This window comes from Pyxicephalus adspersus, chromosome 5 (genome assembly GCF_032062135.1).
Source record: "Pyxicephalus adspersus chromosome 5, UCB_Pads_2.0, whole genome shotgun sequence".
Classification (NCBI taxonomy): Eukaryota; Metazoa; Chordata; class Amphibia; order Anura; family Pyxicephalidae; genus Pyxicephalus; species Pyxicephalus adspersus.
Window position 1 is genome coordinate 46,301,967 of NC_092862.1, and position 72,089 is coordinate 46,374,055.

General features: G+C 38.2%; 2 protein-coding genes across 6 annotated transcripts in view; both read right to left on the reverse strand.

The window, feature by feature from the left end:
* Positions 1 to 2,759: 2,759 nt before the first annotated feature.
* On the reverse strand, positions 2,760 to 60,018 carry LPIN2 (lipin 2). 2 transcript variants are annotated; one of them, XM_072411365.1, is made up of 20 exons: positions 59,819 to 60,018; positions 41,841 to 42,041; positions 40,991 to 41,086; positions 39,791 to 40,077; positions 36,904 to 37,011; positions 35,587 to 35,710; positions 34,501 to 34,840; positions 33,126 to 33,225; positions 31,655 to 31,842; positions 30,795 to 30,888; positions 30,242 to 30,311; positions 30,048 to 30,137; positions 29,322 to 29,401; positions 23,061 to 23,205; positions 15,543 to 15,691; positions 12,395 to 12,481; positions 11,136 to 11,288; positions 10,386 to 10,500; positions 7,318 to 7,421; positions 2,760 to 6,218 (listed from the first exon to the last, which is right to left on the reverse strand). In XM_072411365.1, exons 2-20 carry the CDS (start codon positions 42,030 to 42,032, stop codon positions 6,074 to 6,076), a joined length of 2,667 nt encoding a protein of 888 aa, XP_072267466.1. In that variant the 5' UTR covers positions 42,033 to 42,041; positions 59,819 to 60,018; the 3' UTR covers positions 2,760 to 6,073. The 2 variants fall into 2 exon arrangements, with proteins under 2 accessions (XP_072267466.1, XP_072267465.1); XM_072411364.1 differs by lacking the exon at positions 59,819 to 60,018 and adding an exon at positions 49,293 to 49,315.
* Positions 60,019 to 71,139: 11,121 nt separating this feature from the next.
* The window catches only part of MYOM1 (myomesin 1), an 85,714-nt gene continuing 84,764 nt past the window's right edge, over positions 71,140 to 72,089 (reverse strand). For all 4 annotated transcript variants that reach the window (XM_072411368.1, XM_072411370.1, XM_072411366.1 and 1 more), the window contains one exon: positions 71,140 to 71,399. The gene's annotated coding sequence lies outside the window, so the exon portion shown is untranslated. The remainder of the gene's footprint in view (positions 71,400 to 72,089) is intronic.

Here is a 72,089-nt window from a genome sequence, read left to right on the forward strand (position 1 = left end):
ATAGTCATATGTCTTTAATACAGTCTAAGGCCAATTTTGGGGGGAAGCCAATTAACCTTACTGCATGTATTTGGAATGTGGGAGGAAACCCACACAAACATGAGGAAACTGTGCAAACTCCATACAGATAGTGTCCTGGCCGAGATTTGAACCTCTGAGCTACCATGCTGTCCATGTATAATACTGGAAAGTATTATTTCCTCATTTAAACAATAGGTAAAATAAAGGTTAAGGCCAGCCAATTTGTCACAGATGTACAGGCACCTCCCAAGTGTCGACTGTGCTTTCACTACACACATTCAGCATCCCACAGTACGCATTAGAAGCTGAAGCAATTAGCCAGAAAATTGGACAGTCTCAATTTGAAGTTCGGGGGCGTACAGGGCGACTACATGTTGGTACAATACATTTATGTTCCACTGACATGGACTGACATTTATATCTTCTCTATGAACATGTTTTGGGATATGGGAATGTTTATAGTGTCAGTAAGCGACAAGATAATTTGTTTTTTTTTTTTATCAGAAACGTCTTTTTTTGCACTAGATTTCATAATCGGTAATAGGAGGGCATCTCAAGTTAGAAAACGCTCTAGAACTAGAATTTAGATATTTTCTGGTAAGTCCTTCAATGTATCAAGATTTTCTTAGCATTGTGTTACACATTTACCATTCTCTTTTTTAAATTCAGGAAGTAGGAGAAAATATAGGCACTGTTTAAACATCATGTGGATAACCATACCACATAGTAAAACACAAACATTTCTGAAAAAGGAGTAGATGTACTAGAATCAAGATTTTTGTATCTCTCAATACAATTGTATAATAAAGTTACATTTATAAGATTACCAAGTGGTTGAAAAAATGTAATGACAATTGACAACAAATTTCCTATAAGATTTTAGTAGTAAATCCGAGATTTACCACAAATATTGTCATGTGTTTGAGATTATTAACCCAACTGGAACTCATATGTTGTAATTCTCTGGTAAATTCAATAAGATATTACATATCTCAGAATGTATTTTAAAAAAATAATAATCTTCTCTTTGAAGAATTGACCTAATAAGTGACATAAATACTTTAGTATGGCATACAGATGTTGGAAATGACCAGGTATGATACAATGGAAACTTGGAGCCATGACCTATTCCCCTGAATAATGAACACTGCTCATCAATGACAAACTTACCTGCTGGTCCCAGTACCTTCTTTGAAACATAGAAGAACCTTTCAGTAGCTTATTCTGCAAGTGCTGCAATAAAAAAACGCTCCTGAAGCTTTAGTGAAGCAACTCGTTCAAAAATGAGCTGTCTGTTGCAGGTAAGAAGAAACATTTTCATCTGTCCTTTCCACCCCAGCAATTAGGCTACGTATACACATCCAATGGTTCTCGTCCGAAATCGGATGAGAATCTGGCATGGAACAGCGCCCGTCGTCCAGATGACTTTTCTGGCGGATCCACAGACAACGAATGATCGTAATGGAAGCAAAGGGGGAAGAGTGCCCTTTCCATAGAGCTGAACGGTGCTGCATGTACAACACTCTTTCATGCATCGTGCAGTCCTTAGTTACGTGTGTACCCAGCCTTGGACTGCAACTTTGTGCAAGAGGGCGGATTTGTGTCAGACATAAGTAAACAAAGGCACCAGTATCTACAGGATAGTCATCTCTGAGATAATATCCTAGAAAATTCCAGATCCAAACTGAATGTTGTTTTGTAAATAATAATTTGAATGTTCAACCAGAAAAAAATCTTTCTGCCATTTTTAATAAACCATATGCCCAAGTAGTGGACTTAGAAACATACAAAAAACAGAGTGGTCCAAAGAGGCGCATAGTTTGTGGATCAATTTACTTTTTATGCTTTTCTATTTGGGCTTGCTTTAAAAGGTTAGTTTTAACTCATAGTGTGGTTTAGAAGTTTCAAACAAAACGTGACCCTGAATAAGAGAGGGTCAGCATGACAGCCAAACAATGAACATTTAGAAAGGAAGAACTGGCAAATGGCAGCCTCCATTTTCCTCTCGGGAAAATTGTATTTTTTATGTAGAGTTAAACTCTCCTTCCCTCACTGCTTTGTTGGTCCTTTTTCAGGTTTGGGATCTACAGCCATCTCAATTAGCCAGGCCAAAATGATGCAAGAGTATGCCATTATGACACATGCTACAAAAGATTATGAAAAGGCATGTAAGTTTGTTTTATTTCAGAAGAGTCAGATGTCCCTTCTGCAAATAGGAGCCTGCTCACAATTTGTATGGCTTTCAGATTTAGTTCGACTTTAACTACAATGAAATGCGTGCATTAAGTTGTGTATATTTACAGCTACTACACAGGTACCACATACAAGGTCAAATAGTCCTGAGACTGAATGGGTATATGGTAAATCTTCAATGTACATTCAAACAGTGCTTGGCCAACTTTCCCTTAATTCCTGCAGCAAAAAATGTTTTTTATGAATACTCTGGTATTGTTATAACATACTGTTGGATGATGCTGGAATTGTATTACATTATTCACCCCGACCAGTTATAGGAATCAAGGCACAGTTTTACAGGAAGGATATTGGTCCTCGGAGTACTTTATAACTATAGATATTTCTGTTAGGCTAGCAGATTCTCAAACCACAGAGTGCAATGACCAGGGGTTTGGTAATTGCAATCATACATAAAAACAAGCCAGCATACTCTTGTGCAAAGCCCATACACTGTCAAAGACAACTGTATTACATTAGTATTGAATAAAACACAATGCTGTGAATTGTATAAAATATTTGAACACTTTATTTGAATAGATTTGAATATCATACCTACCACAATAAAATGTGTTCACGCTCCCTATATATTTAAATGCTGAAAAGTACATTTATACCATCCATAGACCAGCACTCCAGTGCTATAGAGAGGTAGGACATTTATGTAGAAAACAGAAATGCACAATGACTTCTAGTAGCAACACATGGAAGGAGTGGCTGACAACCATTTAGAGATACCTGCAGCCAGCACCATATCCTAATTAAGGGTAGTCAGGCAAAGTTGGCTTATAACCCTGTAACTATAAAATTCAGCTTTGGAAATTCCTACTATCTACATCCAGCATTTGGCATTTTGGCTTACGTAGAAAAAAATAGGAAGTTACATGAGCTGTCAGCTTGATGGAGGACAACTTCAGCTTTTACAGCATTATAGATTGTACAGATTAATATTGACAAATGCACCATCACAATTTTAATACTTTAAAGGTATGTAATTTGACATTTAAAGTGGTTTAGATATACACGTTCCTTTAGGTTGGGAAGGATGAATTCAACAATTGTACCCAACAGTTTACAAAAAGACAAATGTGTGAAGAACATATGAAATCCTTTCCGATATGTGACCTGCTAAGGCTCAGTTCACAGCCATTTTTTTTAATATGCCTGAAGAGCTAGACAGGGATCAGCATTGCTGGTGTTTTAGTGACTTAAACCTGAAATCTGGCCTGCTTGTAAAATCACTATTTTGGTAGCTCCTCCAATAGGCTTTTTAAAAATCTATGGGGCTTTAACAGAGAAACAAATGTTTTTTTATTCTTGTTCATACATGAATTTATTGCAGGACTGCCCCCTTTCCGTTGTCAATATATACAATGTATAATCAGTGGTCCTGCACGGAACATGAGGTTGACAGGGACACAGCCACATAGTAGAAGCAAAAAAATGATGGCAGCTAGGGGAGTGAGAAATGAGACAAGTATATTTCTCAGGTATTGCAACATAGACTTGGTAAGCAAGCATTGACTTGCTATAGAAGAAGGAGCCACCGAAAGAGCATTTTTTTTTTTATAATTTGATCAGAGGTAAGATATTCTGCAGCTGAATGTGCAAACAGAAAGTTTACGCTGTCAGGTATCTGAAGTTATTAGCTGTGCCTTTTTCTTTTACTCACAGGTTTCTTTAAAGACTGTGTGCACAGAAACTTAGTCACATCACTATGTATTTGGCAAGACACAGATTCTGATCTGCCAAAAGTTACTTCTCTGTTGGTTCCAGTTTAACTTACACAGTTGGAGAGAACTTTATAAAATCTACTGTCTGTCATCAGATTCTTCCCAGAAAACTGCAATAAAATGGCATATACACAATTGTGGCAGAGTGATTAGGCCTTTTGGGTTTAGATAATATAGATATATATATTTTTAAACCTAGGCAAACTTGAAATGAACTATTAAAGCACTGCTTTAACATTGAGAAATTAAAACAAAAATCAGCATGTTTTATATCACGTCACCGTTAAATAAAAAAAAAACCCAAAACATTAAAACATTGCACAAAATTCACAAAACATAATTGGGAACTTTATGAAAACATTTTTTAAGGAGAAAACTCCACTTTGACTTTAGTTGGAGTATGATTATGGTGCCTGGTGTGTAAACCTATTCTAACTTTTAATGAAACCGCAGTTTTTCATGCATGCTACCTCTTCTTCGAGGATGTCTGTTGGTCTTAATTATGGGTTAAGTCCAATTGGTAAAATGAGAAGTATCAAGAAGTGAAATATTGTGGTGAGTAACCACTATCTTTACCCACTCAGTTGTATAAATGGGTCTGTTTACTATAGATCTGGTGAGGAGGTGCTGAGTAGTAGTAATGGGGCTAGAGGATTGGCTGAAGTGTGCAAATGGAGCCCAGCAAGAAGCAACTTGATTACTGGCAGGCAGGACATGAGCAGCTTGACAAGGTATAAAATATTTTACACCTTGCTGATGCGATTAGAAAGCTTATATCTGTTAACAAAACAAAAAAGTCTCCAGCATCATCTGAGTGTAAGTTCATGGTGGAGAAGGCAGCTATGAGGTTGCAGTAAGGTTTAGTTCTTTAATTGGCTTAGTGTAAGGATTACTGATCCTGCCTGCTGCAAGCAGATTTGATGTTCCTACGACCAAGAGGTTAAAAAAAAAAAATTGGTTCCATAAAAGGAAAGCTCCCAAGCATATGACAGTCCTCTGGAAATAAAAAAGTGCAATATGTAGATGTGTTATACTGGCTCAATAGCACTGACTGCAAAAAACGGACTGAAATATAGATGGGAAGGTCATAGCAGCAACAACTTGAATGTCCACAGATCTTCCCAACATCAATTATCCTTTTAATGGACCCATTTTCTCCAGCATGCCCCCAATATCTTACACTTGCCTGTACCACACCACATGTGCACAGTCAGCAGGCTGGGAGACTTCATGAGGTGTATATGTGGCTCCCAAAAAATAACGGAGCTAAAATACAGTTGTCCTTGGTGGTATGGGCAGTAAATACATTTACAGACACATCTATACAGCATGAGTAAAAGGGTTTAAAATGACACACCAGGTAATTTAATCATCCTCCAAACAAAGAAATAATTGATACGTTCGGGCAGTTTACTTCTTTGCCATACCGTGAATTAAAAAAAAAAAAAAAAAATGTAATTGCCCAAGTACATTTTACTTTTCCTACACACCTTACAGATCAGCCTTTATTAGTTCCCTCCTTCTTATGTTTTAGTGGCTTGAAATGCAAAAATACAAGCACAATAAATAATTGCACTAGATTTTCTTTTGACTTTCACTGCTGCTCAAAATAGGCAATTCTTCCAGTAAACAAGAAGACAAAAGTTAGACTCTGCTATGAATGTAAAGGTCTTTGTTGCTAGTGGGGGGCTCCAGCTTCTTGCCCTGCAATTAAAGCTGCACTCCAATAGCTCTGAAGAGGTACATGGCAAGAGGCACAAGATATACGAAAAAAATACACATTCTAAACCATGGGATGTTTGTTGAAAACATAAAACTTGTCATTTCTTTTCCACAAAATTTGCTACAATGATTTAAGTTATTGTAGTAAAATAAAATCAATATTTATACATTTTCCCTGAATATATCAATAGTTTACAATATCTTTACTGGCTGCAAATTACAATCTGTAAAAACGAATGGGAAAAAGGCTCGGAAACAATGAACAGAAATGAAGGCTCCCAACACAGCAGTAATACTCCAGGTAATCAACCACTGACCACGTGATTACATGTCTGCCAATAGTCCCAAGACACTGATGGAGTGATTTACGTTAAGTCCGCCATGTTCAGTTCTGGTAAGGGATCCCGCCAGTAGCAAAATGAGCTGTACTCTGGGCACGTAAAAGCACAGTTCTGTTCCTTATCAAGCAGAGGAAAGACATGCTCCACTAGCTCACTAAGTCTGCTATACCTAAAAGGAAAATAAAACATACAATTCATTAACTGGAAAGTTAAATGAGTTTTGTGTCCCCCCAACCAAGCAAACCCAATAAAAGAGAAGCCTTCATGCACATACATGTGTATAACATTTTTGGATAACTGTACAACCCAGTTATAAACTAATAAAACACAAGGAAAACAAGCTGCTCAAAATAATAAAACTACTGACAGGCGAAGTAAACAACATTGATTATCCTGTTACAATTGCACCTGTCAAAAGGTGGGACGTTTAGGGCAAGTGAATAGTCCATTCATAAAAATGTGTTGAAAGAAGAAAAAAATGAGCAAGGGTAGGTATAAGATCAAATTGTGATGGCTAGATGAAGATTGATTCATCTCAAAAATTCCAGTGAAAATTCCAGTGAATGCAGCGATTATTAGCTACTAAAATCAGTCCAAGGAAGGACAACCAGTGAAGAAGCATTACAGTCAAAGACACCCAAACCTCAGCCTGTCTAATCTCATAAAGGAGCTACTGTAGAACAAATGATTGAAAAACTCAGTGAACACTGCAGCTTCAGACCCCTATTCACTCCCAGGAGCAACTAAAATTGGGAAATCAAGTGTCAGCACTACACCATGAACAATGGATAAAAATGTCCTAGTCTAATTAATCAATCACATAGCTAGGTGTGTTTATCTAGAAAACAAACAGCACATGACAACTTCAGAGGTGTTTTGGAATCCAAGCCTCAATATTCCAGGGCAGTTTTGCTAGGACAAAGGGGACTCGCATAGTATTGGGTGTATCTTTTGAGAATATGTGAAAAACCTCCATGAGTTCTTGATAGAAGATAAACCCAGATCCACAAAAAAAAGGTCAGAGCACTAAACAATAAGTAGCAATCATTTTATAAGACAAACATGCACATCTATGCACTGAATAGAGTTAACTTTGCCTGGAATTAATATCCATAATAACCCAAAAAAAAAAAATACAAAAATTCAATTTTCATTTTCTTTTTAACCTTCTATCTCTTCAATGATGATTGTGATGATAAAGACAAAGTTCAAAACATGAAAGCAAAAGTGTTAAAAAAAAAAATGTAATTCCACAAAATGAAACTTACGATGTTTTGTTCCCCTTCGTCCTCTCCTGTATTAATTCGCCTTTTGGGTTGACAGTAAAAATACGACAGTCTGGTACTCCAACTTTTATATAGGCAAAAACATCCTACAACATAAGAAGAGTTTTGAAATGAATGGTGAATATGATAATTATCATGAAGACTGGGCAACATCAATATCTCTCCCTCTTAAATTTACTATACCTCGAGCAACTGAGGTGGATCTTACTTGGCCTAAAGACAATCTAGTGGAACAGCAGAACAGATGCTAACTAGCTTTATTTCATTTAACATCCCTCTGTATGTCCCTTTTTTCAGTGTCTTTTAACATGTCAAATTATAACATTAACAGCCGAGATTCGCAGTTACATTTGTGCCTCCAGACTGCCGTTTAGTAAAATGCATACAATCAGCTACTGCCTTCACATCCCAGCCTCCATTTCTCCTGGCAGTTTATAAACAATACCCCCAAGCTGCAGAGATTCATATATTAGAAGGGATAGGACAACTATATCCTGGATACGTCACAAAGCTGGGCCTTGCAAAGGAGTGAATGTTTTCTGGTCAGATACCACCAAGCTGAACTTTTACTGCCATTTGCAATATAACACCTATACTACTCAACTCCTATTGACTCCATTCCTGTAGTGAAAAATAATGGCACTAATATCATGCTGAAGGAATGCTTTACTGGTCAGCATCAGGGGCAGGATGGATAGTGCCAGCCAGTTTCAGTGTGTAAAATACAAGTAAACTGCAGTTAGGTTCTCACTTAAATATTATCCAAATGTGATTATGTGCCAAGACTTTAAAACTGTTAAAAAAAAAAAAAAAAAAGTCCCTATTGAGTATTGAGTACAAGAAGAATGGGCAAACATAACAGGATCTAAAAAGGATTCTATTTAGAAAGCAGTGACGCTGACAATTGCTAAAACAATCCCTGTTGGAGAACCTTCCAATGATTGCCAGATTCGCTGCTTTATAAATGTCTTGTAGTGTTACCTCCGGAATTAACATGTTTTTTTCCCTATTTTAGTCATAAAAAATAAAGTCCAAAGGGGTGAATACTTGCATGAGGCACTGCACACTTTTTATCACAATATTATTAACCAGTAATTTTATAGTGCGGGCATATAACACAAAGCTTTACAAAGCCTGTGGTCTTGTCCCTCAAAGAGACTCACAATCCAATGTACACAAAGCAGTGGGGACAGTATGTGAAGGAAACCATGTGGAGTATTTTATAGATTGTATTTTCACATATAAACTTTGCTAGTTAATAAAAATGCTCTATGTACCAACAATTGGAATGACCCTCCAACAAAAACCAAATCAACAAATTTGAATTGAGTTTTAATTTTAGGTTTTAACAAGAGTTTTAGAAATAAAATACACAAGCATGATTTTCTCCCTTTTTGTTGAAATTTGGTAGGAAAACAGTTAATGTGCAGCCAGAGCTGAAGGAAGGAATTTTTAAAAGCATTCAGTTCTAAACATTTCAACACAGAAGCCGAGAAGTGAGCCAAAGACATGAGATCTCTCCCCATGCTGTGGGCCTCAGGAAACACTGAGTCATGGGGAAATGTGGCTTGCCCGAAGATGCTGGAAGACAGCAAACACTTCCAGGGGGATCCCTTTGTTTAATGACCTCTGGCTTTGATCCACTTTTGTTTAGGATACGAACAAAAAAAAAACCAAAGTCCTCTGCCTGCACTTTTTTCCCTTTTAAGTCTTTGAAACATTTGTGTAGGGGAAAAAAAGTATGAGGAAAGGTACTCAAGGGTTACATATTAAATGTAAAAATTGTTGTTTATAAAACTATGCAATTCTTCCATAATAACAGCACAAATAGGGATCCACAAACAATTATTTATAATTGGTTGAACAGACTTTATGCCTAAAGTGTGCATCCCCAGTGTGGATAGGAAGGGGATTTACACAAACCTTATTTTGACGCAAAAAAAACTTTTTATGAGTGAAGAAATTAGGTAAAATTATGTCCTGGAAAACAATACAAATACCAAATTTTCAATATTGTCATCAAAATTGCATTGGGGAGGGTGAGAGGGTCAAAGTGGACTGTGGGAACATAATCCAAGTAACTACATTGTAACTTTAACTTTTTTTTTTGGAACAAGTTGCTACCACCCTCCCTGACCACTTGTCAACCCTCATGAATTTGCCTTGGTACAGCTATTTTGGGGACAATGCAAAGTTTAGGGGCTATGTTCATAAAGTAATGAGGAAATCAAAAAGATAACGCTGTGGGATCACAGCAGAAATTGATGGGAAATTGTGCCCATAGAAGTGAGAGGGCAGCACCCTGTGTTACAGAAAAAGCCAGATAGCAATAAATATCTTTAAATTCGGAGTAAACTATACTGGTACAATTTGTTTCAATTAAAACCAGTTATTTGGCAAAAAAAAAAAAGTTACAAATTTAATTAAGCATATCTTTTAACGGTGGGAATTCTTTCTCTGGCCAAGTTCCTTGTATGAATTTTTTATGCTGTGTTTTACAAGCAGGAAAAATGTGGTAAGCATTGTTTATTTGGTTTAATAAAGAATTTTTATGTTTAGGCTCGTTTTGCTTTATACTCTTGTTTCTGAGATTTTATAGTGGAGTATTATCAGTAAGCAAGCTTTGTATGCAATGAAAATGCCACAATTTAAGTGACTTTAGCAGCTGGCTTTTGTTGCTCCATTTACTGGCATACGGGTTGATTTTCGGTATTCTGAGTATTGAGACAAATACTACATACGGCTATAACATGGCTAACAGTGCAATACGACATCTACCAGTTTACATGTCTTGGCATTAGCATTTTAGAGACTTAACTGTCTCTGCTATACTTCAGTTTTAATAAATACTGATGAGGATTTCATGTGTTACCATTTCATTTGCAAAGCAATAACAGGTTTTCCGATAAAATGTCCTACTTGTGGAGTGGAAGAAAGACTATTATTTCTGCACTAACATACCAGAAACTTTAGGACGGTTCACTCCTATAAGACGGAGCACAATCATCTTTTACCAGGAATTATGTGGGAACAGGGGGGGGCATACTTACATTAAGCCGGTTTCCAAAAGCAGCATAAAATGGTTGTTGATTTGAACCAAACAAATTTTTTATGTCATTGAGGCACGCAATCTTGAACTTCTCAGGCTTCTTTTCAATCACCTCCCTAAAATTACAATCAAATAATCAGTCATTTTTGTTCTACAGAAAGATACTACTACTATAATTATGACATAAAACAAAGTGTATAATGACACAGAAGAAAGTATTCATTATGTCAGTATCACTTTCTTAGGAAGTCCACCCAACATTTTGGAGGAAAAAGATTTTAAAATAATCCACATATTCTTTTTACATTTCAACTAAAAGAAAAGTGGATAAATCGGGGGCATCAACTTCGAGGCAGTTTAACTTTCTATTATCCATAAAACACAGATATTAATTTTTGGGGATAACCTCTATTCTAACTGATACTATAACTGCTAGCTTTAACCAGCATGTGCAGAGAATGTTAGAAATCTGTTTCTCCAAATTAAGCTGGTGAGTAAAGAAATAGAATAAGGATCTGTAAGATAGAATTATCAACACTCTTTTATTTTTAATATGTTGACATTGTTTATTAACTATGGATTTGCTTAAAAATGCAACTAGAAAAAAAAATACACACCCACACACAAAAACAGCAATGTCAGTACGTTAAAAATAAAAAAAACAAATGTTCTGGAGCAGCCCTATTTTCACATGATGCTATAAAAGGCACAGACAACTCTGAAGGAAATTGTAAATAGTGGTTAGTTCTACCTGTGGAATGCAGAGAACAGACTGCTAGGAGACAGCATGAGTGGTCCTCTAGGTAGGATAGTGCCTTTATCATTTACCCAATGTAGATAGCCTCTAGTCATATCTGCCATGCCGATAGCACGAGCTGAACAATACAGAAATTTGTACCCATTCCTGAAATAGAAGAAAAAGTCTCTGAACATACAAGGTACATGGACATTGGGAAGATCCAGCACAGTACTTGTGTATCAAATGGCAGTGTAAATAATGGCTATTCAATGCCATGCTTTGTGTTACATAAAAACACATGTCAAACTGGTGTAAATGCATGAACATAGGATTCTATGTACTGACACAAACTTTATTTCTTATTGAGATTTAAGCTGTATAAATTATTAAACCCATTGCAATGCACTACATTCATGTAAATGGTACCACAAGTTATATTATCCATGAGTTTTGCATACATGAAGAAGCGAGGTAGACTTATGAGCCCAAAAAGAGCCCAACTCCAAAGACTATCCAAAAAAATATATATAAATCATCTACAGTACCTTTGAAGAAAAAGGGAAATCTAAGGATAGAAAGCTCTAAATCAGGCAGACGTGTAATGTAGAGACAGGATGGTGATGCATTTTATGACTGTATAAGACTTAGCACGATGGCTGGCACTGTCCAAATAATTGCATGATGTAGTAAAGGATTCTTTTCAGTGATTTAATAGAAAGCAAGAAAGAATCACTATCCAGAAGTATGATCTCATATTGCTTGACAATCTGATCCGTTATGATTCATCAAGTAATTTAACACAAGCAGTGACTAATGCAACTTGATGGCAGAACGGAGAGAAAATGTCATTCGGTATATAGCTACTCTCTAATGCACCAATATACTGTATAAACCTAAATACAAGATTTTTTTTTTCTTGTGTTTGAGTTAATGAGAATGAAACCATTGTCATTTAGAATGATGGAGGAGAGTAAACTAAAACTACAACTAACTGAAATAATGTGACCAAGCAGCTGAAGACAGGCACGTGGGCAGCAGCTGAATAGAGACAACCTAATGACTAGTATGAGGAACGGTAGGTACACTAATACCCCTCAGCAAAGTGCCACATGACTATATACTAGGCACACTTTGTTTAAAGTCATGCATTTTACTTTTTTTTTTCATATAAACATGGGGGTGGGGGAGGAGGAAGAGCTCAGCTTATACTCAATTGACCTGCCCTCTAGAATATATGAGCCAAAAAAAATGAATACACATTAAACACATACTCATGTATAGAGTGGTATAGTTTGGCAATGCCTTGATGGGTCCAGTCTTTACCAAGCTGAGGAAGAATTTGGCCCAGAGCATCTGACCTAAAACAAAGAACACATCAAAAAGCACTGGTTTTATTTTCAGCTTTTAAAATTTATGGTCTGTCATGACTGCATGCATAAAATAGCAAAATAATAAATGTAACATGTAAAGTATTACTGTGTCTTAGTGTATGAAATACTTTCCAAAAGACAGCATATTTACTTATAACATAGGTTAGTAATGTGGCACAACATTGTGTTCAACTAATAAGGAATTCTTACACACTAAAACCCAATGATTGGTCTATTTAGCTGAAACTGGCTATGGTACTAGTGATACAGTAGATGCAAGTAACACCGTAATGGAAATATAGTACAAAAGGCACATAACATTATAAAAGGCACATGAAAATGTGAAGAATACAAATATTTAACCAAGTGTATTGACTGAAAATATATCTTAGAACTTTGTTAGTAAAATGAGTAACCCCCTTTGCCTAGAAACAATTTATGTAGAATGTCAGGAAACATGCCTAGCATACTGCTCCGTTATTTAAGTATCACTATAACAACTCGACAAGTACTCTGCATTCCTTATGGAATAAAAACTTCATACTGAAAAATATGTTCCCATTAACAGATTTTACTAAGGGGGCCAGTTTCACAATCTATGATCAAGTCTAGAAAAAAAACATTATTTGCTTCTGAGGATGAAGTGACAGATATTTGCACAAGTTTTGTTAATCATAAATATTTCTTAATCTGGTTATTATTAAATAGGATTTATATAGGGCCAACATATTACGCAGCGCTGTACATTAAATAAGGGTTGCAAATGACAGACTAATACAGGAGGAGAGGACCCTGCCCTGAAGAGCTTACAATCTAGTAGGTGGGGGAATTTTTACACAATAGGATGGGAGATATGTAGTGGGGGGAAGTAGTGATGGTTTCAAAGGACAGAAGATGGGTAGGCAAGTTTGAAAAAATAGGTTTTGCTCCTTTAAATGAGCAGAAAGTGGGAGAAAGCCAAAAAGGACGAGGAGGACCATTCCAGAGAGTTGGGGCAGCTCTAGAGAAGTCTTGCATCCGTGCGTGTGATGAGGTTATGAGTGAGGAAGTCATTAGTAGGTCATTGGAGGAGCGGAGAGAGTGGCTGGGGAGTATTTTTTTACCAGGTCAGAAATGTAAGTGGGACAATAACTGTGTAGGGATTTGAAGGCAAAGTACAGGAGCTTAAATTTGATTCGAAGGTGGAATGGAGGCCAGTGTAGAGATCTGCAAAGAGATGCAGCAGAAGAGGAGCGGAGGGAAGGTCTGGCTGCAGCATTCATGATAGATTGTAGAGGAGAGAGTCAGGTTAGTGGAATACCAGAGAGGAGGAAGTTACAGTAGTCCAGATGAGAGATGATAACAGCATGTACAAGGAGTTTGGTGGTCTCTGGGGACAGGTAGGGGCGGATTTTGGAGATGTTGCTTAGGTGAAAATGACAGGACCTGGAAATGTTCTGAATATGGGGGTAAATGAGAGGGCCGAGTCAAAGGTGACACCAAGACAACGTGCCTGATGGGAGGGCTGTTAACAGTGTTGTTAACAGTTAGATATATGTCAGGGGGAGATTTGGAATTTGAGGGGGGCGGGGGGGCTGATGATGAGTTCTGTTTTATCTAGGCTGAGTTTCAGAAATCGGTCAGAAATCCATGATGAGATGGCTGACAGGCAGCATGAGACCTTATCCAGGACTGAGGGAGACAAGTCAGGGGTTGACAGATAGATTTGAGTGTCATCAGCATGCAGATGGTAGTGTAAGCCAAAGGAGGATATAAGACTCCCGAGAGAGAAGGTGTACAGAGAAAAGAAGACCGGTCCAAGGACTGACCCTTGGGGAACACCAACAGGGAGGAGAGTGGATGAGGAGGAGTTACCATTGAAAGAAACTTGAAAGGAGCAGTCAGACAGATAGGAAGCAAACCAAGAGAGAGCAGTGTCACTGATACCAATGGAGTGCATGATTTGTATTAGAATGGGGTGATCAACTGTGTTAAAGCAGAGGAAATATCAAGGAGAAGGAGGAGGGAAAAGTTGCCTTGAGACTTAGCTCTGATGAGGTCATTGGCCACTTTAGTAAGGGCTGCTTCAGTGGAGTGGGCAGCTCTAAAACCAGACTGGAGAGGGTCAAGGAGAGAGTTGGTGCTCAGGTAAACCGTGAGTCGTTTGTAGACAAGGCGTTCAAGAAGTTAAATGTAAAACATTCCAAGCTATATATCTCTCTTCTGTCAGTATAACAGTGAAAGGGAAAGCTCAAATGCTATAAATTTTTACAATTTCTAATATTATTCAGTAAAAACACTAGCAGGACAAGTCTGCCACCAGTTTGTAGTGTTCCTAGAAGAACACTGTGAAAATGTTCTGTGCCAGATAAATGGTTTAGTCATAAATATGCTGGGAGATTTCTGAATAACAATACAAATTTCAAGCACAGGGCATACTTGTCATATGGTTTTCACATAGTAGGTAGATAAATCAGTGTGTCAGAAAGTGTTGCTAGCTCTACAAGGATGTAGTGAGCTACTTTAAGTTACTAATCTATAGAAAATAAAGTAAAATATTGAACTTTGGTGATGAACAATGATAATTCAACATGTTTCTCTCAGGGTGCCAAACCTGACCTCTGTCCCCTGCTGTACTATCTTTAAATGTATGTCTATAGATCACAAAATCTATACAATAAACAGAAAACATGTATATAAAAAAAAAAATTTAATGCAAAACTTATATAGGGTATTGAAAGCAGACTGCTATTTTTCAAGCAGGAACATTTGAATAACAACTTTAGGAGATGCTAATCTAAAACTTTCTGCAGACATATTTATTCAAATGTAAAGAACATAAAATTGATTTCCATATCCCAATGGCCAAAACCACATGCTTTTATTTAAGTGTAAGCACTGGAAAATGTTCCCAGAGTGAATAACTGGTGTGTGGGAAGTGATGACTGGACACCTCAGAAACCAAGAGCTGAGAAGGCCACGTTCACAGATTATAAGTATACCAATTCCCAGACTATATAAAGCTCCTGAAACAAAGCCAACAACAAAATTACATTTAGGCTAAACTTACTTCGTAATGGTTCCATCAATGTCGGAAATAATGATCTTATCATTCCAGTTCCACAGATAAATGGTGCCTTCACAGCGACAAGTGCCCTGATACTGGGTTGTAATACTAAAAACAATGTCATTTGGACCATCTCGGAGCTTTAACTTTTCCTGTAAAAGAATAACCAGTTGTGTGTTTAAATATATGCAGTAAAAAGTGCATACATCTTTTACGGACTGAACAGCAGTTATATCCTGAACAGAAATCATTTACACGTCAGCAGCAAAGATAGAGGGAACAAATAGTGGACAACTAATCTTCTAATGTGGGTAGCGAACAATAACCCTTGTGCATTGAAAAAATTTCATGGAAACCAAAAAGACTTTACTTTGAAGTTTTGGGTAATCTTAAAGCTTAAATTTATAGGTTTGTTCATAATTATATGAAAGCAGTTTTATACTAATGTGTACAACTTTTTGTTTTTCCAGAGCCGGGATTTAGAGTCTTCAAGATAACAGAGCCAATTCAGTGACCTCACTGTCCTGTTCTGCAATTCATCTTGGCCACCTCCTGCCTATGATCAAACAGTGAAATAGCAGTACAAGACTGATGAGGTCATCATTCTCCTCTCTCCTTCTGTCAGTATGTTCCATACATATACACACGGCAGAGCTTGACTGGCTCCCAGTGATTTCCTTCCTTTACAGTACTGTGACATGGAATAATGAGACCAATATCAAGGCAGGAGTACACTTTAAACATTTATGCATTGGTTACCGGTGTCTAAATTGTCCCACAACCAGATTATTCCTCAGCAATAGAGAAAAATGAAAAGGACAAATGTTTGGATTGTTTTGCTTCTATTGTGTAGCTGAATATCCAAATTTTCCAGTCACTGAAACATAAGAAAGCCCCCCCCCCCCCCCCACCCCCATTTTGTGGGGAAAAAAAGGAATTTCCCTTGTGAAAATATTTATCAGCCATTTTTCTAACACAAGTTAGAAACTTGTCTTTCCCAGCTGGCACAGTCACAGAAGCGGTTTCTCAATCTTTAAGAAGCAGTCCTATCAGAGAGCACAGCTTCCCTTGAGAGTGTTGTACTATGACAAAGTCAAATCTGAAAAAGTCAATCTGAAGAGAAATAAGAGACAAGTTTTTCTAATTATCCCCAGGGTAAGCTCAGCTAGCACACAGTGCGCAGAATTTTTTTTTTATGTGTGTACTAAACTCACATACTGTAAGTACAATGGGAACACGATCATGTTCGCATAGTAACACTGGTGTTTTTCCTGAATTCCTAAAGCTACCCATATATATATATATATATATAAATATAAATAAAAGGGTGGTTTTAAAAACATTGCCAAGCAATATGTTCATGTTTTGTGGCCTATATTTACACAAGTATTCTTGGACAAATACGGGAAGGGAATTCTCTACTGGACAAAAACAAAACCAACACTCTAAAGACCAGAAGGAGTGTTTCAAGGTTCTTTGGATAGTAGGTTTGTGTAATCAATGTTTTCTTTCCACTTGTATCTAGTAATTATGGGGCATGATTTGAATTTTACAATGGTATGTGCCATCACTAAACATTAAAGCATTGGTATAACCTAATTTGTATCGATTTTTTTTTTTCCAGCACCAAGAGTTATAATAGTGTCACTGTACATAACTCAGTAACTATATTATCCAACTAGAAGATTTCAGATATTCTGAGCATAACCACATATAAACCAACTCTAAAACTGCTAATTTAGACTGTATCTCTTATCTGTTTAGAATATGGATTACTTATCAGTATTAATAACTGAAAGAAATACAGCACACCAGGGGGTTAAAAATATGGGAATGCATTGTGGAAGCTGACAGCAGCTCCTGCTTACACCCAGGAAGAATTTGGATTTATAGGAGGACAAGCAGACAGCAGTGACTTCACACTTGCACTTTATTTCTATACTGTAAAAAGTGAGAACATCAGTTGCAAAAGCTACTGTAGCATATGTCAATGTACTTGATAGTGTTACGATCATATCATAAGATAGGAAAGTATGCAGCACAATATATTTTTAAGCAAAGTAAAGGTGCACTATATTGGAATATTTATTATCCAAACTAATATACAGGTGAACTACGTCTGCTGGTTTGTATTAAACAGTTAAGAAAAGTATGAATTAAAATACACATACATACAGGTCTATACAGATCGAAGGATTAAAAAATGTGGCAGGTGAAATAAATAACAGCAATCATCTCATTATCCAGCATGTTTACAGAGGTCTCCTGACATTGTTCATCAACCTGCCCTGGCAGATGGATGAGGACAACTGCTGTACTTTGCTACGTGTGAGAGCACAAAAAAAAATTTCCAGTGACAAAAATCTGGTGTCTATACAAGGTTTAAGGAGTGTGATATATTATGCAGCAATTAGTAATCAATTCTTTAAGGTGATGAGTTAAGGTGCGTACACACTTCCAATTTTTATCGTTCCAATCGAACGACGAACGATCGATTGGGCAAAAAATCGTTCGTAAAAAAGTAACCAACGACGCCGACAAACGAGGAAAGTCGCTGGAAACGAACGACCGGACCGACGGATCGGATTGGACGACGATCGTTGAACATCGTTCGTGTGTACGGTCGTTCGTTGATCGTCCATGTTCAGAGCATGCGTGATGAACGAACGTCCGTTCACTTTCCTGTCGTGCACATAGTTCCTCTATCGCTCAAACGATCGTATCTATTGTGTGTACAATATCTACGAACGATCGTGTCGTTAACTCTATGTGCAGAATCGTTGCTATACGATCGTTCGTATATATCGTGCATGAACGTTCGTCGTTCGTTTTCCAACGATAATAATTGGAAGTGTGTACGTAGCTTTAGAAGCAGGAAAAAAGGATATAAGTGATTTGACAAGGTCAAGTGGGGTGTGGATCACCAGGTCACAGCATCTTCAAAATAGCAGTGGTTCATACATACCAAAAGTAGAAAGACAACTGGTGAACTGGCAACAGAGTCATGGGCTTCCTAGGTTCATTATTGTGTGTTGCGGATACATGTCTACCACAAAGTGCCTACAACAAGTATGTGAACATCAGAACTACCACCATAGATTTTTTTGGCTGATCAGTGTATATTCACATTTTATTTGTTATTATAGGTTACCAGGCAGCCTAAAATAAATCTGTATGTAATCTCCAAGAAATATTTGTGGTGGTGGAGTTGTGACTCAGATCTGTTTCTATCTGTACAAGGACATGACCTCCTATCTCCCACCCACCCCTACCCCTGCACAGCTATTTTGTTCCGCTCATTGTCCACATACACACCTGGGTAATGTGGAAGCGCAGCAGCTGTTTATGGTTTTACAAGACAGTCACATATTCCACTGTACACTATTCTTAATGAATGAGTAAATCATTGTACACATAATACAAACCCTGAACAGCTGCTAGGGTTATCAGACATTTCTCAGTCATCCTATTACCACAAAAGTTGCACAGCAGATGCTTACTCACTCAAAACATCAGTACACGTATTACTGATGAAAGGTGTCCAAGTTATATCGCCAAGGAATGTTCTTGGGATAGTAAAGAATTAAAATTACAGTCTGGGCAAACTACCACATACACATTATTAGTGTTTACAGTTTATTTGCCTAATGAGTTGTAATTCTGTAAAGATAATCTTGTGATTTACACATCTGTCATCCATTCACCTTTATATTTCATCTAATAAAATGGCATCATTTCATTTGTCCAGTAAACAGGCTTGACGGGCTGAAGAAACTATGCATAAATATTGCTAAAAAGTGCCCCTACCGACTAACAGGTTTTTGTATCTCAAGAAGGGCTTGTGAAGATGACTAACCTATTGGGCAATAAGAACAGTAAACATATTTGGAAAAACTGTGTATGCAAACCCCAACAATAACTTTTGGTAATTGCTATCTTTTGGTCTGATAAACATTCCATTCCAGAATTGTAGTAAGCCAACTTCCTGTTTTTTCTGCTAAGATATCAGTTAGCACTGTTCCCAGGGTGCTATGTAGAATACAGAACATATTACAGAGAGGGGCAGGCTGCTCCTGTATAGATACAGAAGATTGATTGAACATTGTCACCCAACAAACAGACAATGCAATATTCAGCACGTGAAAATGCTCAGTACGGCCCATTGATATATGGGATTTTTAAATCTAAAACATTAATTGAAACTCTTGACTGTGCAGTCCTTTTGAGGAGTGGTGAAATTAAGACTATCATGCCAATATGAGATTTTTGGCTGAAGGGTATCAGCCTTGATAAGTATGCTACAAGCAATTTGGGACTATTCAAGTGGTCCGTAAGGTGGATGTTTGACATGGGAGTTTTCCCATATGATATCTTCCAGTGAGAAGCCAGTGATATTCCAGTACCAATACAATTATTTATGTTCATAATTTTTTCCATACAACTTCCAAGTACCGTGAACCAGACGATGTTCTATAAAACGCGTCATCTAAAGTGGTACTGTTGAATGGCCAAGCGGATTATCATCTACAGTGGTACTGCGAGTCCAAAATCTTGTCTTGGTTTACTATACAACCCTGTAGTTTGCAGATTGTAGTATTGTATTATATATGATATATCAAATATATCAAACGTGAATAGCTGTATATTTACTTTTTAAACTATAATGTGATGATAAATGGCACTTTTTTATTGTTCATATATACAATAAAATGAAAACAAAACATATGATGTTGGCATCCATTTAAAAATTCCTATACATAGTGCCTATTAAGAATATTACCTATAATTGTTAGGGGGCCTTTGCTGTATCATTTAGTCTGTGCCATCCTTGGTGGTTACTGTGCTGTGCAAGGGCACCTGTAGCATCACAAGACTGGCTTCATTTATAATCCAAGTAGAAGTGTACCTGGTGCTACAGAAGGTAGAGGAAGTATTCGGTGACAGGAAAAATACTCAGCATTATTAAAGAGATTATGACATCGTTCCATATGCATTAGCTAAAAGCCAGAACTAAATCTTGTGCTGTCTGGCCTCTTTACAGAGGCAATTCCCCTTTCTTCTTGCACAGCACAGCACATGCATGCCATACTCTTTATAAAATGTAGGATTTATTTATCTAGGTCCTAAACCCAGCTTGTCATCTCAGTTTCTTTCAATGCCTAAAGGCATTACGGCTATAGCACATGTTTAAGATAAAAGATCAGTCTATCCAATATGTCTTTTCGTTTGGAAAATTAGGTTTAAAGCTCAACTTTAACATTACATTCAGTTGTGAACAGTTACATATTGTACAGGCTACAGATGTTTACTCTGATATGTACATTGTAGAGTGTCTCAATGTGTATTAGAAGCTGCAGAAGACTGGAAAAGGTGGAAGACTTCCACCATAATTTAACCCTTGTTTAAACTAACAACCCAGCCTGTCCCCCGCTTTCAATGGATTTCTGTTCTTACAGTTAATCATAAAGGCATTATAATATATATACACACACATACACACACATATTTATACACACACACACAATGGTACCTCAGTATAAGTCCGCTTTGGAATAAGTCCACCTTGGTATAAGTCCTGTTTGGACACGAAAAATGCTTGGTATACAACCTATTTGCTCGAACTTGTATGGGTCAAAATGAGTGATAACACTGCGCGCTACCCTTTTTTACCTCTATTGTAGGCAGCCACGACTGCCCACGAGCGTCAGAACGCCAGTTGCTATCATTCAGTGAACAACCCGCGCTATAACTCTCTGTGAAGTACAACATCTCCTCCTCCTCCCTTCTCAGCACATAGGAGGCACTCGACTCTTCTCAGCAAGGTAAAGTGAGGTTAAATTTTCATTTATTTCATTTAATTGCTTTTGTATATATGTATTTTAGTATTAAGTGGTGTTTAAAATATTTCATACAGCCCCATCAATATATATTATGCCAATAACAAAAGGACTTTTTTTTCATGGGAACAAATTAATCATTTTCCTTTTATTTCTTTTGGGAAAAATTTGTTTGGTATAAGTCCTGTTTGGTATAAGTCAAAGAATCTGGAAGGGATTAAGGACTTATACCAAGGTACCATATATATATATATATATATATATATATATTTATGACAACCACCTCCCTTGCCACCATCAATCATTCCTGCCAGCATTACATCAAATAATATCACCAGTCCAGTTAAGAGATTGGGGAAGCGTAATGTATACAATAGGTTGGGGAAAGAAATGGTAACTAAATTACTGGGGGGTAAAACAGAGAATAAGCCAAGAAACTCAGTGACGACATCATTGCGTTTAACAATATGTAAATGGGAAGATTTTATTTAAAGAGGTCATTAGCATGTTCATAGAGGAAGGGATGGATCAGGGAATGCAAACATATTAACCAAATAAACTTCAGATTTAATCTTGTCATCACTTTTACCCAAAACCCTCCCCTGTATATATAAGGGCAAAAAATGAATCTAAAGAGTACCAGAGGAATCTGGTGACAAGCAGTTTGAAAATGGAATGTTATAAAGCTTAAGAGCTATACTGCTGCAAGTGTACACTGGTATGGACAATTTTCCTGCTGGCATCCTCCAACATATTTTGGGGAATTAAGGGTGAATAGTGTTGGGGCAGTCACTTCTCCCTGCCTGATTTGGCTTTCCCATTACTCCATGTTAATATGGCAAATCCATGCCCTTTTTTCTTTAAAGGCTTTTTAGACTGCAACATAAACAGAGATCCAGGTATATAGCAGTGTGCCATTCAAAATAGGCTTGATTATTTTCAAAGAAGAAAATCAAGGGATGGTTAGGAGGTTGGTTCTGTACCTGGCATTTGTGGCCACTGCTGATCCCTCACATTGTATGCTGTGTGAAAGGAGTTTAATGCCTCTGTTTTTTTGAGCATTGAAAAGATATTTAATCTTGCATAAATTAAACTGCCAAGGATTCCTTGGTTTCACCAGAGAAGCAGTGTTTTTTTCATGCAATTGCCTGTGGTTACTCAATCTTCATTTTTGCTTTGGTTTTAACATGGACATTTCGAAAATAAACTGGTCACAGAAAACTAACCAGTTCATTGATGAAACATAACTTACCAACAGAGTTTGTCATTGGAACCTTTAGTCACTATACTCTTATTTGCTTCTTTAATATTAACTTATATAGAAAAAAACTTCACAAAGCAAAAAAAGGAAAATACAAAGTCAGATAGCTGTACTACAGCAGAGAGGTCATCTGTGTTATTAACCCCTTTGGGACTGTAATATGACTTCATTAGTCACAAGTAAAATGTGAAACACCCTTGCAGTGTGGATCTTAACCTTTATGCAGATAACTTGGAATATGTGCTTCCAATTCTTAGACCCAGTGTCAGACAAATTAGGATTACTGTCAAGATAACTGACACTTTTAAATTTGATCTGGTCGATAGGACTTAAACTTTGGTTACAAAATGGTTAGCTAGACATTCATAAAAGCTTTATATAACAATATAAATTCTACAAGGCAGTGAAGAAAAGGATACATACTATTTGCTCTGATGATAAACGTAAGGTCTTACGATAAGACATAGCACTGCTGTGACTCAGTTGTTCCACATGAGCAGCCTCAATTTTTATCTGCTTCAACTCCATTGAATCTTCATCACTTGAAGAATTATCTTCAGCAGAAGGCCTATGAAAATGCACAATATAGGAGTCACTATACATTCATAATATGTTTATTCTACTGACAAGGAGTAAGCTTATGCTTTAAATCAATTACCCCAATGAGGATAGGTGCCACATCCTGCTACAGATGTTCTTAAGCTATTTCATGCAACACGAAGTATAACCCATGAGCGAGCATACATCTATTCTCTCGTGCATCATTAGACATTTTTTTTTTATGATTTCATACAGAAACGAGTCCTAGCAAGCATAAAAAGAATTGTCTACACAGGATTATGCATACTGGACAGAGTGGAAGTGTATTTTATTCTTTGTTTCTACAAGTGATAAAATGGTTTGTACTTTGCAGCACAGGAATCCTAACTTTAGATATTACCCAATATTGAAACCTACCAAGTGGTATATAGGTTTTTTGTTACTCACTGTTGATGCGCCACCATACAGGCTATAGCGGGATATTGGAGACATATGGAAGTACTTAATGTTTCGGAGATCATATATAAGTTTATTATGCAAGGGCAATGTGAAAAAAATGTTTGCCTATAATTGTGACCAGGCGGTTAAGTATTATGCCCATTGGTTGTCCTGGTTTGCTCACCCTAAATGTAATATTGATACTTGTTTCTGTAAATTAATTGCAACAGTCCAGGTTGTATTGAGTTGACAGTTATTTTGACACCACTTCATGTTTTTTTTAACCTGTGTATGTTTGTATGTATGTATGTATGTATGTATGTATGTATCTCACGTTTCCTCTCTTCCTGGTTACTTAGGATTGCGTTTGTTTTTATTGTATGATTAATAAAAATTACCATTAAAAAAAAACAAACTTTATTCACAACTCAAAGATAGAGATAGGTGTGTGGAATGTGTAAACAATCACTTGCATAGTCCTGATCTCTTGGCAATTAAACCACATGACTAGAGACTAACCTCTGTTGTCAGTAATAGGTATCAGCCTCATATACATTTTTTGATATCTAGAGAGACAAGGAAGCTTGCTGCAGGCAACCAATTTATTATCATTGTGATCCATAGTAAGCAGTTTTGGAACCAACATCATACAGGTGATTTTATCATTTAAACTTGATGGCTTTTATAAAAAGCTAAGCTATCATCTTAATAAAACAGATTGTAAAACACAGATACCGGGAATCAAAGGTTCTTTCTCCTACAAACGATAAAGGCTGTTAGCATGAAGTTTATGGTCCTAAGCAGGATCCTTAAAAAACACACAGCAGTCCAACCAAATACAAAATAAAGTCAGATTGTGCTGGATTGTTTAGCTCTAATCCAGAGATTGCATCTGCATTAATTATTTTTATCACTAGTTGTCTGCAGTCTAACAGCCATTCAACCTTCCTTTTCTAAGCCCAAGTTGACTTGAAAAGCCTTCAATTTTTATGGTCATTCCCTTTAAAAATATGTGTTACAGATGTTTAAGAATCTGAAAGCCACACATAGAATGGATTACGTAAGCAAACATAAAAGTTCAAGTGGGCAATGTACTAGCAGAAACTAAATAGAAAAGCGTGGATAACCACAGGCTGTTCCTGAAAGAAAAGTTAGAGGTCAAAACATTTAACAACTACAAATGACAATTATTATTATTATTATTATTATTAATATTAAACAGGATTTATATAGCGCCAACATATTACACAGCGCTGTACAATAAATAGGGATTGCAAATGACAGACTAATACAGACAGTGATACAGGAGGAGAGGACCCTGTCCCGAAGAGCTTACAATCTAGTAGGTGAGGGAATTTCACACACAATAGGATGGGAGATATGTAGTGGTGGGAAGTAGTGATGGTTTCAAAAGACAGAAGATGGGTAGGCAAGTTTGAAAAAATAGGTTTTGCTCCTTTAAATGAGCAGAAAGTAGGAGAAAGCCAAAAAGAACGAGGTGGACCATTCCAGAGAGTTGGGGCAGCTCTAGAGAAGTCTTGCATCCGTGCTTGTGATGAGGGTATGAGTGAGGAAGTCATTATTAGGTCATTGGAGGAGCGGAGCGAGCGGCTGGGGAGTACTTTTTTTTACCATGTCAGAAATGTAAGTGGGACAATACCTGTGTAGGGATTTGAAGGCAAAGAACAGGAGCTTGAATTTGATTCGAAGGTGGAATGGAAGCCAGTGTAGAGATCTGCAAAGAGATGCAGCAGAGGAGGGGTAGGCAAGTTTGAAAAAATGGGTTTTGAGCGCTCTTTTAAATGAGCAGAAAGTAGGAGCAAGCCGAATAGGACGAGGAAGACCATTCCAGAGAGTTGGAGCAGCTCTAGAGAAGTCTTGTAACCGTGCGTGTGATGAGGTTATGAGTGAGGAAGTCATTAGTAGGTCATTGGAGGAGCGGAGAGAGCGGCAGGGGGAGTATTTTTTAACCATGTCAGAAATTTAAGTGGGACAATAACTGTGTAGGGATTTGAAGGCAAAGCACAGGAGCTTGAATTTGATTCTAAGGTGAAATGGAGTCTGGCTGCAGCATTCATGATAGATTGTAGAGGAGAGAGTCAGGTTAGTGGAATACCAGCGAGAAGAATGTTACAGTAGTCCAGACGGGAGATGATGAGAGCATGTACAAGGAGTTTGGTGGTCTCAGGGGACAGGTAGGGGCGTATTTTGGCGATATTGCGTAGGTGAAGGTGACAGGACCTGGAAATGTTCTGAATATGGGGGGTAAATGAGAGGGCCGAGTCAAAGGTGACACCAAGACATCGTGCCTGAGAAGAGGGCCGAATAACAGTGTTGTTAACAGTTAGATATGTCAGGGGGGGATGATGATGAGTTCTGTTTTATCCAGGTTGAGTTTCAGGAATCGGTCAGACATCCATGAGGAGATGGCTGACAGGCAGCATGAGACCTTATCCAGGAGTGAGGGAGACAGGTCAGGGGTGGACAGATAAATTTGAGTGTCATCAGCATACAGATGGTACTGTAAGCCAGCCAGATGGTACTGTCCAGCCTGTAAGGAGGATATGAGACTACCGAGAGAGGAGGTGTACAGAGAAAAGAGAACCGGTCTAAGGACTGACCCCTGGGGAACACCAACAGGGAGGAGAGTGGGTGAGAAGGAGTTACCATTGATAGAAACTTAAAAAAGAAGCGGTCAGACAGATAGGAAGCAAACCAAGGGAGAGCAGTGTCACAGTGCGTCCCCATTTACTAATGACCACACTTTAGTAAAGCATTCAGGAAAAACAATAGTGGTAAAAAAATTTTAAAACTGGAAGCTGCATTCTCATTTCGTTTAAATTTAACTCCAGTCTTATCTTCCTTCTTCCACAATTGTAGAGTCCTCTCCCGTCTCCTCTCACTATGTGTCTTCTTGCCAAAATTCTTGCTCAGATCAAATAAGAAAAGCTTGCAGCTGTGGTGTGGCGACAGAAGCAACTTGCCAGCTACAGAGGCAGTATTCAAGGAAAACAGAATTCCTCTCTCACCGCCAACTGGGAATGTTGAGATTTTTTGCTGTTTGATTAATTACTTAAACTTATTATAATTAACCCCCGTAGCAGTATTCCCGAGTGTGACTCGGGGTGGATTTACCATGCAAAATATGGTAATCCTGAGTCACATTCGGGGCCGATTTAAACTTAAAAAAACCCACTTACCTTGCTCTGTTGACTTCCCCCATCGTCCTGCTGGCCCCTGCAGGTCTTGGGGACATGTCTTTCCTCTCTGATCTTCAGCCGGTGACTGCGGAGACGTTCTCCAGTGCGGGCGGGAGGAGCGTCAGGAAATTCAAATAATTTTGTATTGGATTCGATACAAAATAGCTGTATTGAGTCCAAAACAAAGAAATTTTAAATTTAAAAGAAATAAAAAAGATTTTTTTATTTAAAGTTTAATATTAAATGTTGGGACATATTTCGGTGAATTATGCCTAAGAGGTATAGCCTACAATGTAAAATAAATTTTCATGCAAAAATAAAATGTAAACGCTTTTTGCATGGAAATACGGAGAGAATTAAAATGCTAGGGGGGGTTACTGGACCAAGGGGAGATTGGGTGAAAAGACTGAACTTTTGAGCTTTAAATCGCCTAATAAAAAAAAAAATAAACCCATAGCAGCGAATCATGGGACAGCAATATCAAAATTCACAGTAAAACTGTTTAGGCTTTAGTTTGGTTGTAAAATCTGTATAAGGAGATTTTTCCGTATGTTAAAAAAACAAGCAAAACTGGTAAAAATTACTGATCTGTCAAACACATTGCAGAAACCTAGTCGATGAAAGCTACATTTTCAAGATTTGATAAACATAGTCAAAAGTCACATCTATAAAGACTTGAAAAATCACCTGTGCTCATTGTACTATACATGATGGCAAGTCACTGACCATACAACACTATATGCAAAGGTAGGATTGTCAATTGATACATGAGCCAAGTGTCATTACAGAGAACATACTGGGACTCACTTCCTTTTCTCTATGGTGCTGAAAAGCCATTTTACTTTATACTGTCAAGATAGCTTCAATAAACCTTAGGGGACCGAAATAAATAAATAGCACATTTATGGGGAGATTTGGGTTAGGTTAAACACGGTTTCATGTTAAGGGCACTTTAGATCCATGCTAATAAAATTTTTAATGAACTTGTTTCACTTTTAATCTGCATTAGCATTGTTTTTTGTTTTTTTTCCTATCATGTATGGTCACAGGCCAACATAGGAGCATACGACCCTATATGGTCTTTAAAAAAAAAACAAAATGCCACATGAAACACAAAACAGGTGTTAACAGTAAGTACTAACATCAGGCCACTGTTTAATTCCTCTAACAAGTGCCTTTTTTTCAGGTGCATGGAAGTCCTCCAGGCATGAGTCTGAACAGGAGCCAATGGAAAGTAAAAGTCAATTACCAGTTCTTTTATGAAATGCTGTTAGCTTGATCACTCCAAAAAGGGCAATGAGGAAAAGCAGCTTCCCAGCTTTGTTTGCTTTTTCTGTCATAACCAAATATCTATTGAATAAGTCATAATAACATGGCTTCTACAGAAAAAAGTCACTATTTGTACAGATCTATTATTGTGCTGGAAAGGTCAACTGATGGAAATGACTGTTAGTTTAACATGAATAGTGGAATTTAAACGTTCGGGAGACAGTAGGTTTCATCTTTCAAAATTATAATCAACTGTTCTGCGCCCTAGCAACCAATCCTAAGCAAACCAAGCTGGTCTCATGATTAGAATTTGGTTATTTCAGATTATTTTTGGTAATAGTGCAATATTTATTTGTGACAACAGTAGTCTAATAAGCAAAATACTTGCTACTACTACTGAACTGGTGTAGCAAAGAAAAAAAATCTACCAATATTCCCCTTCTAAATAATGACATTAGTCTATGCATTGTTTTCAGTGCACAATGGAATAAAGAGACCAGGTCTGATAGCGCTCATTGTACCCAAGCGTATATAATGATTGTCCCAGTAAATAATGTACTCAACCTGGAGATAAAGCTGCAACTAAAGCTGCGTACACACGGCAAATTTTTCTCGCCCGATAATCGGTATCGGCCAATTATCGGGCGAAAATCTGCCGTGTGTACAGTCGGTCGTCGTCCATCGTCCGACGACCGTCCTGGCGGATCCATGGACGATGGACGACGACCGATCCTAATGAAAGGGAAGGGGAGAGCGCGCAGCAGGGTGCCGCTCCGTCACTCTCCCCCTCCCCTCTCCATAGAGCATGAACGGTGCTGTATGTACAGCATCGTTCATGCATCGTGCAGTCTTTTCTCGTTGGAAAGGATTGTGAAAGATCCTTTCCAACGAGAAAAATTGCAGGTGTGTACGCAGCTTTTGACGTATTCAAATGTCCATCCTTAACAAAAGTTCGGGACCTGAAGTAATGGGGTAGCTCTCAGTCTAATTACATCTTGTGGCTTACAAGTACACTTAGGGATTACAAGTCTAAATTTTACAATTTAGAATTTTCATTTAAAATTTACATTTTCCTAACATTTCAGTCAATTTTTTTCCCCAGGTACATATTTCACATTACTGAAAAACAGGACTGCACAGAACCAACGATTGTCCAAAATATACTAATAAAAAAAAAAAACAGTACATTAGGCATCAAAATCTGCATTTGCACAATATTTCTACATAGAACAGTTACCGGATAGAAGATGGCGCCTTGATTTCTGACACTTGCTCATTAGCCACTTCTGTGTCCAGTTTCTCTTCCTTTGTGTCTGGCTGTAAAAGGAAAAAAAGGCAAAATAAATAATATCAGTGATGATAGTCATACTACCTTAACCTTACGTTTAACTCAATATAAAAGCAACCATACAGTAAAGGCAAAACAGCTGTTTAAGTGCCCAGACAGAATATTCATCCCACTGCTGTCACCAAAAGACATTGAGAGAAAATCCAGAATTTCCGAGCTGTGGCAAGAAAGGAAGACACTTTTCACAGACTAGGGACACATTATAAAAGACAACTTTTTACAATGCTGATTTACATTACTTTTGGAATATTTATTTTATCTCTGGGACAGGGAGTGAAGAAACAGACCGCAAAAAACTTGCAATACAAATTTCAACCTGCATCTACTGCCACTATACATTTAAGTCTCTAAACTATCTCAAGCTAAAACCCCCTCAATTAGGTGCACAATATCCTACTTCAACTACAGTGACCACCGCCATTTATTAAATCCTAGCTGGCAAAATTCAGTGCCTCACTGCCTGTGTCTGCCCATCTTTCAGGTTTGAATAAAACATTGCTTCTGAGAGGAGTACAGTAAACACCTCGGTGAGAAAGGGTATCATCTTAGGAAGATACAATTGCAGTTATGTAAGCATGCTCTTATTATCCAGTTCAGAAATCAACATTGGGTTACCTGTTTAACCAGACTATCTTTCTTGCGCCAGAACCACCATCTTCCAGATTTCTTTGGCATCTTTTCTTTTACCCAGGATTCAATAGTATTCTAAGAAACAAAATTAAATATATAAAAGGTTAAAAAAATGTATAAACAAAAATTGGGGTATGAACATTAAACATGCCATGGATCACAAAATTTAACATATTAACCTTGGGTAAATTCTTCTGAAATACTTGCAAACTCAGGATCATAGGAGCTGCCAATACCCAGTTATAGTACCTGCAAAACAAATGCTTAGTAAGGTTATCAAAGCAATCATAATACGGGTAAACATAGATATGCTGCTCATAAAAAAAAAAAAAAAAAAAAAAGCCCAAGATCTATGTCTTTAAAGAGTGGCCCAGCCTCGTCTTTGCTGTATATCAGGGGTGTATTGGCCTATGTATGGGCCGGTGTTGTTTAATACAAACAATAAGGATGTTACTTTTACATTCAGCAAAGAACAACCAAATAATTTTCCTAAGCTCCATGTAGCTTTAGAATATACCATACATGTAGTCTGTACAACGATACATTGCTGACAGGAACACAATAATGCATGGTAAACATTCTCTTCTCTTGCTTTTTTTCTATTGAATTTTCCTTCCTCAAACTGGGAACAAAATTCCCAGTCTGTAATATGTTCAATAATGGAGACTAAGAAAGCAACAATACAGGCAATGGCCAGAAATACTTGGGATATTCTGGTTTACTGTGTATTACCTGTTATATATCCTCACAACTAGATTAGGATTGTCAATTATTCCTGGGTTTTCTGCAAACTCTTGATATGTGATGATGTGCTCCTTGAATTTCTCTGGGGGAAGAAAAAATAAAATTGTCAGGTTTTTATCTTCTCCATTCATTCCATCATTCTCCGTCACTCCACTGGGGAGATTGCTCCCATATCCAGTCCTCGTAAGGCTCATACAGGATATTGGAAGTGCTGATGTCAAAAAAGCATGTCTGAAACTAAGACCCCAGCACCACCACCAATCAGTTACTGTCCTGTAAAATATATAAGGCAGTCTAGCAGATAGACAAAAGGGCAACAACCCATGGAAAACCTTAAAAAATCATCAACAGTTTTCTGCTGAAAATCGGGTTACTATTTAGTGCACTTTCTTTACTGACTTTCCTCACTACATTCTGTCCTTTATTTTTCAGAAATCACACAAGATATAATTGTTAAAGGAAAAGCGCCAAATATTTTAACTAGTAAATAAACATTCAATAACACAGTTCACGTGAAGCTGGGCAAGTCTAAATGGTAGGCTGGGGCCTAAATCTTTGCACAGCTGGAGACTGCTTGTTATATAACTTCTAAGCTTCAGATTAGCTCAGCTGCAGTAGGCAAAATTCAATCATGTCATCTGGTCCCTGTGAAGCATTCTTCCACGAACAGCCAGCATATGCCAGTGTAATTAGTAACACTGCACACAGAAAAATAGCTTGCAGGAAGCAAACGAAACGACAAGTTTTTTTGCCCCTTAAAAATCATACTAATAAAATAGACTCATTTACTGGGGCTGCTGCAGGGGAAAAAGTCCGCCTTGTGGCTGTCCGTTGCCGGTACAACTAACCTTTAGAAATCTCTCCATTCTCAGTTAGGCCTCCACAAAGGGAAAGTGTTACGTCAGGCAAGTCCATGGCTGAATCTGAGAGGCATTCTGTTCCACTATCTGCAGCAGCACTACCCACAGACTGGGGGGACTGGGAGCCTGAGAGAATGTCGGACTCCATCCATTGCCTTGAACCTGGATCCGATTCACTGCAATACAATTATATTATCCTAGTGTTAAAGCTTTAAAATAGGATCATTTATGTAATGTATATTGTCTAAGCTCACAAAGAAGATGGTGCATACACCAGCATTTTTGCAGCCAGGTATTGCTAATCATTTGATTATCAGCAAGTGTGTCCTCCTCTATAAAAGCAGAAGTTTAAGCAGTTTGATGGTCTGGAGCATTCAGACATCAGCAATAATCTGAAAGAAACAACTGTTGCTGCCAATCAATCTTTGAAGAGCTTTATGGCCATTTCCAAACAATCTGAAGTTTATCTTTTTACAGTGAGAAAGTGGAAAGCATTCAAGACCGTTGCCAAGCCAGATCAGACCATGCAATGATTAGAGAACTTTCAAAAATTCAGACTCTACGGGTCTTGGATAGAGGTAGATATTTAAAATGTTTACTTCTTGAAAGTACAATTAGAAAACGACTGAAAAGTATGGCTTGTTTGGAAGGGTTGCTAGGAGGCGGTTTTGTCTATCTGAAGATCATTGTTTCTGTTTTGTTTGTTTTTTGTTTTTATAAAATAGGCCAAGTATCACATGCAAAAGCCTTTTTGTATCTCTAAAGACCAGTCCAGGCCTCAACCTGAGCAAAATACTGTGGCGAGACATTGAGAGCTGTGGATATACGAATGTATCCAAGCCTCAATGCACTAAAGCAATCTTGTAAAGAGGAGCCAAAAGTTCTTCACAAAGACGTGGGAGACTGATAAAGCCATTGTGTTATTGTACACCTGAGGTTAGATTTAAATAATTTTGGAACATTTCAAGGACAAGATGCTGATACATAAAACCTCATGGCTGTACATCTTTGTTTTGACAGCAAGTTATAGCCTAATAGGTTTGTTCTGCTAGTAAATGGCTGGGAAAATGAATCTGTTATCGTGCATGTAGAGATGATGAAAACCAGAATCCCATTAATACTTGACACTTGCACTTCCCAACTAAAGAAGCATGCAAGGGGTGTTAAAATGGCACACATTGTGCCATAATAAAAAAATAAATACCCTACCCTCATATGGCATGAGAGGTTAATGCAAGAGTGTACATAACACAAAACACATTTTATAAAAACATGGTGAGCCAATTCCCATACATACATACATGTGTGGGTGTACAAATATTATATATATATATATATATATATATATATATATATATATATATATATATATACATACACACACATACAGTAAACACACATCAACTTCCTGGTGATCATACAAAAAGCTTGTCTGTTTAAGCAGTTTGTACAGCCATACCTTTTAGGAAAATAAAGTGCTGCCACTTCAGGCTCCAAAACATTCAAGTCGTCCAGATAAATATCACCAGGGCCCTGATGCTGGCTTCTTTTCTTCAGCCCTTTGTAGATTGAAACCAAATGTAAATAAGTGAATGCTTTCAGGTTATTCACACAAAAAAATCTGTAGAACCAACCTTACAGACAATGTATATTGTTATCATGTATTATTTTTATTATTTATTAAAATATAAAAATTAATATTAAGTTTTTAAGTAATTAAGTATAAAGTAATTAAGTTTTCTTTTACCAGCAGGGACTAAAGGTAAAAAAATCACTGTCATTGAAGACATTTGGCCTATTTAGTTACAAGCAGGGTGGTTCTAGAAAGGCAGGCAGCGATAAGCTTTCTTACTGCTTTTAAGTTAACCCAGTAAACATTGAATTACAGTTTAAACTCTTTAAACACTTATTCTCTATGCAAATACATTCATTCATTCTTGTACCACCAATTTTCAGCAATGAATCTAATGTGTTGACTGCAATGAAGGCCAACAGGATAAGAGGCAATATTAAACTAGATGCTGCATTTAAAATGTCACAAGTTAAATTGTTTGATATGGTCGCAGAATGTGCCCCTTTCTCAATGACAAGTTTGCTTGTACAATCACTGGGAAACAATAAAGGGAGAAGACAGGAAGTACCGTTTATAGGGACTCACAAAAAGATAAAAATCTATCTCTTTTCAAAATGCTAGTTTTCTCATTACTATTCTAAGGCTTTAACTTTTTCTATACTGTGAGTCACTGACACAAAAACAAGCAAAGAGATAAGTAGCGTAGACACTTTTCTGACATACTTGCAGTATGTTGGTTTTGGGAATGTGATTTACCATGCTATATTTAGACTGAGCCAAGCATCAGGAGACCAGGAAAAGCACTTATACTTCAATTACAACAGAGTCATCAGAGACAAGATATCTCTTGCCCCATGGTTGGAAGCACAACAGAGAAAAAAAGAGACTCTGCTAATAAATGAAATATGTGGGTACTGTTGTTGGCTTCCCTCTAAAATACTAGTTGCTGATCTATGTCTGACTATAGTCAAGCAGAGTGTAAATGAAAGCAAGAATTCCTTATCACCAGCTTGTTTCCCCATCAACGACTCAGATAGTATTAAAAGCAAAGTATTAGCATGACAGCCTGGTAAACTAGCATTCTCATAAAAATAGTTTAGCAATTGCAGCTTTGATTATTCCCTTATGAAAATAGTCAATCTGACATCAAATGAATTCTATACCATTTGATCTTCAACATTTGTGTCATATGGGTAAAAAGCCTTAGGCATCATGAATTTCAGATTTGTCCAATATGGGTTGATGTACGCGTAATATATACCTTTCTTCTTAGTTGGAGAGTCTGTTTTTAATGAGGGCTTTGTATCTGACACAATATCAGTAGCCTCCTGGGGAAGGATTTCTTCTGGCACACAAGGAGAGGTTGGGGTGGTTTCAGTTGTTTCAGCTGTTATCTGGTCTGGATTGATCGGAACATTGATGGAGTGAGATCGTGGTTCTGGTTTTAGTACAGTGCAAATAGAGTCCTCAGTGGATGAATCCTCAGCTGTGCCTGACAAGGCCTCAGAGCTGATCACCCTAAAGTGCGTGTTCTCAGAAGGAGTAATTGTGGCCTTAACAGTGGCTGTCCGGGGGTGATCAGTCCTTTCCTTCTTCCAAACCTAAAAATATACACAGTTCGTTAGAAAAATAAAACAATACTTTCTGGCTATCTTCTTTTCTACTGCAGCAGTCCTGAATTGTCAGTTTTTTTTAATGTAGACCACTGCATTTTACCAGTCTAGATTCTAGTCCATTAAGAAATGTGAGCAACAGTTATTGGTGGTGGAGGGATTAGGCCTCTCCAAGCTACAAGAAAGCAGAGTCCAATCATACATTGGATTTCTATCCCAATTGCAGAAGAGCAACATATCCAACATGCCGCCAGTTTAAGGTTACATTTGATACTGGGTGATAACAGTGATGTATTGTTCCACAATTTCAATGTACATTCTTTATAACTTATACTGCCATGCTATCTCGGCATCTGTTTAGCATAAATCATTATTTTCATGTCAGATACACATACAATCATTTAAATGATAATCTACAACCATGTATATCTACTAAATCCATAAATATATGAAGCAGTAAGAATGAATAAAGGCTTCTTGAATCAAGATAATACAAAAATATATATACTTTCTGTATGCATGTCTTTATCAAATAGCAGTTTATGATTTTCTCACTGTTTATCATGGGAATTATTGACTAAAGGCCAAATCAGCTTTATTTCTTGGCGAGGCTGAACAAATATTTGGATTTACAATTATGTATGTATGCAGGATCTGTAATATCTCTTCACTGCAAAATATGAGAGGCGATTTGTCCACGTCTCAGGCTGTAAAGCTTGTAAAGATAGCTGTACCTTGGCAGACTCAGGAAAGCCTCCCCATGTCCACTCCATCTGAGGTTCTGTTCTTAGTAAATTCTCTGTGGGTTTAACTTCCAGCTCTGAATCACTCTTTGGACCCATAGACTGCGAAAAACCACTGAGAGTAAAAGAGAGTAAAAGAAATGCACTTAAAACAAGAATATAGAGCACACATTCTCCATAGAAATCAAGTACACTTTAGTTTGTTTCTCTTAAGCCCAGTAAACCTTTAAAATAGCTGGTGTAGAACTATTTCAACTCAAACCGTGAATTCAGCGGCTAATCACATCTAACATGGATGGCACTTAGTGTAAGTAAAAGCAAATAATGACAACTTTTGCCAGAACATTTTTCTGTAAACATTATTGAAACAAGACCTTAACAAGGAATTGCAGACTGGTAAACATGCTCCTAAACTCTGCATCAAGGAGTTCTACAAAGGCAATGTATCAACTGAATGAAAGACATTTACATTTTCATTAACCCAGAAAAATGCAGTCAGGTATACCTGCAAAATGCAGGGGCCATGTGAAAAGTACATAATAGAAATCCATCAGAATATTAGTTTCTCTATATTCTTGTGGCTCTACATACATTATATATAGAGTATAAACAATTAAACACACACTTATTTGTGACCAAAGAAACGCTTAAAATAGGAAGCCTATAGGCAGGTTCACACCATACGGCTCCCTGCGGCTGGCAACTTGCCACCTATTCGAACACTGGAACTGCAGAGCTGGTATTTGTCAGCTGCCGTCAGTGAGTGGCATGGATACTTACCACTGTGACCAGTATTCCATTCCCTATGGTACTGCCCAAGGAAAATCCTACCATGTTTGGAGAGGTAGGGGCTTCTGGAAGAGGTGAATGGACCATAACCTCACCATCAGTGTGAACCTTGGATACGCACTTTTATTTGCCTATATTTTTATTGAGGTCAGTATATAGCAAGTATGGCTTCCATTTCTATGTGGTCAAAGCGCTGCTGTAAGTGTAGTAGTTTGTAAAGCTGGCATAAATATCATTTGTAATTTTCAATTAGAGTATTCAGACACTTGCTACCCTGTACATTTGAGCTAATACCAGGTCCCACTAATCTGGGCAGGCCAATTCCTAGGCTTCGGAAGGGATTTCTGATCAGGAGACTGCACAACTAAACATATAGAGGAATATTCATAAATTGCAGATCAGTATTATGTGTTCAGGGAAAAAAGGCAGATCTGAATTCTTCACAAAACAAATGTTACAGGAAGACTAAGCTGGTTGTCTAGTACACCACAAAGCAGGTAAAGACGTGGAGCTCAATACCTATCTTGCGGAGACCAGTCTCCATCAGACAAGGCGTAGTGATCAGATGAGTGGCAGATAAAAGTTTCTCTGTAGTCCTCCTCCCTACAGGTAGAGCCTGAAGATGATCTGTAAAACAAAAATGTTGTATAAAATATTCCATACTGTAGCTTTGTGCATGATCAGTCATATACATTTCCAGCATATAATACCTTCACCAACAGTTCATAAAGCATTTATAGTTATGTTACTTAGCAGAAATCCTTTTCTTTTAATGCATGAATTTTTAATTTCGATAAAATAAATCCATCAAAGTAAATTAGAAATACTTTATTCTATTACATTTAACTACATTTTTTACATTGTTGCTCGATAATACAAAAATACATGTTAAATTGATACATTGTGCTGGGAGTGGTAAGAAAACGGTCATTAGAGAGTTCAGTCAGCAACACCTTGTGGCTATTGTAGTCTTTGCAATCTTATGTCCAATGCTCAAAAACAAGTTTTACATTGCATATTTCTCTAGTACTGTGCCCTAATGCATAGTACAATGTTCCTACAGTGGCCCACTTCTGAAGTAGTGTCAACAGCATAAACAATGTTAAGCTTACGATATTGATAGGGAAAAGGCTGGCAAAGGATTTTTTTCTTTAATTTATGACCTCTAAAAAAGCCTGTTTCTTTTTAAGCTTTTGATCAATTATTTTCTATTGAATAAATATATGGGTTTTAGAATTATGCTCCTTCTGTGAGTAGATATGTGGGCTTTAGAATTATACTCAATCCGGACGATGGGAGTAAAAGTAATTCCAATAGCTGGCATGTTTGTTAATTTGAATTAGACAATAAATAGGGAATCACAAACTCACAACTTTGTCCAAACTCTAATACTAATAGAAAATGTCTCCATCTAGTGGTTGACGACAGAACTGTACACATTGGGGCTGATTTATTAAAAGTTCTCTAAGGCTGGAGAAGATACACTTTCATCAGTGAAGCTGGGTGATCCAGCAAACCTGGAATGAATTTCTTCAAAGTCATTTGCTAGTAAATGTTTTGAATCCTGGACCAGATTTACATCAGGTTTGTTGGGTCACCCAGCTTCGCTGATGAAAGAGTATCCTCTCCAGCCTTCATGAGCATTATTAAATCAGCCCCATTAAACCAATACCATAACTGATGCAGAAACATCAAGTTCCTATTAAAATTTTTCAGCAACATTTGGACAGATCCAATGACTGCATAAGTGGTTAAAAAAAATCAAAGAAAAATTTTGAAGATTTAATAAATTCTGGTGGTCCTTTGTAATTAATTTATACTTTATTAGGAAGTCTTTTCAACTAGGCAGACTGCCATTATGGGCATACTTTTGAAAAGGATAGTTAACTGCCTGTTTTCAGCCTTTGTCTGGAGCAAACATGAATCTAGTGCACTCAAAGGAAAGCCAAAACCAGACAGCCTCTCTTCAGAGAGAGTTAAGCAATGACATATTAAAGAAAAACTACATGAGAATGAGTGAAACTGCAGAAATTGTGTCCTTTAGAAATTATTTCTGAGCTTATCTAAACAAGGGATGTAAGGGCGACATCTTGTGGACAAACCATGTACTGGACACAAGAAACAATCCTTTTTTTAGATTCATCTATTTAACAGAAGAGATTTAGGTCTGTTGAGGATTCAGAACTCCAAATTGAGTGCAGTTTAGTATAGTCTAAAATATATACATATTTTGGATCAGTAAACGAAATATTTAACCTTTTATTATATACTATATATAAATAAAATATAAATTTGGTGGTAAACCCACAAGTGTGTGCAGAATGTTTACAATTCATAATCCAAATCTATGAAAACAAATATGGGTAAAATTGTCACATAAAAACAATTTAACTTGCATGTATATGTGATTTTGTTTTTATATTGCATACTGATGATTTTTATTGGTATACTCTTTTAAACTTTAGTTACCTAAAACTGTCATGTAGACAGATTATTTGGAAACAACCAAATATGTAAATAAGAAAAAACATGCATTTATATGATGCGGACATATTACGCAGCACTTTAGAAAGTTCATAGTCATGTCAATACCTGTCTATTGAGGGGGTCACAATCTAATGTCCCTATCATAGTCATATGTCATTATTACAGTCCAAGGACCATTTTGAGGAAAAGCCAATTACCCTTACTGAATGTTTTTGGGATGTGGGAGAAAACTGGAGTGCCCGGGTGAAAACCACACAAACATGGGGAGCACATACAAACTCCTTGCAGATAGTGTACAGCCATGTATTTTGTAGGACACAAACAGCATGTGGTGGCATAGGAAACTGTCTGCAGGCTACAGATCAATATAGATAAAGGAGGATAACACCCAGAAGCAAGCAAAGCAGCTTGGTTAAAGTCCAGTGTTATTAGGAAATGCAAAGAACTGTATACGGAGGTGGCACAACAGGCATTTAACAAATGGATGGGCCCAAAAAACAGGGCAAACTCTGCAGGCAAAAATATTACTCCGCGACAAAAAGGAACATTCCTTTGAGGGCAGCAAGCAGCATATTTTTTGCAAAAAGGTCAAATGTGAACCATCTCTTAACAGAGCAGGGGTTTTGTGGCCATCTGTGCTCCACAGGAAATTACATTTTAATGTTTCCATTCTATCATGAGTTACTACCTTTATTTCATGGTAGCATGGTGATTAGATATTGTAATCTGAACTTGCACACCTTCCTTCATATTCATTGGGCTATCTGGTTAAAAAGGCTAGGATAGGTTCCTGTACCTCATAGCAGAAGAAGCCTTCTGGATGTGAAATGTCTTCAACGTAAAGTCATCCAGGTGAATGTTACCAGCTGTGCCACAACCAGGATATATAAAACATTCAGACATAATTGTTTTTTATTACCTTGAAGGATGAACAGGATTCTCCTCATCAGAGCTGATTTCCATTTCAAATATGTCTTCCCCACCTGGGGGAGATGGTACATCCTCCTTCTTGTCATGTTTAGCTCTTCTCCTCTTTCTCTTCTTTTTCTTCACAGACCCTGTAATAATGTTCTCAGGCTGTGTGGTGTGGGACAATGGAGAAGCTTCTTCCTTTTCCCCAAAGTTGGGTAAGTGGCTATGGACATTCTTGAAAAAATGATCATCTGTGGGTATAGGTGAGGTAGCCAAGTATGCAGGGACTTGTTCCTAAAAGAAAGCAAGAATAGGAGAAATGAAATGTAAAAGAATAAAAGAGAAGGAAAACTGCACGCTACTCCCATTGTGGCCTTACTATAGGATTAATTGACTGTACAGGGCCTGCTTATCCGAAGCAAGTTTAATAAAAACGTTAGGTTAGACTAACTCCATAGGAGATTGTACAAACTGATCATACAGTATGTTGCTTTTGAATGAGACAAATGCTGTATGGAGGGTCTTAAGACACCATGCATCTAAATGCATTTAATAGACAACATCTCTCTAATGACAGCTTACAGCTTTATGCCAGCTTCACATCTACAAGGCTCTATTTATACAACAAGGAATCTGACATTCCCTCATAGGAACTGCAATTGAAAAACCTGTAACATACACCAGGAGAGAATGTGAGATTGCCTCCTTAATAAAAAAATCCCAATGTGTTGTGTTGAAGTATGAATTATGGCAACAGACCAATCACCCATCAGTGTATAACATTTATAGTCTGCCTTTTGTGTGACCTTGCTCTGTATTTATTCTAGCAATATTTATATTATTTGAGTGAATCCCCAGTACATATAGGGACTACTGCACAGCTGTACAGGGAGGAACATTTTCCTTACAGTAGACCGATTACCACATTTTTAACACAAGATAGAAGGATGGCTAAGCATTTTATATCTTTTCTAAATGTGTGTTTTTTTGTTTTTTTTAACTGTTTTTGTAAACTTTTCTTGGGAAAGACCTCTTCTGCCTTAATGCATGCACAGTAAGATCACAACCAGAACTCACTCTTACGCAGTGCAAGATCAAAAAAAAAAAGAAGGAAACCAGAGAGGCGCGGAACCTACTGGAATTTGCAGAGGGATCAAATGCTTTTCAAAAGTAAAGGTTTTTTTTTTTTTTTCGCTTTAACACTTACATTTTCTTCTTCAGTTTCTTCTACAAAAAATGCTTCACCATTGTCTCCAAGCTTCATGTGCAAGTCCACTGGTTCTCCATTGATTTCAATGTCAATCTACCACGCAAAAGAAAACATCACATTTTTGGCAAAATCCAATAATAATTTAATATAATATAATCCAATAATAATCCTTATAATTACCAAAAACATACAAGAAAGTAGATAAAAATATAGCATATATCTAGCCAAATGTTGAGATACACTATTCAATACCATATAATACATAGCATAGCAATAGCATATAATACACTTCACTTTATACTATGCTACTACCACAAGAAGGCTGATAAGAAGTGATCCTGTGGCTTTACAGTCGCAGCGATCACATCTGCATTACAGTTGTCGGGTGAGCAATGTCCTATAGCATACTGGTGTTTAATTTACATACTGCGGACAGAAACATACAGTACATGTGGCTGCTAGCAAAAAGGTTATTATATTTATGCACACACTAAAGAAAGGGGCAACTACAAGAGGCCACTCAGATGTATGTATACCACAGTATAGTGCATCTCATCTAAAAAAAAAAAAAAAAAAAAAAAAAAAAAAAAAAAAAAAAAATCCTTGGTAGGCCATTAAAAATGAATGGCTTGCAGTAAGACACAGCATGTTACCATGATTTTGTTAAAATGCAGCAACACAGAGCCTACATTAGAATGGGCCATTCAGAACCAATACAAAAATGACAAAATCGCAAACCAATTTGTAGACAATTTAAAAAATCCACCATAAACATCAATAAAACAAAGTTCACACTTAGAAAACATCTCTACTGCAGGTAGCTATATACAGTGCAACATGTACTTACCACTTTTTCTTTGGAACGAAGAACTCCTAATTTCCCAAAGCGGACATGGAAAGGTGAGCAAAGGAAGGTACCATCTTGTTGCTGAACCACAATCACATCGATGCAGCCTGAGAGTGTAGCCTGATTGATTCCTTTATAAAGTTCCCTCACAGTAACCAGGACATGCCCAGCCAGTTGCCCAACATAATTCATGGTCTGTGACTAGAAAGAAAAAAAAAGTTTCATTAAGACAATTGGGAATAAAAAAAAATTTCAATGTGATCAATTTTAGATTTAGTTACCCTTGTAAAGTGGCATAGTAAGCAAACTTTCCAACATATGTCTTCCAGAACACAATTACTTAATTTTACAGGTCACACCAGTCAACAATGCACTTAGGACCTCTCTGTATATAACAAATTTTGGATGAATGCTCTAGTCTGTGGCAATATTTCATCAAAGTCTACATTGATAACATACACTGCACATGGACAAGAAAGCAATTTGTGGTGCTGCTCTCAAAGAACCTGTATAAAGAAAATGGATTGATGCTTGACACTTCCTTTTCTCTTGCTAAAAAATGTAAGAATAGCAATTAATAAAATTATAAAAATATAATGTATATTTAAAAATCTGTCCAAAAAATTGTTTTGTTTTTTTTTTGCAGCTTCAAAAACATGTTTAGGATCAATAGCAAAGCCACTGAAAATGACAAAAGATCCACTTCCGCTTTACGCTAAATATGGGGATATTTTTGTAGAGAGAATTCACATCCTGCCCTGCTCTGGATTTTAAGATAAACTCTCCAAACTGCAGAGTCAGTAGCTGCTTGTGTGTCAGCCCAGATATCTGAAATTTCCAGTAATTCACTCTCAGTGAGCTGACACTCAGAATTTCAGCTGTTTATCTTAGAATCCCAGTTAGCCTAGACGAATAGGCAACAAACAGAATTGTATTCCCATATCAAAAACACAGAAAACAATTGGTTTACATCCAAGAGCATACTGCAATTTACTTATAGGTGGACTGTCACTACATAAGAACGCACTATGCACTGCAGCTGATTTTTTCTTTGTTTGATTCTTTTACTGCCTTACATTTGTGTATAAGAATTTGCTTCCATTAAGTTGTCTTGGTGCAGAGTGTTATTAAATGCCCATTGGTAGCACACATTGCATTGTGTGTAATGGGCAGTGTTAGTGGGCTATTCCCTGACATAAGTTTAGGATGCTTTAATATCATTTAGAATTCATTAGGAATGGTATACATGAACTAAAGGTGACCTCCTCCTGAAAGGTTATCATGCTGCTTTATTACTCCTATAGTTTATTTGAGGAAAACACCGGTTTAGTGTGGAGTGTACCTCGAATTATATTTTATACATATATTACTTATACATTTGACCTAGTTACTGACATTATGCAAAAGCCTCAGGAATGTTACAAAGTCTAACATGATACAATACTGTATTCACTGGAATTTTTACAATGGAAGTTCATATCAGTGCAAGATAATGGATAAGCAAAAGTAATAACAGCAAACACGACAAATACTACAGACTTTGATGGCACTTTGTCAGCAATGTGTCGCAATGACAATTTGGTTTCTCCTAACTTATCCCTGAACACATAATTATACTTCCACACAGAAGCAGCCAATCATTCATGGTGCTCCTAACTAGGCAGCACTTTCTCCCCATTTCTCAACATATGACATGCCAATTATTGGAACATGCAATGGTGGGCTACACGGATTAGAAAGTACGAGAATGATTTTAAAGTAAGGTATATAGGGTGTTTTTTCAAGATTTAATGAATACTGAAGTTGCCCAAGAAAAAGAATACTTCACGAGGTCTTTTTTTTTACAAATTATTGTGAGCATCATTTAGGATAGCCTATGAGATTGTACAGGTCATTATAAAAATAATTGTAGACTTGTTCCCCACAAAGAATGAAGACTGTCAGCATTGGCAATCATTTGCTTTGTGGCAATGGATATAGAAAGTCCCAAGCCATCATTTTGTAGAGCTCAAGCCTACCAATTTTTTATTTTATATGTAAATTTATCCAAGGCTCTCTTTGAAGCCAACTGGTGTGAGACGAGACTATAAAATAGTAATATAGTTCTTAGGTTAGTGACTGTAACATTTCACTCTACTGAGTGGATTTCACTCTGTGAAGATTTGTAATCCGTCAGTGTATGTTACTTTCCTAGTCCCTTATTGATACACATTTTTACATTACATTGACCTAGACACACCTGGACTACATAATATTATAGCAGTACAAACTGCTGCTCCAAAGACCTCTTACGGGCAGTATTTCTCTCTGCCAAGTACGCAGAAGTACTTTTTCCCTGGAGATTAATCAAGAATGAACAAGTAACCACAAGTTGTGAAGAGAGTTATTTTTTTAGTGTAAAAAATTAAAATTAAACTAGAAGTTTCTGTAGCTTTTGCCATTTTAATACCAGGGGTTTTGCAATTTATTAAAGCTATTTTCCTTTCTGTTTTTATTGATTTGGAGGATTACGTTCCCTTATTTTTAAACCTACAAACAGGCTTGCTACGGCATACTGAGGGTTTAAAACAGCAACAGATACCCGGGCATCACTGTACAGTCTCATCTCAGGCTCTTGTTTTTTGGTATAGCAACTATTGTGATTTGTCAGGCATTTTGTCCTGCCGCTCATAAGTATAGTTGCTGTTAAGAAGTAGTTACAATATTTCCTGATGGTACATTCATGTAAGGGTACATTACAAAGGCAGTAAGAATTCACCATCTGTCATTTGTCAATTTGTATACAATATATCCGACTGACATATCAGAATATATTCGCAAATTAAATTCAAAGTCACTGCGCCCCGATGCCTTCACTAGCTTTAGGCAACAAAATAACAGAAGAGAAGCATTAAAGAGGACACATTGATAGTTTAGCAGTAGCAATATAAAATACATGGCACTTTATATCCAAACCATTGACCGTTTAAAACGTGAGAATTGAAACACCAATATAATTATAGGAAAGTAAAACATTTGGTTCAGAAGTGCAGTAAAATCTTATTTTGTGATAAAAGCCCAAATCCTTGTTATAAGAAAAAGTAGTGAAAAGAATTATGTGAAATGAGGATATCTCTAAGAGTTACACAACACAGTAAGGACAATGTTCTAGATAGTGACGTGCTCTACCAGCACACATTTGTTATTTATCAAAACACAAAGGTCACATAATATCCATCTAGTAATTTACTCTGTAGGGCAGGTACGACTGAACCATTAATTCCCTGAGAGCAGTCTGTACAGCAAATCATATTTTAAATAAAAGAAAGAAAGGTGCAGACCGGTGGAAAGTTTGCAGTGCGATTACCTCATGTCTTCACATCCCTAAACCATGCTTCCAGGTAAGATTTTGTATAGCATCTCAGCCATGGCTGCCCATAGAGAAATAAATGGGAGTGACAATGAATGGGTTTAACAACAAAGTACTAACTCCCAGGAGCTGCACTAAAACCACTGATCTTGTGACCAATCTGAAATTTGCCACATAAGTACGCATTTTAATATACAATTTCCTTTTCATTAGCAATATAACAAACATCAAGCAGGTAAACAAGTCTGGGGAAATGTACAGACTTCCATTAAATTAAAATCCTACAAAATGGGAAAACCCATACACAACCACAACTCTGCCTAGAGAAGGCCATTTACAAAATCCCCAATGCATAATGAAGAATTTGTCAGTGAGGCTGAAGGAGCTGCAAAGAACATCTAAAATGAGAGATCATGGCTGTAGGACAAATATTACCCTGAAGCTCAACAAAGTGACAAGAAGAAGTTACCTGTTTAAAAAAGCACAACAAATTTATATGTTGTTATAAGTGGCACAGTATGAGGAAAGAAGTTGTTTGTTTTACTGATCTCAAAGTTTGGCGCCTTATCAAGCCAAAGTATAAGTACAGTGGAAAGCCACTGCTACAAAATTTAAAAACATCCCCGCAGAAAATGATAGCATCAATCATAAAATGCTTCTCACGAACTGATAAAATAGTCAAGAATGATGGGGCACTAAATGCACACCTGAAACCACAATTACCTCCAATGTCCCAAAACTAAACTACAATACAAGACTGAAACAGGGATGATCCCTATACTTAAATCTTATTATAAATCTTTCTCAAGACATGAAAACTCATTTTCATCAAAAGGTCTCAATCCTATCTGGACAAGAAGAGTCCTCACAAATGGAACAAACCGGATGTGCAAAGCTGAAAGAGACCCTAAAAGATACCCAGCCGTAATTTCAGGAAAAGATTATGTTACAAAGTATCATGGAATAAACACTTATGCCTCTAACAAAGGTCTGCAATTTTGCTTAGATTTCACAATAAAACATATCGCACTTCCATATAGAGTTTTATAAACAAAACTTATCCATCCCAGCCGCTAATCATTTGAGGCAAGTATCAATTTTATTTGAGATCTGAGCAATGTTCAGAGAATTTTTCAAGAAGGCACAGAGCAAGTTGCTGGAGGAAATTAAATCTCCCCTGAACATTAGCTTGTTATAAAACACCTAAAAATACTTCAAGGGAACAGCGCTGACATTTGTGAAAAGACAGCCTTGTGTGCAGGGCTGGATGATCCAGTACTATAAAAGCACAGCTCTGAGATAGATCAAATATTTATATCAGGAGGTGGGGTGGAGAGTTGCAACTGTAAAAAAACACTTGGTCAAGTTGCAGCACTCAAACTTTTTACAAGTCTCTTGCACCACTTACCTTTCCCAACAATGGCAGCCTACATATTCCTCTCAATAGCACTAACCCCCAGCAAGGCTGGTGGAGACCTGGTTGGCTGAAGGTTATTACAAAAAAAAAGAATTATCATCAGCTAAAATATTTTATACAGAGTAACCAATAGAGTACAATTAGCTGGTGAAATAAGATTCCTTTATTTTAAAGAATTATAATGAATTCTACTGACACTATTAGGCGAGCAGGGTCTGTTTTTATGTGAAACTGCATGCCTTTGTTACCTTCATCAAGTTGTGGCCACTTTATGACAAAACAGCATAACCCTGCTCCACATGCGGCAAAATGCTAATTCTTTAAAATACTATTCAATGAGAGGACAGAATGAACACTGAACTGCCTGATATCCAGACAATAATTGTGGCAATCAAGGATACATTGTCCATATCAAAATTCTTCCTGCCAGGGACTAACTCTTCCATTCCCTTTTCCTGTTACATAAATACATTTTAAAAAATAAAATGAAGTTTTTGAAAGGCAATTAGGTGAGGATAATGTAGCCTTCAGTCCCTGCCTCCCCTAAAGTACATGCAGGTAGACGGTCCTGAAACCTCCTAGAGTGTGTGACGCTGATACTTTGAGAGGCTTGAAAGGCAGCCAAAGCAGTCTGCACATCTTGCACTGCTCAAAGCTGCATCAATAGGAGTCAGGTCTAACAAGAAGTAAGAAAGTAAGAATGAAAAAACAGTGGGGTAAAAGGATGCAATGCACTATAGGACTCACTGGGCTTAGAGGTATGTTTTTCCAAGATAAACAAGCATCAAGACTTGGGGTCATATGGCCAGACACTTTCTATTGCAGGTGGAAGTTCCTCTTTAAAAATACCATTTCAAAGTTTGATTTTATAGAAGCAAGGAAGTTGCTGTACCAGCATCTGAAATAATATGATACAAAGATCAGGATATAAGAAGGGTTGGTGTTTATTAAAAAAATTAAACATTCAAACAATAGTTGGTTTGTAAGCTACTAACATAAAAATTGACAATAGAAGCCTTTAAAATAGCATACCAAAGTAATTTTCACTGTTCCTTCAACATTGTTTGCACATTTCCCACTCTCCAGATATGTAATATATGTTTACAATACTACAGTATGTATTATCTTTTGAAAAAGTTATATATTCAGACTCTGACCTGCTGGGGAAGGCAATGTTCAAGTATTCAATTTACAAACAAGGTGTGGGCAGAAATAAACAATTTATCCCGGATACACGAAGCAGAGTTGTGTAAAAATACATTGATTTCTGCAGTGGTGAACTTTTTTCTATTTAAACATCCTGAGATGTGAAATGTAACAAGTTGGCTATATGCAGGCAGAGCTTCCATAGGAGCTGTTCATGCTCAAGGTGTTATATTTCTATGTACACAATGTTTTGAAATGTGCAGACATCCATAAATGACACTACCAGTGTTCTGTGTCTCATTACACCAACCCTTGGGGCAGAAGGAACAGTTCCGATGTTCTTTTTGCAATACAACATACTTTACGGCCCATTTGCAATCTTTTTATTATACGGATAGCTTAGCTCGGGATGCTGGGTACCCTGGCAGGATTGAAGATAAAACAACCAGAAGAGGAGGGAAGGTAGATGGCGGTGCCCGTGTCAGTTAGGACAGACAATTGAAAATAAAATTGGGATCAGGCAGGTACAGCTTATTTTATTGTAGAAGAGACATAGTTTGTCCCACCTACCCGGTTACAATTCTTAACATTTAGTTTAGTTTTAATAGCCACATAAAGCTTCATGAAGGGTTACAACTTATACTGAATGTGGTAAAGTGGCCACAAATTGCAATATATGTGGAATTTAAATAAAGTTGAGGTAATTCTGTATATATCCTATGTTTGTATGAAGGCAAAAGCTAATGGTATTTTCACTTCCCTCTATACACAAAACCAGTTAGCAACGTTTTTCCATTCTGTGATCATTTTGACCGCAAGGCTCACTGATGTTAGAAATGGGGAGCACAGAAAAAAAACCCTAATGAAATCCTGCATTTCCATACTTTCTCACAGTTTGTTAACTTGTTCAAGCAATGCATTATTCCTAACAGATTACAAAACTTAAAATGCACTTGAGAATAAAGAATTCATGAAATGTTATCATCTGTGTTTGCAAGCTACTTTATGTGTGGTTAGCTGAGTGTCTAGTACCACTCGTTATCAATCAACAGACTGCTAACACTCCATGAAGCTGGAAGAGTGTTACAAATGGCAATCCAAAAAAACAGTTAACTAGCGTACAGCATACACAACATTGCATGGCGTGCATACCTGGCACTGGCAATCACATTTATAAATCAATATATGAATGTGAAAAATGGAAACAAGAAAAAAAAACTAAACAGTAATGTTCTATAAAAAAAAAAAAAAACACACACACACACACAAATCTCCAAAAAATAATTGTCAAAAAGAGGGTTTTAAAACATTTCTTAGTCACAGCTCACATTTCTAAATGTCAGTAGGTATTGCTATATACTAGTCATGTAAAGCAGAAGTTGAGCCATTTACTGTAAATACTGCATATCACAATGTATTGCGGGATACTAAATCACAACCCTTACAAAAGGTATTTAAAGGTGTGCTGAGATTTTTGTAATGTTTGTTAGTATACACAAGGATGGCAATACACTTTAAGACCCAACACAATACCACTTACCAAGAGACTAGGGGAGTTCTGGTCCTCATACACAAAGTCATCATCAGTGTCCTCAGAAACCTCGGATTCATAGTCACCAGCTAGCTGGAACATTGCATATTACATTGAGTTCCAACACAGAGTGGCCGGTATATGTGTTTGCTTTTACTGAGCAGAAAGAAAAGTATCTTACTTTGGTCTACCATAAACCTGCTGTGCACTGTGAGACTTGTGGAAAGCACAGCTCTGTTCTCACAGTGGTTTCTTGTTAAAGGAAATGACTTTCTCATTAAGACACTTTATTATCTGGAGCCCAAAGACCAATAACAGCTCTATCTGAAGAGACGGCCTCCTCCATCTATGTGGAGACAGTAACCTGTACACAACTCCTAGGTAAAGGGCATGGCCTTGTACTCCCGTCACATGCTGTGTGCTCAAACTTCTACGAAAACCAGAGTAAGTTAATGATTTTTTTCCTACTCCTTGGCAGGGCTTCTCATTAATACAACACATTTATAGGGTAATTATAATATCACCGCTTTATTATCAAACATTTGAGTAACAGCCACTCATTGATTTTAAACAAAAGCCCTGATAATATTGCAGGTAACACTGAATTGGTTTTACCCCAACTATTGCTGTGACATGTAGTACACCTCCTTGCAAGAGAAAGGGTTAAAGGGAAACTTCACTTTTAGCAAATTTGACCTTTAACTTTTCATACCATCACACCATCCCTGGGGCTTTCTGGTCTTCTATGGACAATTCTGATTTGGGGGGGGGGGGGGGGACGCACGGGAGAGTGGGTACATGCTTCTGTATAGGATATCACAAAAAAAAGAACCTATAGAGGTCATTCCCACTATAGGGATGTGGTGTGTAGAAGTTATGAACATGCACTGCTGTGCCATGTACAGTGTTTGGCAGTCCATTTATTTTGAATAGGCTTCCGCATTCAGCACATCACACGCACACATTTAACGCATATTGTATTTTGTAGAGCACACATGAATGCTGCCATGTGTTGTACTGCAGTGCGTTTGGAAGAATGGATGACAACCCAGTGCGCTAACTCATGTGTTGGAATTATGTTCTATGCATTGCTACAATAAAAACCAAAAAAAAAAAAAAAAGACACAGGAAGGTAGGTAAAACGGCCAATGGTACCCTGGACATAATGCGTAGAATAGTTTTCATTTTCCCCAAATCTTAGCTTTCAATAACAGGGTCCTTAAATTATTCACATTTCTGTTACCATGGGTCTTTTATTTGTCACAATTGCATCTGCATGCAGGAAAATGCTGTGTGATATCAGTGTCAGTAAAGGGCAGGTGACCACTGAGCTAAAGTGTAAACTTTGTTCCACTTTTTAAGCATTTTTTCACACATATAGACATCTGCCACAGCATTAACTAGAAGCCGAAAAACTTCATGTAACCTATATGGATTACATTACAGGGCATGTGCATTGTGGAATCTAGAACTAGCAACCTTGATAAAGTAGGTTAATTTTCATTTGGATACAAAATACACAGAATAGAATTTAATATTTCTATTATTGTCTAGGATAGTACTATCACGTACAAAAATATTTTAGTGTTGTCTTAAGGCAAATGTGGGTTGAAATTAGTGAAAGAGGTAGTGAGTGATACAGAAAGAGGAAGAACATTATGTAAACGTGACTGCAGCAGACACAACAAAAAAAGCTAACAGTTTCAATATTTGCTCTTGCCTGTGTATAACAATTGTCACTGGGACATTTATTTTCATAATATATGAGAGCCCAATCTCCATACTGATATAGCAGAGTTTTGCCTACTGTGTTTTATTACTAGATTTGCTGAAAATACAGCGAGGAACACTTTATCCTGGTTTCTGCTTTACCTAAAATCCTCGTCCAAAGGGAGTAGCCGAAACCTAATAATAATAATAAACAGGATTTATATAGCGCCAACACATTACGTAGTGCTGTACATTAAATAGGGGTAGCAAATGACATTGTTCATGTGACAACATTGTTCATGGATCCATCCTGACAAGTCCATGAAACACTGCTGTACAAGTCAATGGAGAAGAGCACAGTGGGGTGCCGCCTGCTCCTTCATTCATTCTCCCCTCTGCATAGAAAAGAACAGCACCGTGTTTACAGCACTTGTTTATCTGTTACTCCTTTGTTGCTGGAAACAATCATGAAAGTTGCAAAATTTGAACAAATGCATGCTGGCTTACCTTGTCCTCAACTCGTTCCCCACTCATGACAATCCAAAAAAAAATGGCAAATCAGAATTGTCATTCCTCACCCCCCATACCAGGACCTGCAGACTGGCTAGACGATAATAAAGAGATTTGGGGAGGGGGGGCTCAGGGTATGGAAGGTGGAGGCACTTTTGGAAAAGATGGATGCTGGAAATGAAGCTGGAGTCACTCTCTATGCTTTTATTAATAAATAGTGGAATAAAAAAAACAATAATGTATAATGATTACAGGGCTTTTTCTGTATTTTTTTTTTATCTGCTTAGATTTCAACTTTAAACATTTCTGACTGTCCAGACTGTTTAGACAGACTTCTATAGCAAGTAATTCTCTTAATAAAAGAAGACCAACAGTGTACAGCTGTTCAGAGTTCAACTGAACCAGAGACATTTTTATAGCACTATATTAATAAATAAGGCCAACCTGTCTTGTGGTACAATAATTGTTTACATCTCACATGAAGTTACATTATTTCTCAGAATAGGCAATATGCCTCTGAGCCTTAAAACAGAGGCAGACATAAATCACTTACAACATTCCTGTTGATTAAGAGTAAAGGTAATTATGGGTCATGAAGTTCATTTAGGTCATGCACCTGCTATGACTGAGCTTCTTACCTGAGAAGACACTAAACATATTATTTTCTGACTCATAGGATTCAACAGAGGTGACTATACGGACAAACTACATTGTTATATACTGAACAAGCTAGGAACGGGACAAGACACGTTTCTCAACTAGTTTTTGTTTTCTAGTGGACTGTAAAATCAATATCTGGGGACAGACAGGTGTCAGAAGCTGCCATAAATAATGCCAACCCCGGCAGCTCCCAGGCATTGGGTCACCACTTCACCATACACTTCCGGTCTGCAAGAACAATAAATAGGATATAACCACTTTGCCTCATTTGCTCTGCATTGTATTGTAAATAAATTGTTACATACATAAAAGTTTATAAACATTACCGCAGCAGCTTTGTTTTTCAGAGTCTTCCTGTGACAATTTACCTGTGTTATGCTTTTTCTTTATTTTATGCCTATTGTGCTGGTAACAAGACCACAGCGCTGCTCAGCCCAGGACAGGGTCAGAGCCAAGCTGCAGGTGTGACAAAGGATGAAAAAGCTGAAGCCATGTCACCAGGTTATTTCCCCACCATGTAGAGGGGTAATTCTTTGTTTGCTCCAGTGACATACATCATAAATGCAATATAATTTATTTGCACTATCCTCTGCGCTTATTAAAATCCAACGTGAGCATTTTAGGGGCTACTATTTTAAACTTTGTTCCTTATAGCTAACTGTGGTACAATTTTTTCAGTCCTTAATGGTAGTCCTTTGGGGTCTGGAGCATTTACCTTCTCTAACACACCAACAAACCACTGACCTATAGATTCCCATGCTTCACCCTGGACCCAGTAACTAATGTTTACAAAAAACCTGCAAGTCATGTTGATGCTGTTAGTACAAAAATAGTTCCATCTTAATCTCCAATTAGTGAAACTTTGGGCTGTAATATCGTCCCTTTACCCTGTAACATGAAACCATTTCCTTTCCGTTAGCAGGCACTGCCGTGAAGTCCCACATTTGTAGGAAAGCAAAACAGAATATAAAACGTCCGAGATAACGCATGTGTTTTTTTTATCTCTCGGTTCAAGAAAGCACAGCACAACAAATATGTCAGAGAGACTAAGCATTTTTGAATAACCCAAAAGGTTACCCCTAAAAGGTTCACATGTTTGGATAGTCTGAAGTAAGGATAAAGGACCACACATTCACAATTATGATGGATTCCATTTTCCATCTCTCCGTATGTTGATGGCTCCATAAAGAGAGAGCATTTCACAACATAAATATTGAATTAGTTCAAAACATGATGAGTTACTTGTAGTGAGACCTTTTTTTTTTTTTATAAGCTGGACAGTCACCCAGAAAACTATTCTTAAACCTTGTAGAGGAAAGCATAGGATTCATATGTTTGGCACACTAAATCCCAGAGGTTTAAAGTAAAAAATGTTTATACACTATAGACAGCACAGGAAATAGTATTGACGTTTGTCTGGAAATGAGTGATACCAGTTCAATCTATTTTTATGTTGCTAAGTGTTGCCTAGAATAGTGAGAAAGCCTCAAAGACGTGCTGGATTTTTTTTTTTATACTCCTTTTAATGTCCTGTAGACATGATAGCATAAGATTGTTTAGTTTATGTGCGATTATACCATGTGTATAGTGAAAATGTTGTATTGAACCATGGTAGTATTTTAAACCTGTTTGCTCTGTTATTTCCCATTTTTAATGTTGGATAAAATATCGAAACATTTTAAAGTATATATCTGCCGATAATTGCCTCCTCTGCTATTCCTTTCAAAGTTTCCATAATCTCGAAGGGAAAGCTTCTGTTTAATTCAGGGATATGGCAGGTCATTGAAATATTGATGTATTAGGGGCTATAGTTTACCTATTTATAATGTAATCTGTCTGTCATTTGCAACCCCTACTTATTGTAAAGTGCTGTGTAATATGTTGGTGCTTTTTAAATACTGTATAATGATGGAGTTCTATGACACGTGGTCATGGCTTCAGGACAGAAATGGCAGCAAGCCCCACAGCTAGAGGTCAGGCAGATGTTGTCAGAAAGGGAACTGCCAGTCTCTGGCCAGCATGTTATGGCATAGGGTAAAGTCATGTGCATATGAAGTACTAAACAGCAGTTGTTTTTTTCTAGTAAACGATTAGGCCACATTTCATGATCCATTGTGGTATTTAACAAGTACAAATGAACTGAATTTCTGTACAGACAGTACGTCATTATAGTAGGAGTTCTCAGTTTACATTGCTAACAGCTGCTGAACACTGGAAAGTACACATTAGTTGTTCAGATGAAAACAAGAAGCTCTTTGTCAGCAGAGGAGGAAAGAGGGTCTCCCACACTGGCAAAAGGTCAATTCTCACAACCAGAAAAGAAGCTATAATTCACGTGCCTACAGACAGATGGAAGGATTGCCAGAACACAAACATCAACATTCCCTACAAGGAGGAAAGGTGATTTGTAGTCCTGGTTACTAGATCCTTGGCAAGAACAATTTTCCAGCAGTTTATGGTCTAAGCCATAATGGTTGCTTCAACCAAAGCATAGTAACAACTTGAAAAAAGGAAGAAATGCTCTGAAAATTATTGTTCACCACTTAGGTTTGTGGTTGCCATAGTCAGGAAAATCTCACTTATATCACCAATATTATGGCCCAGTTATCAAATACGGCACATGTGTTGAAAGATTTGTTCTCTCAGTGACTATAGCACTTTAGCCCTTTCAGGAATAGGTCTTGGGTCTATATCTCAGCCAGGACATGCTCAGACATGCGCAAAAGGACCCCTTGCATCAATAGGGAAAAAATTACCAATCCCACGCATGCGCAGTCCTAGTCTACATACAGCACCCGATTTTGCACCTAAACAGTGCAAGATCGGGTGACATAGGAAGAAGAACACAGAATAAGAGAGGAGAAGATGGCGGCACCTGACGGATACCAGGACATCGCAGGACCTGATAGAAGAATCCTCCCGATGGATAGACTCATCTGGGGGATTGAAGGTAAATATGATTTTATTGTTTTGGGTTTAGTTCTGCTTTAAGCGCTGGAGAATAGGTTGGAGCTATATAAATGCAAGTAAATATTAAACAACTCTTAATTTAGAAATGACCGTTCTCTCTGTATAGTACGAAAAAAAAGATTACCGGTTTTTATCTGCAACTGCATGACCAGTTTACACTTGCTGGTATTTATCAGACAGCATATAACCAGTTTAGGATACATTTACACTGTGCCAAGCACTCTCATTTTTATCCGCAATGTTGTATTCACAACTGGAAATATGGAGGCCAGCTTTATTGTAGGGTGGCCAGATCTGACTGCAGCCTAATGCAGTGTGGTTTGCAATTGCAGTGTGGTTACCACTTCCATGGGGGAGATACCACAAGCAGCTCGCAGCCACAGCACCCCCATAGAAAAGGAATGGGGGCAACAGTAAATGGTATTAGTACTGCTCACTGCCACCAGATATCAATTTTCTTTAAGAACCAGTAATGTGGTATGAGTGACCAAGTGGCTGGAAAAGTGTCATCCACCTGGTGCGGTGCAGGACTGCTCGATCCCAAGGCAGGTCTAACCCTCTACTGAACCTGAAAAAGTTCAGCAAACCCCAAAATAGTGTGTAGTGTAAGTTTGGAATCAGAGTGGATATCAGCCATACAGAATCTTGAAGAAACTGAATTCGGCACTGGGATAAAAGTACAATTTTAGGCATTCTGTACAACTGGGAGTTTTGTAAAAACTGAAAGGGAAACAACCCTTATAGCTTTCCTTATTAGCTTTTCCTTAATAAAGGCTTAAAAAGGTAAGACAGCTATTTCTTTGGAGCAGGAAAAGGTAGAAATATGCTGGAAAGTGTGCCAAAAATTTTTGAAAAAGTTACTCTTTAACGTAACAGCAATGTTGAAGTGCAATCTTGTTGGGATTCCTGCAAATACCTGTGCTGGCTTTCATATAAAATCAGTTAAGCCTAATGGATTTTAGGCCCAGGTCTCAAATCACATCCGGATTAAGTCCCATCCTCGGAGAAAAATCAGTCACAATGCCAAGCCCTCACTGCCCGCTTCTGGCATTTGACAGCTGCATGGCAGGAGGTCCTGGGAAGTAGTCAAAGCTTTCTGTATGACCTTGGACTGGGATCAAGAATGGATCAGTGAAACAAGGGCTCATTTATAGTAGTGTTTTGAAAATACAACTAGTGTAATGTGTGCTTTAACAGGCAACTAACTTCCAGCTTCAATCTTTGATTGTTCCTCAGTAATGAACCCATAAAAAATTAACTCTTATTTCCCAAAACAGAGAGTATCAGAAAAGAAAAAAATAGCTGACTTGCAAATCTTTTAGACTTGTTTAAAAAACCATTACAAACTATAAAATGTAACTGATAAGTGCAGATAAAGTGCAGTAATGTGTTTGGCCCTTGCCCTGACCTAAAATAACCCCCTTCTCCTGCACAGGTCCATACTTACTGGGATTCAACAAACCGGGTTTCCCCATTTTGTTACATTCCAGCATTGCAACAGCAGACAGACCTGTGAATTACTGCCCCACAGACTTCTATGGGACTCTGTCCTGGGGCAAGTGGAAACTGTCCCATAGAAATCTATGCAGGAGTAAGCACATCAGCTTGAATACAGGTGGTGTGGTGGTGTGGTGTGGTAGGGGTGGGGGTGGGCAGGGTTTTTTTTAAAAAATGTAAAAAATACAATCGTTGTTTAAATGTATCTCTGGTAAAACTCTACTTTTATGACACAATATTAAAATACTTCACCACTTTTTGGTTTTGTTTTTCCCTGTTGAATTCTTTGAAAAAGCCTCTATAGGTAACTGCGCATCTTTTTTCTGGGCTCCCAAAACATTTTTTTTCTCATTTAAAATCCCAATGAATGTGTTTTATCAACACACCTCTGACAAAGACACTGAGAACCTAAGGTTTCCCATAAATTACCAGAGCAGGACAGATGGCCTGTTTCAATTGGGATAATTAGACATATACGGCATAATGCCTTATGAAACGCGGCTTCCAAAGTACTGTGAAAGTGTGATTGCACTTCATATAAAGTGAACTCAAAATACTGCATGCATTAGCTCAGGAGGCAGCTGCCAAAGCACACTGTATATACAACTGAATAGATTTATATAAAGCGACTCAAGTCTCCATGTGGTGGATTGTAAGATGTTTGCACAGCAAAGTCAGACCACCAAAGTGAAGCAGCTAAGTATTTTTAGAAGCAGGACAGCAAGGGCGCCCCCCATATCGTTCCCATGACAGGTACTCATCTGGCTGTTGCACAGTATATAGATAGGTAATTACTTTTGATGCCATCCAAATGCACATTCACAGTGTGCATGCGTTGCAAAGCATTGTAACAGATTGCCATGCCCTGCGTTGAGGTCCGCAGCCTTAAAATGCAGAAGATATGAATTTTGATCCCTTGTGGTGCTTTTTCCCAGTCTATCCATATTCATTGGCTTAGCACAATGGATCATCTTTGAATGAATAAATCCTAAGTGCAGGATCAGCCCTGCAGTGGGTATATTTGCATAATAGTGCTCCATTATAGCCAATGCAGTCACACTATCATGTGTGCAGAAAAATATCTCAGATACATGTACACTGGACCCACCGAGTTATCATACACTAACATTCACAATCAGACGCTCCATCCTGCCCCACATACGCAGCATTTAGGGGAAGAATGTGAACCGTTACTAGAAAAAAAAACATTAGCACAATGATTTAATAATCCAACTTCCAGAGGCTCATGATTCAGTCAAGAATGCAACCTTATTCCAGGACTATATCTGAACTGCCAATATGTGGTTAGGATGTTAGCTGCAGCTTTGAAAGTTGGTGGAAGTTGGCATGTAAAGGACATGGCTGGAAATCTGATTCACAGCATAGGAAAAGTATTTTGTATTCTAGTGCTCGTGTACTGAACCTCAGATGGAGAGACATTGTTTATCCTGTGAGAGATGTCAGCATAGAACAATAATGTAGGTGCCAATGATACTATACTTATCCCAAACATCCAATACTGCCGTTTCAGAAATGTGGCCGTGTCCTGACTAAATACACAATCGTCCATTAGTCACATGCACAATGACTGCTACCGGGATGGCAAATGGGCAGTATAATCACGGACTGAAGAGTCCAATGGTGCAAGGAAAATAACATAGCAGACCTGTAATTAGCACTTGTCAGAGCGCACAGAATGGCTTGTAGGGAGGAGCGGGCTTTATTGTAGGTACTAAGAAATCAGTCACTGGAGCTGCCAGCATAGGATTGTGTTTCAGGAACACTTTGTTCCCGGGTCATTGTCACATGTTATACAGCCTGGCACACCGACAGCAATCACAGATAACCTCTGTCACTACTGTCACTGCAGGACTACAAAGCCCAGCATCTCCTGCCACCAGAATACACCGCCTTCCTGCAATTTATATTACACCCTGATACAGGGTCCTGACAATTCAATGTAACAAGGTACCTGTAATCCTGAACAGTTCTCTACAGCATTCCGACAACAAAAACACCAAAATCACATGACGGACATCCAGCATTGTGTGTGTTGTGCTTTGTGAACAAGGTTCATTTATAGGTCAGTGATGTAGAATGTGTGATGTACAGTGCTATAGCGGGATTGTGCAGTGCTATAGCGGGATTGTGCAGTGCTATAGCGGGATTGTGCAGTGCTATAGCGGGATTGTATATCACCCCCCCATGTCTCAGCCCTGGACTGAACACTAAGGAGCATGCAGGGTATGCGGATAGCTGCTCCCAGACGCATAGGAAAGCGCTGCTTTGTACCCAGGCACAGCGACGGACCGCAGGTTAATGCGCTCACAGGCGGCCACAATGTGGTGATTCTTATAAAAGAGGAAAAGCAGCCATGCGGCCAAAAATTACTTGCAGCTCCACAATCCGCTGCAATCACATGCACAAAATATCTGAATGGGAATGTTTCAGACTATGGAAGTGGCCCTGAATTATATCTGAAGCCCAAACTTTTTCTAGAGGATGTTTATGCTAGAATGACGAGGGGGGTTATAACCCCGTCAGGTATTTATTCTTTATATGTAAGAAAATTCACTCAAAGTCTTGGTGACAACATACCACCTTGGTATGAAATGTAACACTTTGAGTTGTCACCAGAATATGAACAAAGATGAATCTTCCACTGAGGTTGGCAGGTTCTTGTGACAAAGTTAAGGACAGTTCTCTAACATAGGAGAGAGAACCCGTCACTTCCTGTTACCTATAAATAGACAGGAAGTGAAGGGAAATCTCCCCCATGAACACAGGTGGCAATAAATAGGTATGTAACCCCTCCTGACTTCACCAAAGTAAATGCAGAAGTTTTGGTTTCAGATATTTGTAACATTCTAAGAATAACAGAGATATCAGTAGGAGAAATGTTCCCACAAACAATAAACAAGAGAAGTTGATAACTGTAGCTGCACTATGAAGGCAATGAAATCAGCTGACCTAAAGAACTGTAACCCAGAGCAACCACAGGTCAGCTGACCCCACATCCTATAATACACTGTGTGATGTTCCTGTACGAGCCTGGAGGATACACAGCATGACGGTATAAGTAGGCGCTATCACCACCCCCTCCCCACAAACCTCTACATGTAAATAGGACCTGTCATAGCCAGCCGGTGACCCCAGACAGACACACAGAGCATCCGGTGACCTCTCACCTTCTAGCAGACAATGCTGTAGATAAGGCTGGCTGCTGAGCGGAGTCTCACGGACGGCCCTGGAATGAATGGAAGGCGGTGCAGTGGTGTTCCCGGAGAAGGCTGCCAGGCTCTCCCCGTCCTCCGCCGCCTCAGTGCTGAGCAGCCAACTCGCCACTGGAAGACCTGAGGAGCCGTGTTCCAAGGCTGGAGTGGGCGGGACCTACAGCTGTCAACGTCACTGTCCACGCCCACTACTGCTGACCACTCAGCTCCGCCCCCTCATCTCCATTCCCTGCTACACTGCAGAGCGGATTGAGAGGGAAGGCGTGCGCTTGTGACGTCACTGCGCATGTGTCACAGGCAGATCACGTTTCCGAGTTGTCACCGGTGATTGGAATGATCTCATCTTTTCTACTGACACCGAACACACATGCGCTGCGCATGCTTCCCATAGGATGGAGTGATCACTAATGCTGGGTGTACATAGGACACGTCTGTTACACAAGATTCACATCTGCCACACATCCTATTGATTATTTATTGTAGGAGATATTTATGGGGGCAGAACGGGGACACCGAGGTGCTAACAAATGCAGGTTTCCTTCCAATCCACAGCCCGTACACTGACATCTTGCTGCAACTATAAAGAGACCCTGTCACCAAACTAAAAAGTACAAATCAAATCACACCTGATTGCAGGATTTTACCCTATCATTAATTATTTCTTTTATTAAATTGTGCCTTCAGACGTGCCAAAAAAATTTACTAGACTATTCCCAATGTTGTATGTGAAAGCCCTCTCTTCTTTTAGGATGGTCTAAATACTCTCTGTGCTGACCCAGCTCCTCTGCCCCTCCCCACATCCTTTTCTGTAACATCTGGGGGGAGGGAATGCAGGAGAAGTCCTTTGAGCGTCACTTAGGGGTCAGATCACAGGCTGCTGACATCACATATAAGATAGCAGAGGACTTATGTATATTATTAATAATAATATTCAAATGTATTTATATAGCACCAACATATTACGCAGCGCTGTACATTAAATAATATCTACACAACGGAGGCTTTGTATAGAAAGTGTTATGGGTAGAGTTATGATAACATGAATGGTCTGGTGACAGGGTCTCTTTATGAATCAAAACACATGGGGCTCTATTTATAAAACAGAGAATCAATTACTACCATTGACACACATGGACCTGGAAGATTCCCACCAGGGAATATTTGAGGGAATGTCAGATCTCCGTGGAGCACACCTAACTCAAGGAAGCCCAACAGAAGGTTTTATTTTCTCGAGGACAAACCCAGGGAAGTCATGGAATCTCCCCCAGCACTGATAAAGACCGGCGTACCCTTACAAATACAAAGAGCTACCGGAGATTATTATGTACACATCCATAGTGTGATCCCCCATACATCACCCCCTTCCTATCATGTGATCAAGGCAGCCTGTACCCCATCCCCCCAGTTCATGGTACATGAACCCTCCACACATACTAAAGCCCTGACTGATGGATAAAGGAGGAACGTCGCTGGGAGTTCTTTCATGATCATCTCCAGTGACCGATGAATGAGCGCTGTACACACAGCTTAATTATGTTCATTGGAGGGCAGCGGGGGAGGAGCGATCAGCACCCCACTGTGCTCTCCTCCATAGGAATGAACAATCAGTTGATCATCAATCCACAACAACATGGGGACCACTGTACACATGCCAGATTTTCACCCAAGCGTGATCGTTTGTCTCAGGCAACGATTATCTGATGTTACTTCAAAGCTTAAGAGGTCCATTAGCAAGCCCCGGCATGGTGATCTGTGATTTATAAAGCATTGTGAGCTTGTACTGGAATGGGCTCCATGCATTAGGACAAGTAAATAATATATTGCAGAGTACAATACAGAATACCGCTGTCGTATACTGATTCCTATTTGTCAAACAAGATTGAAACAACTTAATCCACGGTTGTTTTTTTCAGCAAGCAAAGGGTGAAAGGTCACATGCTGATGCCTGTTTGTTTAGTAAGTTTATTTAGTTTGTAGGAGAGTCATCTATGACACTGCCAATCCTTTATACCTCTGCTCATATTGTGAATCTATCCATCAGGTTTTGGATGCTTACTTTTAGACTTTAGGTTTACTTTTTTTTACTGCTAGAGACTTGTATTTCTTATAAATATATATATATATCTATATTCTATATAGGTGGCCATTGATGTGTGCACCAATATTATTTAATAAACAGGATTTATATAGCGCCAACATATTACGCAGCGCTGTACAATAAATAGAGGATGCAAATCACAGACAGAAGGTGACACAGGAGGAGAGGACCCTGCCCCGAAGAGCTTACAACAATCAAAGGTAAAACAAGCTCACAGCTTCTGTAGCAGGCTGCACAGAGGAAGCCTAATGGAGTACAAACTGGTACAACTGTGGCTTACTGGGGATGGCCGGGGGTAGTCATGGCCGTGTTTGTGGATATGTCCCATGGTGCACACAGCTGAATTTTACATTTTGCATAATATTACCCTTTAATATTATTGTTCTAATGTGTATCTGAAAGTCATAAAGCCACAAAATTCCTCATATCACTGAAAACAGGTAATAATCATATATCAGCTACAGGACGCACATGTATCCAGGCAGGCCAGTCTGATTCATGCTCCCCAGCTAATTATTTTTTATTGGCCCTAATAAATAATTGTGTTTCCTGGTTGAGATTTGCAACAAAAGGATTGGGGCACTGACTCAGCTGGGTTGGCCACGTGTAGAAAACATGAGCTCTTCCAGAATTTAACAATAGAAATATAAATGCATTGTTCACAAAGCAGTTCATACAGGAGCCATGATCCATGATTTCCTTACTAGCTATTCTCATACCCTGGCTTGTATTACTCCTTCAGCATGGATATAGCTTTCAGTGCTGTCATGTCACAACATGCTGAGAATTATGCCCTTTAGTCAATGATTATAAACTAATTGTAGTTTAATGGCAACTTCAGGCATTTTAGAGAAATGTTAATGCTATCTAGAAAATGGGGTACCAATGCTTACCAAGGACATGGCTAAGTACACACCTTAGATTTTTGTCATTGGAAACAATCTTTCACAATCATTTTCAATGACAGACTGAAAGATGAATAAATGAGCATTGTACATACAGTACTGTTCTGCTCTATGGAGAGGGGAGGGGGGAGAAGAGCAAGCGGCACCCCACTGTGCTCTCTCCCCTTCACTTGTTCTGCTTCCGTCGTTCGTGGATCCGACAGGTCAGACGGCCGCTGTACGCTTGTCATGCCTTACTCAAAGCTAAGATCCAATCATCCAATCATCATTTTAGTACAGAAGCTATCTGTTGATGTTGCCAGAAATGTATTATCCTTGTCACCTGCAGTTAACTCTAATAAACTACTGATCTCCTGAATTCTAAACATAATAAAAAATGACCATTTTATTTTTCTGCTTAGACAGCAATACATAATTTGTAACAACTTCCAAGTGCTGCTTCCCTTAGGACCATATCAGCCTGCAACATTTTAGAGCAGATTCAGCTGTAGCCCTATGTGCCCTGTAGCTGCGCTGGATGGTGGCACAGTTCCTGAAAGCAACAAGTTGCTGACAAAGTCGTTGTCAAACTCTGTGGTTAAAGAGTGCTACCTGGGAATGGCTAACAGCACAGTTTTCAACTGCAACTCTGAAAGGGGCCCTAAGGCTGGAACACATGGGCAGATTTTGTACTTCTGATTGCTTTCCAATCTGATAAAACAATCAGATTTTAAGTGACTAAAAAGCTCTACATCCAACCCATTCCCTTCAATCAGTGTGTTGATGAATCTCCATCTGTAGTACACATGTATCATGTGTACATTGTTTTCTGTCAATTACAGATTGGAAAATTTAAAAAATCAGTCCAGTTCCCCAAGTGCCAAACTGATAGTGGACCTGCTCATGTATACAGGGTCTTAGAAATAATTAAAGTTTTAAAGAGAAGCAACTGCAGACACAGGGGTCATTTATACAAAGAACAAAGAAGTTATAGTGCGCTCATAAGACTTTTTCCCTCTTATAAAAAGTATAAAACCTACAATACAAATGTAAGCAAAAATAACCACTAACAAAACATGACAGATCTGTCTAGGAACACTATCAGAATATTTGTGCATACAAACTTTGCAGCCACCTACACAGGCGAGGGGATGTTATATGAGCCTGAAGTGTATGTAATTGCAGTGCCACTTTGCTAAGTAATTTTTGAACTGTTTATCACTTGTGTTTACTGGCAGAGAATTATACCCTTACAAGGGGATATTCACTTAGCCTAATGAATGTGGTAATAATTCACATTGCAAAGAATTTCCAGTCAGGTTAAAGAAAATCTAAAAAAAAACTTGATGGCGTACTTTGCTAGGTGAACAGCCTATTTTCCTTTAGTATATCTACCCTACTACTTATACCTTGAGGCACGCTACTAGAATTACCTTTGCATATGGTGCAGCTTTGCATTGCTATGAGTTACACATATCCATGTTTGTGCCTACCTATATTAGTGGAAGGGTTTGTAGAATCCCTTTTGGAAAATGTGTAAGTTCTTGTTAAATGTTGAGTGAATCTTTGGTAAAAGCATTTATAAATAGACACCTTTGCATTTATATTCTAAAGTATAATAACCAGCAGGCTTTGGATGACATCAAGCAACAACATTGTTTTTGTGCAAAGGCAGCAGCGTACAGTTTAACATATACATAGCAAAGTGCCTTGTTTTCATTTTAGCAATTACGTAGACGTGTGTTTAGGCTGATCTGTTTATTTCTATTCTTGGACCTGATTTCTTTAAAGCTCTCTATGACTGGAAAAGATAGATTATCATGTGGGTACCTGGGTGATCCAGCAAACCTGGAAAATATTTGGTCTAGGATTAAAAACATGTGCCAATGAATAATACATTTTTTTAGGAACCCTTTTCAGGTTTGCTTGATCACCCTGGTTCTCACATGATAGTCTGTCTTTAAAAATCCGGCCTCTTGTTCTGCATGGTTTGAATGTTGGGGTGTCCTGGTTTCATATTTATATTGTGGTGGGTTGTAATGTGCCTACTTTGGTAATGCAAATGTAATATTAAAATAATTATATATATATATTTTTTTATAAATAAAAAAAGTTTGGTAAGTGCTATACAACTTCCTTGTATATTTGATTTAGATTCCTAATATAAGTTTTCCCTAGACTTGGAGCTGACTAGGAATGGCAGTTTTCCTGGAGTCCATGTGTGTGCATGGGACTATTTGTAAGGAGAAGAAGCAGAAGAAATTTAAATAACTGATTATTTAAGCTGTCTCTAACAGATGACTGTTATAAGTATAAACCACAAAATATAAAGGGCGTGTTATGGATACAAATGGTTTAGAATACTTTTAAGAGGAATAATTGGGACATGCTGTATTCCCATGTTAGAATGTAAAGATTTCTACTAAAGCAAGAAGAATTTTTAACAGCATCCCAGAAGTATGCTTGATGTTTAAGCTTCAGAAGTTCACAAATCCATTTAACTACACGTAACTAATATTCTGCTGATAACTGATGTACGTGTCATACAAGTGCTGATGTGCTCCATAAATGCAGCCTCAAGATATGTAGTCAGATACAGTTTTCTGCTCTAGGGAACAATATTTCAACTGTTTTTTGTCTCTGCATGTATACAAGTCTGCATTATTTTAACTTTCAATATTTAACAAATGCTACAATGAAAAAGTGGATTTGAACTTTATGGGTTTTTAGCTAATATTATTATTATTATTATTAATAATAATAATAATAATAATAATAATAATAAACAGTATTTATAAAGCGCCAACATATTACACAGTGTTGTACATTAAATAGGGGTTGCAAATGACAGACAGATGCAGACAGTGACACAGTTAGAGGAGAGGACCCTGCCCATAAGAGCTTACAATCTAAGAGGTGGGGAAGCAGCATACAATAGGAGGGGGTTAGTATGAAATAATGACTACTGTTGTATACAGGGACTGCCAAACAGAGACTTGAAACCCGCATACTGAACTGAATAACTCTCACATGTGTGGCCAAGGAGCCCTTCAAAGCCAGGTTACAAGGCAACCTTTCTCCCTTTCTTCTCCTGAATCTTTCCTTTTCTTTTTTCACTGACCCTCACCCACTACTCCTTCTGACCTTGCACTCCATTAGCATTGATGACATTGGCCTCTTAACAAAACTGTTTTTCCAAATCTTTTTCCAATGTAATTCTTTCTCTCCAACTACCATCCCTGAGACTCAATCCTTAGATCTGTACCTTCTCTCTTTATACCACCTTGCCTGACAAAATGATATCTTCCTTCAGCCTTTAATGCTATTTGTATAAAGGTGACACTCAAATAAATTTGTTGACCCCTGACTTGTCTACCTCTGTCCTGGATAAAGTTTAATGTTACTTTTCAGCCAACTCATTATGGATGTCTACTAGGTACCTGAAACTCAACTTGGATAAAATGGAACTAATTATTTTACATCTCCAACCCTGTAAAATGTAAATAGCAGTAATTTCCCTCATCCTAGGGGCATATTGTCTTGGTGTTATCTATGAGTCTCTACTTACACTCACCACATCTAGAACATCTCTAGGTATAGCCATTTCCAAACTTCTGGTACATCCATTCATTATCTCACACATTGACTTCAGAAGTGGATTTCTCAAATAGACCCTCTCATCTTCTTTCAAAATGTTGGTGTTTAAAGCATGGTAACTATAACATCTTCTCATATACCTTTATCTATGTGTGTGTACAAAATATGATCTGATATTAGCTGATCTGTTATACCTAGCCTAGCTGTCATGTCACAAACATACCATCTATTATTTGCCGGTCACTACCCAAGCTTCATTTTGTAGCTAAAACTGGACTGTAAAGAACATACAATAGGATTACAGAAACATTTTTTCTAAATCCTTTTGGTGAGTGAGCATTACAAAGAACAGATCAGAACATGACATATTTAATAAAGAATGCTTGAAAAAAAGTCAATTTACCGTATTTTTCGGACCATAAGATGCACTTTTTTCCCCCCAGAAGTGGGGGGAAAAGTCCCTGCGTCTTATGGTCCAAATGTAGCCTAAACATATGTTTCTTACTTGTCTCTCCTCTGTTCCTCTGTGCCGCCTCACAGCTTGCCCGGGCCGTCTCTCCACAGTCCATTCCTCTCCCTCTGTGCCCGGAGCGGTGAGCTTGAGCATGGGTATGGACCGCGCCAGGCAGCGCTGCACTAGCCTGCCCAGTCATAGTAAGCCCCGCCTCAGCTCCTCCCCAGCTGCTGTCCCGTCCCCCCTGTATAACTCCTCCCCCTCCACCTTTTACTTACCCTGTTCTCCTGTCCAGCGCGGCTAGAGTGACTGTGACTCCTGTCACTCTTGTATCTTGCTCCCGGCGTCCTCCCACTCTCAGCATGATTGGCTGACAAAGTCATGCTGGGAGCAGGAATGCTGGGAGAATACTCCCAACATGACTTTGTCAGCCAATCATGCTGAGAGTGTTCCCTGAATAGCGTGCTGAACCTCACTGAAGATCACTCTTCACCAGGATCTTCAGTGAGGTACAGCACACATAGTAAAATCACATATACACAACACAAACACAGTGAAAGCACACACATACACAACACAAACTATTTTATTACTGATGTCTCTCGGTATTGTGTTTTACAGTAATTTTGTCTTTTGCTGACTTTATTTGTTAATAATGGTTCTAAATGCTGCTGTTTACTTTACAGGGTTTATTACATGTGTTTATGACTGTGCTGTTGGTTTTTAATGCACATAAAATATTTTAGGACACTATTTGTTTCAGAATCTTTTTTTTCTTCATTTCCCTTCTCTAAAAACTGGTGCGTCTTATGGTCCAGTGAGTCTTATGGTCCGAAAAATATGGTATGTTTGTAAAAACAGTCTTTTACAAAAAAAAAAATAAAAAAAAAATTCTCTTTCAGAATCTCTTGATATACCTTGTATGACTTAACTCACAAGTTGTTTTTGGTTCCTGCCAAACAAATACAAAGAATAAACACTATTAATCTGCCAAATATTTATAAATATAATCACCATTGCATAGCTACAAAGTTATACCACTTTATCAAATGAAAGTTTTGTAGATTAAGGTTTTATTTTTCAGCTTTTTGAACTATGTAGCACCATCATTTCATTGCTCTGGTCTATCTGGGGCCCCTTTCTCCTGTGATCTTTCTAAACTCCTTCCTATCCATGTGCCAATGCCCAAAAATATGTAATAATAGACTGGCAGCATGGTGTGATACAATACAGTCTGATAGAGTGTGCATAATTTAGCTTTCTTACCCTGATTTCTGCAATGCAGTGGGATATGGGAAGGTATATCAGGACAATCAGTTTCATGTAATTATTGCGCACTGACCTGGCTAGCATGTACCAGCCCAAAAAATGTAATAGTGAGACAACCCTATCGATCATGAAGAATTCTTTCAATAATATGGAACCTGATTTTTTTTTTTTGCAGAAGTAATCACAGCAAACCATAAAACAGGGTCAGAGATGCAGCTCTCAGCAATACGTATTTAACTAATTCCATGGCACCAAGATCAGTCGATCTTTACTTATCAGCAAAAACAGCAGGCAAACATAGCTCCTTTTAGGCTTACGAAGTCTGCAGCATTCATCACAGTTATTTTTGAGCTTGTAAACTTAGGTGAAGAATTATAAAGTGCTAAACAGAAATGACAGCAGAGTTCTATGTGCAGAGGGCTAATTGAAGCTCTTTCTTCCTAAGTGGCAGCCACAGTTCCGAAGGCGAAGTAGAGGTATGCACATACTAGGCTGGTTGTTGCATTTTATGTCCATATAAATAGGAATATACTTCTCAAATATCTGAGCACCCTGCCTTAACTATTCATTATCTATGTTTCACATCAGAATGACCTCTTTGCATCAAATTCCTCCTTATACTTCAGATTCACCACTTTACATCAAAGCCCCTCGTCTCGTTCAGAGTCTAACCTTTACATCAGAATCCTACATTCACATCAGTTCCCTCCAAAAACTCTGTTAGTGTGGACCTTTAAAAGTGAATCCACAAGTGTAACTTCATCAGCTGATCATTATAAATTGAGATCTTCTACCAATGTCTTTATTAGCTGGGTTCTGACACATTACTTCATCTAATGCAGATCCAGGGAGAGAAAGTCAATGGTAAAAGATGATCTCCTTCAGTTCTTTGACTAACAATGAGATGTCAGGCAGTTGCCTAATGAAGGTCCCTATAGGCCCTCTGGAGTAATGAGCCCAGTCTCAATCAAGATCTTTGTAATTCCTGCTCCTTATCCACTGCAGGCTACATGGCATTTCATTGCACTTCCATCCTTGTCCAGTTGCAGAGATTTCCTTTCACATCCAATGTTTCAGTAGAAAGTGTGGAGTGGTCTGCTCGGGAAACACAAACAGGTATACCCCATTTTTTTTTTTAACATTAAAGGCTTACAGCCTACTTTAGCTGTTCAATTCTCTCTGTGACCCTGTTGGAGATTTTCTCTCAACTCCTGTCTAGAAGACAATATTATCACAGGATGTTAGGAAATTAAAACATGATAGATGTTTCCAACCATTCCTTACTCTGTCACGCACGGAGAGACATGACCACTAGGGGGCGCTACGGCTAGCACGGAGGTGGTGTGAGCCCTGAGAAGAGCCAAGGCGTAGAGTCTAAGCCAGGCATGTTCAAAGCCCGGCCCGTGTACAGAATTTCCACCGGCCCGCAGCCTCTGTCAAAAAATCAATAATATGTGGCCCTGACCACAGTATAAAATACACGTGTAATTTTATATTTTGAGTTGATCAACTGCCTTGCAATTATCAGCCCACTACTCGGCGGGCATAATTGGCAGGACAGGAGTCCCCATGTGTGCACAGGGAATCCCCTACATCAATATAGTGGGTGTGTGCTGTGTGGGACCTGCACAGACCAAACCCACTCTGATTCCAAGAACGTGCTCTGCACGGAGCCCGCACTGACACCACCTTCCATGCACAGGGAGTCCCTCACATCACCCTGGTGGCGTGTGCTGTGTGGGACCAGCACAGATCACGCCCACACTAACCCTGAGTACATCCTGAATGGTCAGCCCCCACACATTTTTACCTCACAAAATCTGGCCCTCTTTGCAAAAAGTTTGGACACCCCTGGTCTAAGCAGTACCCAGGTCTTCTCCAGAGCCTCTGATGGTGAGGATGTTGTGCCACTGGTTACTGCTAGGTTGCTGTTCTTGGGCACACCAAGGTGGGCAAAACATGGTACCAAATCACAAAGCAGAAGGATAGTAGAGGAAGGTCGAGGCAGGCAGCAAGCAAAAAAGGTCAGGTCATACGCCAGGGGTCAATTGCCAGGGATCCAGGAGACAGACACCAGTGACACAGGGGCCACTGCGGGCACAGGGAACACAGGAGACACAGGAAGCAACAGGAGGCACAGTTAACTCAGAGATATCCACAGACAGAGATGAACACTGGAAAAGCACAGGGAAGTTGGCTGGGAACCAACAGACTGGACAACAAGGAGGTAATGCATGAGCTGGATAGAGGAAACACTGAAATTATAGATGAACAGGAACTAGCTCAACAGAACTAGGGACTCGGCACCAATGGAGACACGTTGCACGAACACTGAGTGCAGTGTGTGAGCTAGCTAAGCTAGCTAGGAATGGTTAATGGTGGTCCGCTGCCGCTTTGGCGCTGGTCCTTCTCCTGACCCCGCTGGGAGGCACATCAGCCAGAGCCACGGTCCCAACCCACCCACTCTGGACACAACCCACCCACTGTCCCATCACTGGGTCAGACCTGGGAAAGTGGGCGGGTTCTAGCATCATGACATCACTCTGGGGGAAGCTTCTTCCCCTTTTAGTGACACACGGGCATGGGCGGTCCAGAGTCGGTGAAATTAGTGGTCTGTGACGTCCAAAAGGTTGGCGATCACTGGTATAGATCATCCAATCTGGTGCCTATGGTTTTGGAGAGATGAATGGCACAGAAAAGAGGCTGGACCATTGCTTTCTTCAGGGAAAGCGGGTTATTTACCTTTTATCTATCATTTTAATCAGTGTTTTTAGACCTGTTTCTCTAGCAAAGGAAACTCCTTGAAATAACTTTCAGGTAAACCCTACTATAATATACCCCAGAATGAAACATCAACATCTGCGGGTACATTCAATTCAAAAACAGATTTTTTTTTTTTTTTTTTTTTTGTGGTACAATTGATTTCTGAATTTTAATACATGTTATTATTAAGAAAATAACTCACCATCAAAAAAACACATCAAATATTTATATAGGGCAGTTACTAAAATACATATAGAAAACATTGTGATTAAACATGGAACTGGATATTTAAGCGTGAAATAATCCAAATATATAATGATTACTCAAACTTTTGGTTGGTAAACACTAAAAAGAAAGGTGTTCTAAAATCTGTGTACAGAATATTCTTCCATTGTAGTGGCTTGCTACAGAAAAAACACAATATAATAATGCTGAATAGAAGATAAGACCCGGGCTCGTTCCTTACATGTTCTGCAAGCAAAAAAAAAAAAAAAAGAAAATGAGCCACATTATCCCTTACATGCACATACTGCACACTATATATATTTCTGAATCAAAAGTATTCATATTCAAAGTAGAACTATAATCCAAACATTGCTTTAATGATTGCCTAGGATTCTGCATGATGGCCCATTCACTCCTATGCAATGTTCATCATAACACATGTATAGTTTCCATTTAAAAGCATATTATACTACAGCAAATTGATGTCAAGAATGGGACTTCTATTTATTTTATTTTAATATTATTTTTTATTTTTTGGTTTGGAAAAATGCCTTCCAAGATGGTAATATTAGTTATTTTTCCAGAATTCCATATATAAAATATGATTTAATATATGCTACAATAAATTTCCCTGCCTCAAGCTAAAAAATCGTTAATAATGTAGATTCTATGACAACATGAATGCTATAGCTTGTGTTGTGAGCAAAATTCATTTAGCTCACTGATGCAAATATATTTTATTTTTATTCATTCCTAAAACACAATTTATTTTGAAGCAAATCCTATTTTACCAAAAAAGAGTGGAGGACATTTGGTTACTACCAGACTTTTTCTGATCTCCGAGATCTAAATAATTATTTCAAATCAAGAACTGAAAGCATATTGAAACTCGTAGGTAACAATTACAATGGTAGCTCCCGTATTTCTCTAATAACT

Coding starts and splice junctions, on each gene's coding strand:
- LPIN2 (XM_072411365.1), bottom strand. CDS start 42,032: ATGAATTATGTTGGGCAACTGGCTGGGCATGTCCTGGTTACTGTGAGG. Junction 41,087..41,840: donor TTCGTTCCAAAGAAAAAGTG/GTAAGTACATGT, acceptor TTTGCGTGGTAG/ATTGACATTGAAATCAATGG. Junction 11,289..12,394: donor CTATACCACTCTATACATGA/GTATGTGTTTAA, acceptor CTTCTATTTCAG/GAATGGGTACAAATTTCTGT.